This window comes from Nesoenas mayeri (assembly GCF_963082525.1).
Source record: "Nesoenas mayeri genome assembly, chromosome: 30".
Lineage (NCBI taxonomy): Eukaryota > Metazoa > Chordata > Aves > Columbiformes > Columbidae > Nesoenas > Nesoenas mayeri.
Window position 1 is genome coordinate 1 of NC_137564.1, and position 63,089 is coordinate 63,089.

The 63,089-nt window shown below is 58.6% G+C and overlaps 1 protein-coding gene across 1 annotated transcript; it reads right to left on the reverse strand.

The window, feature by feature from the left end:
- Positions 1-5,499: 5,499 nt before the first annotated feature.
- MEF2D (myocyte enhancer factor 2D) lies at positions 5,500-39,585 on the reverse strand (the record flags this gene model as incomplete). The annotated part of the gene is given in 11 exon segments (XM_080361045.1): positions 5,500-5,670; positions 5,673-5,832; positions 7,585-7,834; positions 10,310-10,436; positions 13,830-13,850; positions 14,126-14,316; positions 19,614-19,670; positions 23,328-23,538; positions 26,720-26,857; positions 33,277-33,480; positions 39,532-39,585. Coding segments are annotated over 11 exon segments (1,584 nt in total).
- Positions 39,586-63,089: the final 23,504 nt, after the last annotated feature.

A 63,089-nucleotide genomic window follows, 5' to 3' on the forward strand; every position in this document is an offset into this window, starting at 1 on the left:
AGGGAAGGGAAGGGAAGGGAAGGGAAGGGAAGGGAAGGGAAGGGAAGGGAAGGGAGAAGAGAAGAGAAGAAGAGAAGAGAAGAGAAGAGAAGAGAAGAGAAGAGAAGAGAGAAGAGAAGAGAAGAGAAGAGAGGAGAGAGAGGAGAGGAGAGGAGAGGAGAGGAGAGGAGAGGAGAGGAGAGGAGAGGAGAGAGAGGAGAGGAGAGGAGAGAAGAGAAGAGAAGAGAAGAGAAGAGAAGAGAAGAGAAGAGAAGAGAAGAGAAGAGAGAGAAGAGAAGAAGAGAAGAGAAGAGAAGAAGAGAAGAGGAGAAGAGATAGAGAAGAGAAGAAGAGAAGAGAAGAGAAGAAGAGAAGAGAGAGAGAGAAGAGAAGAGAAGAGAAGAGAAGAACCAGAGTAAAATGATGCGAAAATGGGAAACGAGCAAACCTTCAGCTGCCGCCTGCGGTTACAGACTCGCCTGTGGCCCCAGGAGAGGCAGACGGGATGAATTTTTGCCACTTGTGGTGTTCCACATCTCCCCAAATCTCCCAATTGATGGAGGGGAGGGCAGGACGCGGCGCTGGGGACGGACACGGCACGGCCGGGCCCCCACGAGCCCCCGCCCCCAGCAGCGTTTTCTCCAGAGCGGGTGACCAACTTTCCAACAAACCACTGGGGGGATTTCAATGGAATGGGGGGAAGTGCAGGAAGTGGGATTCTTAAGGATTATTTTTCCCTGCTTCGCTGAGATTTTTGAGAAGAAGAAAGTGAAAAAGCGGGGAAGAAAAAGGAAATCTTATTCTTCCTCCTCACCCCGCTGTCCCTCCCGGGACCACACGCGGCCCTTTGCAACCAGCTCGCTTTCACCAGCCCTGACGCTGTCACACAACGCGACGGTGACAATCCAAGGGTCTCCCCGCCAGCTCGGGGGTGCCCCTTGCACAACCACAACCCACCACTTCCCACACCCCTCAGCGCCAAAGCACAAGCAGCCCCATCTGAGTCCCTCAGATGGGGCTGCCTTGTGCTCCTTGGCCGCTGAGGGGTCACCCCGTCCCCTCACATCAGACCCAGTTGGTCACCCCACAGCCCCTCGGCGCAGGTGACATTGTCCCCATCCATCCATCCATCCATCACCATCCTCAACATATCCCGGCAGCTCAGATATCGCATTTGAAGTTTGAGGCGCCATTTAGGGTCCAGCTCCGCTCCCAAATCTCCCCCCGGGGTGCGCAGGCGACTTGTCCACCCCGTCCTGCTCCTACAGTTGTCACAGCAGCATCGCCTGAGCCCGACCCCGCGTCCCCTTCTTCCTCCTCCTCCTCACACCAGCCATGGCCACAAGCCCGGTTACCCCGGCACATGCCGGCAGCACAGACCCCGCTCGCTCCCCGCGGTCCCCGGCACACGGATGTCCCCTTTATTCTGCATTTGCCCCCCTGCAACGCATCGTCCCATCGAGGGACACCACGGATTCGGCCAGTCCCCGCCGCCGGCACGAACCCCCCAAAATCCCGCTGCCCTCGGCTCTGCCAAACCCAGGGAAAGACCAGCTTCCCGGGACGGGGGTCACAGCCGCCCCCCCTAGCGCTGGCACCGCAGCCGCGTCCACCAGCACCAGCACCGTGTCTCCAAAAACAGCCAGCCCGGTAACAGGGAGTCCCATGTCCCCATCGCCTCATGGGGACTGGGGGGTCCCGTGTTCCCATCGCCCTGTGGGGACCAAGGGATCCCCATTGCCCCAAGGGGACCGGGGGGGTCCTGCGTCCCCATCGCCCCATGGGGACAGGGGGGTCCTGCGTCCCCATTGCCCCATGGGGACAGGGGGGTCCTGCATCCCCATCGCCCCATGGCGACTGGGGGATCCCGCGGCCCAATTGCTCCATGGGGTCCCCATTGCCCCAAGGGGAATGGGGGTCCCACGTCCCAATTGCACCATGGGAACCAGGGGGTCCCCATCGCCCCACAAGGACTGGGGGGTCCCCATCGCCCCATGAGGACCAGGGGGGGTCCTGCGTCCCCATCACTCCATGAGGACTGGGGGGTCCTGCATCCCCATTGCCCCTTGGGGACCAGGGAGTCCCCATCGCCCCATGGGGACCGGGGGCTCCCGTGTCCCCATTGCCCCATGGAGATGAGGGGGTCCCATGTCCCCATGGCCCCCTGAGGACTGGGGGGTCCCGCGTCCCCATGGCTCCATGGGGACCAGGGGGGTCTCCATCACCCCATGGGGACCGAGGGGTCCCACGTCCCCATTGCCCATGGAGATCAGGGGGTCTCACATCCTCATCGCTCCATGGGGACCAGGGGGTCCCCCGTCGCCCCGACGGGACCAGGGGCTCCCCTGTCCCCATTGAGTTGTGGGGACCAGGGGGTCCCGGCGTTGCTGGTGCCGGTGGAGGGGTGGGGGGTCACACCGCTCGGCGCCGGCCCCGGGGGTGCAAACCCCCCGCTTACCTCTGGATCCGCCCCGCGGCGTCGAGCCCCGAGCGCGCGTGTTCCAGGCTCCACAGGGATTTCAAGAAGGTAAAGATCAGAAACAGACTTTGGTAAGTAACCACACTTTTAGAAAGTAATATATCATTTTCGAAACATATCAGTGCATACTTCTTATATGAAAATATACACAATTGTATTTCATTCTCCAAAAAAGGAACAATTAAAAACAAAAGCAAACTAGCCCAAACACAATATATTAGCTGTTTTTTGTCTTTTTTTTTTCTTCTTGTTGTCATCGTTTAAAATTAATTTTAACGCTACACTTTGTTCAGGTTACACTTTTTTGTCTTTTTTTTCCTTTTTTGTAAATGTTTTTTTGTTTGTTTTTCTTCATGCATTTTACACCTTATAGCCTTTGAGAATAAATAAGCTCCATTTTGCTTCCACATCTCTAAAAACTGCAGCATTTTAACTATTGTCATTTAAATCGTGCAATCGTTTTTTTTTTGTTTGCAACACCCCTTTTTAAAAAATGGAAAATATATATATATATATATATATTTTAAAACTAAACCCTATACAACGCGAAAAATTCCAAATTAAAAAAGGAAAAAGTATACACAATTGGAACTGTCAACAGTACAGATGAGCACGAGAAATCAAATTAGATCAGAAACGCATTTATCGAAGCACAAAGGAGGGTGTTGGTTTCTTAGATTGTCGTTCTTCTCGTTGTCTTTTGAAAATTAGGAGGAGTTGACTGGATGCTACAGTCTGGGGAGAAATAAAGAGTAATGACCTGGACGAAAGAAATAGGGTAAGAAAACAACCCCGAGCGCCCAACCAAATAAAGACGCCCACCAAACCAACCCCCAAAAGCGCTTTGTGGTGAAGCTGATGCCGGGGCGGCTCCCATGAGCCGGATTCGCCCGTGGCGCCGGCCCTGGGGATCAATGAGTCCCGCGGCCGCGCTGCTGCGGCTCCGCTCCGGCACGGTTTGGTTTGGCGCTGTGCCGAACCGCGCCGGCGCTTTCCCCGCCGGCAAGCTGCATCTCTCCATAACCCGGCGCCGGGTTGCGTCTTGGTTGGGTCTCCTTTATTTCCAGGCTCTCAGCTTCAAGGCAGAAGGGGGAACGTGGCGTGAGGTTAATGAGCATAAATGGGGTTGGGGGTTTTGGCCCCCGCGGGGTCACTCGGCGCCAGCTCCAGCGGCGCCGGCTCCGGGGGGTCTTCACCTCCTGCCGCGCCGCTCACCGAGCGTTTGGTTGGTTTGCAGGACGGCGAAGAAGGGAAACAAACCAATGAGATTGATGAGATGTCGTTAATCCCGCCTAATTTCCAAAGCAAGGCCGTGCAAAGAGCTCAGGTGCGTGTCCGGTACGTCGTGGGCGTGATGCTCTCCCGCATCCCGCGGGGAGCCGGGCGGAGGGAGATCGGCGTCCGCCGCCGGTGCGCGCCGGCGCTTCGGGGCGAGATCCCGGCGCAGCGCAGGACCCGCCGGGTGCGGCTCGGGGAGGAGAGCCGGGGGTGGAAGGTTTAACCGCACAAAACCAGCCGGGAGCCCGCCCTGGCGGCGCGGGGGTCCCGTTGCCCACCCAAGGCCCTCGGAGCATTGGAGCAGGAGAGGGGATTCAAAATTTCGCATTAAAAAACACCCATAAATCATCATTTGGAACAACTTTGTGGCAGCGATTGGATACCTCCAAGATTTTAGCGAGGAATCTTAGCTGGTCTATCTCTCCGTGCCTCGATCCCCAAGGCGGGGATTTTGGGGGAAGATGAGATGCGGTGAGATGCCGGCGAGATGCCGGTACCCAACAGCAGCTCAACCGCGGGCCGAGCGCCGGCCGCCTCCATCACTCTGCCCAGTCCCCGCATCCGAAACCGGTTTCACCGCCGGCGAGAGGTGAGGGAGACGCCAGCTCAGAAGGGATGTGCCAGATTCATTGCAATCATCTCTTTCGCTCGTGCACCGCTCTGCCCAACCGGGCAGGACGCGGCCACGCTTTCCCTCTTTGGCCATTGTTTTTCACGTTTTCACTCCATTTTTGAAGGGCTCCCCGTTCTCCTCTCGTCCTCCAACCACTCGCAAGTTGCCCCCATTCATTTCATCATAACCATCAACTTTTTTTGGTATCGTTAGGTCGAAATCCTAGCGTGATTTTTTTGCTCCCCTCTTTTTGGGCTGGTTTGGCGGGGACATTGGCCACAAAGCAGCTCCCGGAGTGGCTCCGGTCACCAAAAGAGCCGTTTGGCAGCGGAGAAGAGCGTTTGCAGGGCCAAAACCCATCCCTAAAGCATCTACCAGCAGGAACGGGTCCGGCTCCTCCAAACCCTCCAACCTGCAGCCGCTGCATTTTGGGGTCAAGGTGGGAAAGGTTTTAAAATGACTATGGCCAGGAATAGCGGAGCTCCCTTATTTGCCAGAAAGGACGCAAACAGGATTAAGCCTTAAAAATCTGCTTCGAGTTCCCCCGACGCGCTTTTACACGCCGTGTTCCATTTTGAAGCCAGGCTCGCCAATGCCAACCTGCCTGCCCGAGCCGGGTGAGGAAAAACGGGTTAGGAAAACTGTCTTTAAGGAAAACTGGCACCTGCCAAAGCCCTTCGCCCTTCCTGAGAGCTGGATCGCGGCCGAACCGCCTCTCCCTGCGACAGCCCGGGGGCTGCGTTTTGGGGACGCTCCGTGCGTGGCCCCTCGGAGCGCATCGCGACCTCCCCGGGGACGCCCCGATGTCCCCGCCTGCTCCGGCTCGCGGGGATCTCGCCAGGATCTGCTTTTTGCGGCGAGGAGCGGCTATTTGATTCCTGTCCCCCGTTCGCCGCGCCCCCGGCCGTTCCCGAGCCCGCGGCCGCCGGCCGAGGAGCGCCGGACGTACTGCGTGCGGCACCTGCTGCGCTAGAATGAATGCCTACGTAATCCTAAAGCTATTTCTCAGGCAGTTTATGATACTTTCCCCCCCACCCCATCCCATCCCCGTAACCCGTTTTGCCCCCGTGCCCACCCTCTCCCACCCTTCCCACCCCACCCCGTGGCCGCGCTGCGAGCCGGCGACGCTCCCAGGGCCGGTGGGGACCCGTTATGTGACCCAGGTATCCAACCGCATGCGCTTTACGGAGGGGCTCTCCCCCTCGGGCTCGCTGGTGGGTCGCAGGAGGCCCAGGGATGAGCCGAAATCGGGGCGGGTGGGATCGTCCCGCTCGCTGTTGCCTTCGTAGGAGCTGGTGTTGCTGCTGAGGCTGTCGACGGACGCGAGCGGCCGGTGGGCTCATGCCGGGGCTGGTGGGGGAAGGTGCTGAGCGGGGTGGCAGTGTTTCGTTCCCGGTTGGGCGAGACGGGCTCTGACTTGATGCTGATGTTGGGGTTGGTGTTGACAGTCAAAGTGGTGGTGTGGGACAAGTGACTCCCTTGTCTGGGCGGCCGGAGGGTTGGGAGAGGAGGAGGAGGAGGGGAGGAAGACAACGGGGAGGCTCTCATTATTCATCTTATCGGTGGCCTTTTACCCTCCAATCCACAGAACTCATAACCCGCACACCCCGGGGCTGAACGAATCCAGAATGATGAATCTGGGTTAGAATATGAACCTGGACTAGACTATGAATCTGGACTAGACAATGGATCTCGATTCATAATTAGAATTATTATGGCTCCAGAATTCATAACCTGTGGATTGACCGTGATGTGGTGCTGCCGAGCCAGGATTAGACCCCACATAACCCTGCAGGCAGCACCCATCTGACACCAGCACCCGTCTGATACCAGCACCCATCTGACACCCATCCAACACCAGCACCCATCCAACACCAGCACCCATCTGACACCAACACCCATCCGACACCAACACCCGTCTGATACCAACACCCATCCAACACCAGCATCCATCTGATACCAACACCCATCCAACACCAGCACCCATCTGATACCAGCACCCATCTGACACCAGCACCCATCTGACACCAGCACCCATCCAACACCAACACCATCCGATACCAGCACCCATCTGATACCAGCACCCATCCAACACCAGCACCCATCCGATACCAGCACCCATCTGATACCACCATCCATCTGACACCAGTACCCATCTGATACCAGCACTCATCTGATACCAGCACCCATCCAACACCAACACCCATCCAACACCAACACCCATCCAACACTAACACCCATCCGACACCAGCACCCGTCTGATACCAGCACCCGTCTGATACCAGCACCCAATTGACACCAGCACCCATCTGACACCAGCACCCATCCCACACCAGCACCCATCCCACACCAGCACCCATCCCACACCAGCTCCATCCCCTGCTGTCCCCACAGCAGCGCCTCAGCCATAGAGAGGAGAGGGACAGGCTGTGACACCCTCGTGGCTCTGCCCAGAGCCCTCCCGGGCCGCACAGATCCGGCGGAGCGCTCGGGTGGCGCTTTTGCTCCAAGCCGGGAACATCTTTAGTCTCTTTACTATAACCCCACGTATTCCTCGGGCTTTCCGCACATCTGCTGGTGCACGAGGTCCAGGGAGCTGCTGGGGACGCCTGGAAAACGTGCTCCAGGAGGGGAGAAACGCACTGACCTCACTGCACAAAAGCGCGGTGCATCCGCACATTCACCTGGCTGGGCGTTACTCTTAATCCTAAGCTGCTTTGGGGCAAAGTCACTGAATCCTCCTCTTCAGTTTCTGCCTCTTTGTCCCACAGTCTTAGTGCAAGATGCTTAAATCTTCCCTTCGACTAAGACACTCAGTGTGCAGACGCTTTGTTCCAGACTAAAAGTGGATCCACTTCAGATCCACTTTCCCTGGCATTAAGCAATTCATTTTCAATATTCAAAGTTACCCTCTTTCTATATTAGGGGTCCACTAGAAGATGTGGGGATGACATAAGTTAGTGCCGGTGTTGGGTTAATGGTTGGACTTGGTGATCTTGAGGGTCTTTTCCAACCGAAATGGTTCAATGATTCTACGCCCGCACTCCCCAAACTTCAGGAACTGGCTGTTCCTGCAGCTGTGGGCACATCTGCTCCCATAGGATGGTGCGAACAGGGGGGGACCATGCAGTGGGAGGTGACAGTCACCCAGCAGAGGGTCCCAGCTTGCGTTCTGCAGGTTGTTCCCCTCCCTGACAACACCACCTGAGCGTCCCTTGGCACTCATTGCACTTACATTAGATTTCCTAGTGATACAGGAACCAGGTGTTGCTGCTGCGGCTGCTGTTGCTGCTGCGGCTGCTGCGGTTGTTGCTGCTGCTGTTGCTGCTGCTGTTGCTGTTGTTGTTGCTGCTGCTGTTGTTGCTGCTGCTGCTGTTGCTGCTGCTGCTGCTGCTGCTGCCAGGCAGAGATGTTGCCAAGGGACAGCCCCCCCGGCGAGCTGAACGCTGGCAGCGAGGACAACTCAGCGCTCGTCAGCTGATAATCTGGAGAGAAAGAAGCCCTTGGCTCAGCTCAATGTCAAACCCCCGACAGAGCCATGAGCACTGCAGGAGGATGGAGAACCCCCCATAGAGACCCCCCATATAGGGACCCCAACCAGCTATAGCTCACAGCATGACGAGACCTCGAGGTGCTGGAGCGAGTGGAGAGAAGGGAGCGGAGCTGGTGAGGGGCTGGAGCACAATGTGATGGAGACTGAGGGACCTGGGGGTTCAGCTGGAGAACAGGAGCTGAGGGGAGACCTTCTGATCTCTGATCTGCCTGAAAGGAGCTTGGAGCCAGGGGGGTCGGGCTCTGCTCCCCAGGAACAAGCGCCAGGAGCAGAGGAAACGGCCTCAAGTTGCGCCAGGGGAGGTTGAGGTTGGATTTGGGAACAATTTCTTCCCCAAAGGGCTGTGGGGCATTGGAACAGGCTGCCCAGGGCAGTGCTGGAGTCACCATCCCTGGAGGGTTGGACAGATGGACATGAGGCTCTCAGGACATGGGGCAGGGACAGGGTGGGGAGCGGTTGGACTCGATGATCTTGAGGGGCTTTTCCAACCAAAACGATTCTATGACTCCGTGATTCTGTGACCGCTGCGGTGTCACAGGCTGCCGGCTGTAGGACACGGCTCTTCCACCTTTAAGTTACAAGCCTTAACAGGACCCCCCCGCCACCTCCACACCATCCCGCACCCACTGGGTGCCGCTGCCCCCCCAAAATCTCAGCCTCGTGCTGCACCCCCCCCACTCAGGACGGATCGCGGTGCCTGGATCCCCCCAGACCCCCCCGGTGGACACAATGGGGTGTACAGCACACAGACCCCCCCGTGCCTGGGTCACCCCCACGCCAGCAGGGGGCGCTCCCCACCCGCGCAGCCGCCGCTCCCGCCCCCCTCCCCACCAGAGCCGGTCCCCGTGTCCCCACCCCAACATATTTGGAGGGGAGGGGGATGCTCTTCCCATGCACGAACTCCGGTATCATCCCCAAATGCAGCCGAGCACCCCAACCCGGGTCGGGGGGTGATGTGCTAACGGGGGGGTGATGTCCTAATGGGTGGGAAATAGAGGGGAAATGGGGAGTGGGGGGGGAACTGCTCTCCCAGGAGATGCTCAAACCTTTGGGCAGTCTCCCCAGAGCTGCGTCTTCTGATGTGGAAACATCCACACATCCTGAGCCTCAAATCCCCCCCCTCCCTCCCTTTCTTCCTCCCTCTGTGGGTTCAGCCCCCCCACCTCACAGGGCCAAACCCACACCAGCAGAACATGAAGCCAGAGGTGGCGCGAAGGCGCTGAACCGCTGCCAAAGCCGATTCAAGGCACACCCTCGAGTCCCCGAGCTGGGTGCTTCACCCTTTCCTTGCCCCCACCCCCCCAGCACCAGCCATTCTGGTTTAGGAGCTCCTGACACCCCCTGTTACAACAGCCACCCCCGCGGCCGGTGCCAAGAGCTTGAACCGGAGCCATCGCGCATCTCGCGGCCGCTCGGGTTGGATTGAATCAGGGGAAGGGCCCGTGCTCAGGAACCTCCGCACAACCTCATCAGCCTGAGATCGAGAGAATTCCCACCCCATTAATCCTGGAAAGAACACCCCGCGCTTGGGAGTTTGCTCTACACCCTATAGCGACCCATAGGATGACACCCCCGGAGTGCGATCGCTGCTCTGCCCGCGGGCATCTGCGAGAGGAGAAATACATAGAGCAAGCTGAAATGTCAGCCCCCCCTCCGTCCGAGTGCCAGCAGCACAGGGCTCAATTAGAAGCTATTTTGGGGCTGCTGGCTGCGGTGGACCACGCCGCGAGAGGAGCCGGCTCGTCACGCACCACCAGGCATCTTCTGGGCTACACCTACTAATTAGGAGAGGGAGTTCCCAACACACCTATTCTGGCTTCTTCCAGACAAGCAGCTTTCGATATTTTCGCAAACTTCTCTCCGAGCGAATCGCCACAGCGAGTTACGCACGAAAAGTCCTTAAAGCCCTCGCGGAGGTTTGACAGGTTGCGGGTGAACAACCCCGTGCCGTAACCGCCGCCTCGGGCCGGCCCGAACCCCACCAGCCCAATTCCGACGTGCCTACGAGCAGGCTGGTTTGCATTCTTCCCCAACTTTTGGGGGCCTGACACTGAATTTTCATTAAGCCCCTATTACAACATCACCCGGAGCTCTCAAGAGCCTGGAGATGGGTGTAGCTGTAATTAGCATCCACTTAAAAGCACCTTCATGCTGCCAGCGCAACGCAATGAGCTGTAGCATGAGAGAATCATGCCCTCCTGGATATGCCGGGCATTCTCATTATTTATATAATGAGTTTCCCCTTGATTTTAATCCCGCGGATCTCCAGGACTTGAGCGGCTCTTGCGGCAGCGAGTTCCGCGAGCGACGCTGCAGCTGGGCGGTAGAGCCAAGCACGTGCTTGCAGCAGCACTTTCCCCTCTCGTATTGAATTATCCGTTTGAAAAGCTCCGCCGAGCGCTCTCACCTGTGTTGTAGGCTGTGGGCATGGCGGAGAACGGCAGCCCCTGCGTCAGCAGGCTCGGAGTAGCCACGGACACAACCGGCGTGGTTAAAGAGTGAGTTGCTTGCGAGACACCTAACCGCTGCGTGTTCTGCTGGGGAAGCCAAGGGAGAGTGAGTTAGAACCCAGATGTGTTTTACGCCGGTGTCCCCGTGGCTTGCGCCCCCCGAACCCCCATTTCTGCAGCTGCTCTGCTGAGCAGCGTCGTGCACCAGCGATGGGGGACTGAGCAGGATCCACCCTCTGGATGTTCCTCATTGCAGCAAAGCACAAACCACACCAGTTATAAACACATAGGACCCTTGTGACATTCATTTGCAGGTCACTTGGCATCGCCCTTGGGTCACTTTTCAGCGCAGGGTTGTGCCTCACCCACAAGGACGAGCAACGTCCCAGCGTGCCCGGAGGGGAGGAACAGTGGGCTGCCTTGCTCTGAGTTCCTTCTGATGTAAAAACCCACTGTTTTCCAAAGGACGCACGAGGCTTCGCTGCTCAAGGAGCGAGAAACGCAGCGAGCAAACCCAGGAGCGGGTAACGCAGCGCGGAGCTGACGCCTCCCTGCAGCACCCACGGCTGAGAACCAGCGCGCGAGCATCAGTCTCGGCATTTTAAAGGCACCCTGGCACCCTTACACTAAAAACTCAGTGCTCAGCAACCTGCTGGCTCGGTGCCTACGTGAGATTCGGGTGACTGCTCATGAACAGGTCCACTGGGGAAAAATTCTGCCCTTGGACCGGCGCACAGCAGCTTCCCCCCGTGGGTTTCCACGTGGGTGGGTCTACGGGTCAGATTCAGCCCTGTTTACAAGGCAGATAATCTGGACTGTCTCTGCTGATCTGATTTAAATCAGGCTCAAGAGGCTTGACTCTAATCTGCAGCACCCCGGCACACGTCACCCCGTGAAGACTGGGGCAGTGCCCAGCTCCAATCACGCCCGGCACGAGGCTGTGGCGTCCCCGGGGACGCGGTGCGAGCCTGCGCGGCACCGAGGGCTCCCACAGCCTTTTAGGGCCACGCATGGAACTGTGCAACAGTTCACGGCCACGCAGGACCCTCCCGGGATAGGACAGCAGGTTAAAACCCCTGCCCTGGCCACCTCCGGAGGGTGAGCGCACCCCGGCGTGTGGGATTTGCAGCGCCCTGTGCCCACACGCTGCAGGTCCCTCTCTGCCAGCCAGGGAAGGCGATTAGCAGGGCTCTAATTGCTAAAGCCCTGGGGCTGGAGGAGCAGGTTTTCCTGGCGTTCATCCCGCTGGCAACGCTGCTTTCTCGCAGAGCCCACTGGGGGAAGGACACTGCGGTGAACACCACGGTGGGCAGGATTCACACCGTGCCCCTCCTGCGGGCACCGCACCAGGATGCGACCTGCAGCCCCTTGCTCTGTGGTTTTCCTAGGGGGGGTGACAGCATGAGGACATCCCTGCCCGCGACGCAGGGCTCAGGGATGCGGCTGAGCAGCAGCGGATCGGCGCCGGGAACGGGCAGCAGCCGCCCTCCTTACACCCCGAGGCGAGCGCGGGGGGATCAGACCCAGCTGTGCTGTAGGGAGCACCCACATTTTCAGCCCAATTCATGCAGAGGTGTGTGAGCTGCCCCCCCCGCCCCATGCACTCACACCCCCGTGCACTCACATCCCCGTGCACTCACACCCTCGTGCACTCACACCCCCATGCACTCACAACCCCGTGCACTCATACCCCCATGCACTCACACCCCCATGCACTCACACCCCCGTGCACTCACAACCCCATGCACTCACACCCCCGTGCACTCACAACCCCGTGCACTCACATCCCCGTGCACTCACATCCCCATGCACTCACACCCTCGTGCACTCACACCCCCGTGCACTCAAACCCCTGTGCACTCACACCCCCGTGCACCCTGCAAAACGCTCCCGGTTGCAAACCGTTGCGGTTCATGTCAAACCCATGCAGGCATGCTCAGGGGTGAGACCGCGCTCGCCGTGGGCGTGGGAAACGGGTCCTGCTCTCCCCTTCCCATTGGGAGAAACGGGGGGTCTCTGAACCCACTACAGGAGCAGAAGGTGCTCAGAGCCCTGGGGGCGGCAGGGGCTGCGGGGGGGGAGCGGGCAGGTCTGGCGGGGGGGCCACTGACTCATCCGGAGTGTGTAAGGAGGTGGGAGTTGCCATTTGGAGAGCAGCTCTGGTGTGTAGGTTGAGCAACACGGAGGGAGCAGATGTGGGGGGAAGGTTAGCAGAGCAAAGGGGGGCATCTGCGCCAGGCAGGAGGCAAATCCGCAGAGCAGCCGAGATGGGGCTCTGTGTGTCCCCCTCCTGATGTCCCCTTCCCATCCAGCTGCGCTGAGGTCCCTGTCCACCCCCTCAAGGATTTCATCACTCTCCACCTCCCCGCTGCCAGCTCAGCTTGGGCGAGGACCATACTTCACTTCAGGCAAAAAGCAACCGGGTTATCTCAGACTAACAATTAAAACTCTTCATGCCAACCTGGCTGATTTTTGCCTAAAGCAAACTGCTCCTCCAGCTCGGAGACAGGCAATGCCCTCTGGCAGCAGAACGGTGACGAGCAGATGGGGAGGCGGGTGCTGGCTGCGATCGCTCCGCAGATGGAGAAACTGAGGCACTGGAGCTGCTGGGAGCGCGGTGTTGAGCAAGAAGAGGTTTGGGGCATGGAAAGAGGCAGAATTTGCGTCTGCCAAAGCCTTGGCCAACCCTTCCCCTGGCTAAGAGTGTCTCCTTGCAGGCTGCGAGAGGTATTGGCTTACTCCTGGGTTTTTGGAGAGCTTCGCCCTGGCTGCGTTCGCTGCATCCTCTCGCCCTTTCCTCGCTGCGCTGACCTGTCGCCCATCTGCCTTGCACCAGAATAGCAACAGAGCAGGGTGAATCATTGCCACAAACAAGGTGGTGTTCACTTTGCTGGCAGGGGCGGGAAAAAAAGCAAAGCCACAAAAATAACATGGAAAACTACCCCCGTGCACAAAGGTTTAGGGAGCGTACCAGCCAGCCAGCGGATTTACACAGGCTTTAAATAATATCCTTAATATGGGAAGAGCCTGACTGACTCCCTATCTCTCATGTGGTGGCAGCGGGCCAGGGCTCCCCGTGCTGTGACCTGCGGTGGCTCCGGCAAAGCCCACGGGACAGGTCCCGGTCCAGGTTGGCTCCATGCAGCGCCGACCTCAAAAGGGACCTGGCTGAGCTTGCGGGGAAAACAACACAGCTTTGCTGGCCTTGGTGGAGAACCACGCACTTCACAGCTCGTGTCAGCCCCCAGCATGGCCACGGGCTCCTCCTTTTCCACCTGGTTTTCCTAAAAGTGTGTTTTAATCGGGATTGATTTTCTGCGGCACGGCAGGGTTGGATGTGACATCTGTGCAGGCACCCGCGTCCCACTGTGCTCCCAGCGGAGGGCAAACGGTGTCCAGCGGGCAGGGTGTGGGGACCGAGGGGACAAGCAGCCCACGCATCACCCCGCCACGAAGCGCACTCAGCAGGGAACTCACCAGAGCCAGGTGATCCTCCGTCTGCCCGCGGGAGAACAGAGAGAAAACCGAGAGGCACCGTTAACCCAGCGCGCCGCACGCTCGCCCACCGACGCTGCGCACGGGGCTTTGCACCAGCACGGTGCAAACGGGAACCCGAAGCGCCCGGCCAGCTCCCACCGCCACAGCACGGAACGGAGCCCGCGCGGCCATCTGCTCCAGCGCAAAGTCCCCACAGCGACCCGTCTGCGGGCAGGGGACACGTCTAGGGCCTTGGGGACACGCTCCCAGCGCGCTCGCCTCTGCTGGGCACTCACCAAATGGTGCATTAAGCCCTTCCCGCTCTGCGAGGTGATCACACGTAGATCGGGCTTGCGGCTGTTGGTGGCGAGCTGCGTGCTGTGCGAGGGCGGCGGCGGCGACTTGGCCGGGATGATCTTGCCCAAGCTGCTGCCGTTGGACACGGGAAGGAGCCCCGGGGAGGCTCTGGCGCTCACGTAGCCGTTACCTGCAGGAAAACAGGTGACAGAGGGGAAGGTGAATGCACGGCGGTGGTGAACGCATGGCGAGCGGTGCCACAGCCACGTTCCACCGGTGCTTCGTCCTGGGAGAGCATCACCGCACCCCCCGGGTCCCCAAAACCCTCCTGCACTCTGGCAGGTTCACTGCAGCACTGGGTGAACCTGCCACAAGCCAGGCAGGGGTGCAGGCAGCACAGGCAGGGGTGCAGGCAGCACAGACAGGGGTGCAGGCAGCATAGGTGGGGGTGCAGGCAGCACAGGGGTGCAGGCAGCACAGACAGGGATGCAGGCAGCACAGGAGTGCAGGCAGCGCAGGCAGGGGTGCAGGCAGCACAGGAAGGGATGCAGGCAGCACAGACAGGGGTGCAGGCAGCACAGACAGGGGTGCAGGCAGCGCAGGGGTGCAGGCAGCGCAGGGGTGCAGGCAGCACAGGCAGAGGTGCAGGCAGCACAGACAGGGGTGCAGGCAGCGCAGGGGTGCAGGCAGTGCAGACAGGGGTGCAGGCAGTGCAGGCGGGGGTGCAGGCAGCACAGACATGGATGCAGGCAGCACAGGGGTGCAGGCAGCACAGACGGGTGCAGGCAGCACAGGCAGGGGTGCAGGCAGCGCAGACAGGGGTGCAGGCAGCACACGAAGGGATGCAGGCAGCACAGACAGGGGTGCAGGCAGCACAGGCAGGGGTGCAGGCAGCACAGGTAGGGGTGCAGGCAGTGCAGGCAGGGGTGCAGGCAGCACAGATGGGGCCCAAGCAGCGCAGGCAGGGGTGCAGGCAGCACAGGCAGGGGTGCAGGCAGCACAGACAGGGGTGCAAGCAGCACAGACAGGGGTGCAGGCAGCAAGGAGTGGAGGCAGCACAGGCAGGGGTGCAGGCAGCACAGGCAGGGGTGCAGGCAGCGCAGATGGGTGCAGGCAGCACAGACAGGGGTGCAGGCAGCACAGGGGTGCAGGCAGCACAGGCAGAGGTGCAGGCAGCACAGGCGGGGGTGCAGGCAGCACAGGCAGGGGTGCAGGCAGCACAGGGGTGCAGGTAGCGCAGACAGGGGTGCAGGCAGCACAGGCAGGGGTGCAGGCAGCACAGACAGGGGTGCAGGCAGTGCAGGCAGGGGTGCAGGCAGCACAGGGGTGCAGACAGTGCAGGCAGGGGTGCAGGCAGCACAGGGGTGCAGACAGCACAGGCAGGGGTGCAGGCAGCACAGACAGGGGTGCAAGCAGTGCAGGCAGGGGTGCAGGCAGCACAGATGGGGTGCAAGCAGTGCAGGCAGGGGTGCAGGCAGCGCAGGCAGCTCCCGGTGCCCACGGCAGCTCCTCAACCTGCAGGAACCCATGATTGTTACTGCAATAACGAGCAATAAATACGACAAGCCTGATTTGCAGCAAGGCAAATACGCTGCTCTAGCAGGGCACTGGGGCCCTGGCAAGGCGGGGTAATCATTGTTAGGCTCAGTTTTAAGGTGTCTTTATGGTACTGGAGCAGTAAAAAAAGGGGCTGTGGCAGAGCGAGGACTCGGTTCACCGATCCCACCGCCCCTTTGAAGATCTGAGGTTCCCTCCTCCTCCTGCTGCCCCACTTAAGGATTTTATGTGCAAAGAGGGGGGGAAAAGAAGAAAGGAAAGGAAGAAAAAGATTTTAAAAGGAAAAGATTTGATGAACATCAGGAAAGGAATAAATTGGATCAGATTACCGTTCTGATGAGGGTTTTTTTTTTTTTTATGAATAGGCCCCAAAGATAGAAAGGCGTTTAGCAATCACCAGGCTTCAGCCCTCATATTCATTGCACGTTAGACCGGGAAAAATAGGTCGCTGATTGCATTATTAATCACATCTACCATTGCGCTACATCTGCATTTCAGCAGGCGGCTGGTGGCAGCGCCGCCGCAGCCGCGGCGCGTGCTCAGCGGGTCGAGCAGCAGCCGACACCGCTCCCCGAGCCGCCCCAGCGCCGGACGCGGCGGTGATGGGTGAGCTGGGCACGGGGATGGCCCCGGGGATAAGAGCGGACAGCGCCGGGAGCTGCTGCATCCTGCACCCATGTCCCTGCCCAAGGGACGGGACCGGCTTTCTGTCCCCAGTGAGGTGTCCGCCCAGCCCCGAATCACCGGGAACATCAGGGATCACAGTATCACAGTATGTTTGGGATTGGAAGGGACCTCAAAAGCTCATCCAGTCCAATCCCCCCATGGAGCAGGAACGCCCAGGTGAGGTCACACAGGAACATGTCCAGGTGGGTTTTGAATGTCTGCAGAGAAGGAGACTCCACAACCCCCTGGGCAGCCTGTTCCAGGCTCTGCCACCCTCACTGAGAAGAAGTTTCTTCTCAAATTTAAGTGGAACCTCTTGTGTTCCAGCTTGATCCCATTACCCCTTGTCCTATCATTGTTTGCACCGAGAAGAGCGTGGCTCCGTCCTCGTGGCACTCACCCTTTATGTATTTATAAACATTAATAAGGTCACCCCTCAGTCTCCTCTTCTCCAAACTAAAGAGCCCCAGCTCCCTCAGCCTTTCTTCATAAGGGAGGTGCTCCACTCCCTTAATCATCTTTGTTGCCCTACGCTGGACCCTCTCCAGCAGTTCCCTGTTTGGTGCAACCTCCACGCCCCATGAACTCCATGCATTTCGCTTGCAAGGCCACTGGCTTTTCGCTTTGTTAACAATGAAGGTGCAAAAGATTCCCAGGGTGACATGTGCTGGGGACGGGGCTGCGCTGAGGGACACACAAAAGCCAATGGAGGCGAAGTCAAAAAATATGTGAAACTCCTCGATATTTAACATCCTGAGGTGGCACCGACACGGATGCACACGCAGCTCCCAGGGCAACTGCCACTTTGAGCTGGGATGTGGATTGGGGTGCAGGGTCCCGGTGTGACCCAGGTGACCATGGGTGCTACCCCAGCCTGGATCTGGCCACCCCCGCAAAGCTAGATAGAAGAGCTGGGATTTCGGGATAACCCTGACCCCAAAAAAAGGCAGAGCGCTCCGGGAGCGTCTGCACCCCATGGGCTGGGGCAGCAGGGCCGGGGTGCTGCCCTGCCCCGAGGCCCCGGCGCCGGTGGCACCGTGGAGGACATGGGGATGCAGCGGAATGGCTGCAGGATGCGAGCAGAGGCGCCCGCGGGTGGTGACTCAGAGGCAGCAGGTGATCGCTCTGCGCTGCGCAGGCTGCGAGGGAGGAGGAGGAAATGTCCCAGGTACCCGAAAACCACGAGCGCGGTGGCAGAGCCAGAGTCACGCTGCCCTCCCGCAGCCGGCGTGGGGACAGCCGCGGGTGGCAGGGGCCTGGGGACGGCGGGGTCTGGGGACAGCAGGGTCTGGGGACAGAGGGCTCTGGGGACAATAGGGTCTGGGGACAACGGGGTCTGGGGACAACGGGGTCTGGGGACAGAGGGCTCTGGGGACGGTGGGGTCTGGGGACGGCGGGGTCTGGGGATGGCGGGGTCTGGGGACAGCAGGGTCTGGGGATGGCGGGGTCTGGGGATGGCGGGGTCTGGGGATGGCGGGGTCTGGGGACAGTGGGGTCTGGGGACAGAGGGCTCTGGGGACAGTGGAGTCTGGGGACAGTGGGGTCTGGGGACAACAGGGTCTGGGGACAGCAGGCTCTGGGGACCGAGGGGTCTGGGGACAGTGGGGTCTGGGGACGGCGGGGTCTGGGGACAGTAGGGTCTGGGGACAGAGGGCTCTGGGGGCGGCAGGGTCTGGGGACAGCAAGGTCTGGGGACAGAGGGCTCTGGGGACAGTGGAGTCTGGGGACAGTGGGGTCTGGGGACGGCGGGGTCTGGGGACGGCAGGGTCTGGGGACAGTGCAGTCTGGGGATGGCGGGGTCTGGGGACGGTGGGCCCTGGGGACGGCAGGGTCTGGGGACAGAGGGGTCTGGGGACAGCAGGGTCTGGGGACAGAGGGGTCTAGGGACAGCGAAGTCTGGGGACAGCACAATCTGGGCACAGCAGGGTCTGGGGACAGTGAGGTCTGGGGACAGTGGGGTCTGGGGACGGTGGGGTCTGGGGACAGAGGGCTCTGGGGATGGTGGGATCTGGGGACGGTGGGGTCTGGGGATGACAAGGTCTGGGGACGGCAGGGTCTGGGGACAGCGTGCTCTGGGGACAGCGGGCTCTGGGCCTGGCCACAGCAGGGCCGTCCAGCTCCTCGCGCCTGTTTCCTGGAGCAGCGGCAGGAACGCGGGGAATGCTCCGGTGACGTCAATGCTGACATTCACGGGCCCTGCCAAGCTCCGCGCCGCCGCGGCTGCTCCCGACAGCTGACGTGGGGGCGGCCGCGGGGGGAAAGGGGCCATGAAGATGGTTGGGGCCGCACCACCACGGCCCCTTCCCTCGGCCTTGGGCGGAGCAGCGGAGCCCCGTGCCCGGCGCTGCGAGGGGAGACGTGAACCCCACAAAGCACCGTGGCGGGGTTCGCTCCGCAGGCACCGCGGGGAGAAGCGTCACCAGCGCCAGCACAGGGACAAGGTTATTCCCAGGGACGCGGTGCCGCGGAATCACACCCAGACCAGCCCTGTCTGCACAACCCATGGGACCCAGGTGCCAATTTGCTTCTAAGTGGGGCACCGCCAAATCGCAGACGCCTCCTCAGGGCTGCAGCCCCCGCACAAAAAGCCCCCGAGGGGGTGACGAGCCAGGCTCGGGGTGCAGGGGACCCGGACCGCGGGGCCGGTAGCAGCCGCCGCGCTCAGCAGGACCCGGGGGCCGTCGCTGGCGTGCGGGTTGTACCTACGCAAGCGTCGGCCCCAAAGCCCTCGCCCCGCAGCCAGCGGAGGCGAACCGCGGCGAAGGAGGTATTATTAGCACATTTTATAGCCAGGGAGCTAAGCCACAAGGCCTGAGTCTCATTAGCACTGAGGCTCTCGCAGTGGAAAGGGACCTTAATGAGCTTTTTTCCTCCCAGTAAAGTTCCTTTATAAGGCCCAAGCGCAACAAGGAATCAGGTGTTAAGTGACTCACCCAAGGTCAGGGGAGGAACTGGTTGCAGGATGGGGAGCTAAACCCAAACCGTGGTCCTCAGCTCTCCCAAAGCACCAGGGAGGTGCTGGTCCCCAGGCCACGCGCCCCCTCCCACCTCGGTCTCTGGGGTCCCCACTGGAACCAGCAGCTCCCAAGACCTGGAGCTCCAGGTGCCCAACCCAACAGCGGCCAAATCTTCCGCAGCGCTTCTCCATCACCCGAGGGCGCTGAACAACGTGATGTGCAGGGAAACTGAGGCAAGGATGGCAAACAGAGACAAGGACACAGGTCCCGGTGCTCACACCTCTCACCAAAACGGCTCCTCACTTACCCACAGGGCTGGGGCAGGCGCCGTTGGTGTTGTTCAGGTCTCCCCCGAGCATCGCCCCTGTAACGAATGGGAAACACGGGGTCAGCTGGAAACATGGGGAGCACCCCCCTCTAGGGAGGAAAAATGAGCGGTGTTGCCTTCCCGGAGAGCAAAACGAGCAGCATTCCTGGTGATCAGGTTGGGAAACACGATCCGGGCAGATCCGTTTCCTTTGGGCAGGAGCCAGGCGGCACCGGAGCTCGCTCCAAAGGAGGCGGCTTGGAAAACACTGCGGCTATTTTATTCCAAGCCCCGCTTTGGGGGACACGGGGAGGGAGCCCCAGTAGCAAGCCATGAAACACTATCTCCCCTGTAATGTCTGCACCGAATGGAAACCACCCCCGTGCGCTGCCAGGACGCCGCTACGATTCGGCCCCCCGCGGTCCCAATGCTTGGAAGGCATCGGCGCTCCCCGCCGCGCCGGGAAAAAACGTATCGGAGGCATTTATATCCCCCCAAAACATGAACGTTTCGCCTCGCCTGCAAAAAGAGTTGATTTTCTTCTGAAAGTTGATTTTATTTCTGAAAGTCACCTATTCACAGTGCGGGGAGGTGATTTTGGCCACAGCCGCAGTCACGCCGGAGCCCTGGGAAGGGGAATGAGGAGCCTCCGATCCCAGACCCCACCTCAAACCACCGCCCTGCTCAGCCCAGATGGAGAAACCTGAGACACAACCTCTTTTTTCCATGCTGGGCGTGCAGCTGGGAGAGCAGGAGAGCTACGGGCTCGGCCCTGGTTGGGGGAGCGTGATTGGGAATGGTGGTTGTCCCCTAAAATATTATGCAGCTTGAAAAAGGGCAAAGTGACCCCCAAAACATGGCAGCTGCAGCAATGCAGAATCCTCCCTTCAAAAGATGGGAAGCCAGAGGTCCCGATGACTCCGGAGTCCTGGAGGAGAGATCCTGCCAGGATCTGGAGGCTGTGTCTGCCATGGGACCCCACTTGTACCCCAAACCCGGCCCCATGTTGCACTCACAGAATGACACAATGTGAGGGGTTGGAGGGCCCTGGAAAGCTCATCCAGTGCAGCCCCCCGGAGCAGGAACACCCAGCTGAGGTTACACAGGAAGGTGTCCAGGCGGGTTGGAATGTCTGCACAGAAGGAGACTCCACAACCCCCTGGGCAGCCTGGGCCAGGCTCTGCCACCCTCACCCCAACAAGTTGCTTCTCATCTGCCAGCGGAACCTCCTGTGTTGCACTTTGCACCCATTGCCCCTTGTCCTGTCCCTGGTTGTCACCAGCAGAGCCTGGCTCCATCCTCCTGACACTGCCCCTTGCCATCTTGAGCCCCAGCAATGAGTCCCCCCTCAGGCTCCTCTTGTCCAGCTCCAGAGCCCCAGCTCCCTCAGCCTTTCCTCACACGGGAGATGCTCCACTCCCTCCAGCATCTTGGTGGCTGCGCTGGACTCTCTCCAGCAGTTCCCTGTCCTGCTGGAGCTGAGGGGCCACAGCTGGACACAAGATTCCAGGTGTGGTCTCCCCAGGGCAGAGCAGAGGGGCAGGAGAACCTCTCTGGATCCAGCTGGTCTCCCATCCAAGCACTGACCAGGCCCGACCCTGCTTAGCTTCCCAGATCAGGTGTTCTCAGGGTGCTATGGCTGTGTATCTGGACGGTCTCCCATCCAAGTACTGACCGGGCCCGACCCTGCTTAGCTTCCCAGATCAGACGAGATGGGGCGTTCTCAGGGCTATGGCTGCATATATTTTATATATATGTATATATGTTTCTCAAGTGTATCCTTATAGTATCTGAACTAAACCCTTTATTCAAGGGCAGAGCAGAGGGGCAGGAGAACCTCTCTGACCTACTGACCACCCCCTTCTAATCCTGCGATACTGACACCAGCCCCCTGGGCCACCCTCTCCCATGACGTCCCCGAGCAGGCGCCTTCAGCGAGCGCCGAGGTGCCGACCGAATTCCGCACTGAGCATTCACTTTGGAAGCAACGCCGCAGCGCCCTGCTCCCATCTCGAGTGCATTGCTAAAAAAAAAGGGGAGAAAAAAAAGCTTTTCTGACATGCAGGGGCCTGGCTCCTATAAACAGGATTTCTTCTGTGTCCCAGGCAGTGAGTGAATGAGACGCAGATGGCCGGACTTGGAACACCTCTGCGCTCGCAACCGCAAAATGAGCCCCTTCAAACGACGGGCTCACGAGCGCGATGGAGCCGGCGAGCCTCCAGCGTTCGGCATTACAGCAAACCTCTATTTTTGGTGGTTTTCAGCAGAGGGGCCTGTGAGAGGGCAGGGGAGATCCCTACAGCTTTCCATGTGCCGCTCCATGCAGAGGGCTCTGATACCTGGTCTGGAGGGAGATGTTGCTCTTTGGGACCCGTCCTAGAGCAGAATTTTGTTGTCCCTGAGCTCTGGGGGCCTCATCCTGGTGTCCGAGCGCTTCGAGCTGTCCCCAAGATGGTGCAGAGGGAGCAGGAAGCAAACGAGCCCGCTGAAAACAACGGCCCCATCGCAGCCCAAGCATCTTTCTGCTCGCTCTGATCCAGCCACCCAACACTTCCAGCCCTTCCCCACCCTCCTGCCCCTTTGCAAAGCCCCCCCGAGCTCTCCCAGACCAAGGGGCCACCGCCCCGATGGTCACACCGTCACCAGCTCTGCCATTTGCAGCCTGGGTGATTTTTTACAGCCCATGTGTGAGAACCGAAATAGCAGGCAGGGGCTTTCTGCACGCTATTATTATTTATGATGGCCCGGCGGGAGAGCCGGGCTGCGGTCACACGGCGTGTCCCCACCCCGCCCCGGCGCAGCGGGGGACACGGGTGACGATCTCCTCTCCCCCGGTCTGCCCTCCGCCACCCATGGCCGGTCCCCGCTGGAAACGACTGCTCCCCCCGATCTGTCAGCAGATCCGCATGAGTAATCGCTCGGCGACCAACTGCAACCGGCACAGCCCGACTCAGAAAAGCCCTTTTTAGGCAGCGGTCCCGTGTCGCCCGAGTGCCATCGGCGAGCAGGATGCCGGCAGCCACCCCCGAGCCTGGGAACGGTGCCCGGTGACTCATCTCCTTGCGCTGCCCAAACTCGAAATGGATCCCTGCGGGGACCTGGCGCTTGAAAAGACCCGGTAAGGGCGGGGGGTGGGTGTCACCCCCCAGTTTGGATCCAAGGCACAAACTGGGGGCATCAGGCTCTGGCGGGAGGGCAGGAGCAGGCACCCATGGGTAACACCAGGCTGTGGGTGCCAGCCGTGGAGGCAGGGACACGTCCCTGCCCGGCGCCCTGGGTGGGGATGGGTGCAGCAGGGGTGTCCCCTGGGATCATAGAATCACAGAATGTTTGCGATTGGAAGGGCCCTGGAAAGCTCATCCAGTGCAACCCCCCCGGAGCAGGACCACCCAGCTGAGGTTACACAGGAAGGTGTCCAGGCGGGTTGGAATGTCTGCACAGAAGGAGACTCCACACCCTCCCTGGGCAGCCTGGGCCAGGCTCTGCCACCCTCACCCCAACAAGTTGCTTCTCATCTGCCAGCGGAACCTCCTGTGTTGCAGTTTGCACCCATTGCCCCTTGTCCTGTCCCTGGTTGTCACCAGCAGAGCCTGGCTCCATCCTCCTGACACTGCCCCTTTCCATCTCGATCCCCAGCAACGAGGGATGCTCGGTGCTATAGCCCAGCAAGGGAGGATGGTGCCGGGGGGTGCAAAGGGTGACAGCATCGCTCACCTGCGCTGGCCGGCCTCTGCGGCAGCCCCGGGGACACCGTGTTCCTCTGCAGCGCCGGCTGCTGCGGTGACAGGAGCCGCGGGTCCGTCAGCGAGGATGTCACCAGGGACTGGGTCACCAGCGAGCTGCCCGGGTTGCTGAACTGCAGCGTGTTTTGGTTGGTCACCGGCACCGTCACCGGCATGGCGAAGTTGGGCGCGGGCACTGCGGACTGAAGAGAGAGCCGGGGGGTGAAGGGGGCGAACTCCTCGCTTTGAGCAAGTCTGATCCTGCATCACCTCCACTGCTGATGGGGGACAGTCCAGGCCTTCCCGAACCCCGGTGTCCCTGCTGCGCTTGCCCCCCACCCCTCCTGGCAGCCTACAGGGATGCACCAGAGTACGGATCCCAACCAGGAGGAGCAACCAGCTCTCCACTGGGACACATCAAAGCTTTGCTCAGGTCTGTGTTTATTTCAGCGCTGCCCTTCACCCCACCAGGCAGCCCCCCAGGATTTCCGAGCCCGTTCCTCATCCGGCAGGACATTCGGAGCCCTCCCGAGGAGCCAGGAGCGGGTGGCGGGTTCAGGCTGGCGTTGCTGCTGCTCGAGCATTGGCAAAAGGCTCGTTGTGCTCAGCACAGCCCCCAGGGATCCATCCTGGCACCTCCAGGAGCTGCTGGGAAGGAGAAGGAGCTGAGCCCAGGGAAGCAGCAGCATCCCTAAAGCTCTATCCTTGGCCGCGGGTCAAGGACCAGCTTCACCTACCAGCGGCCCTTCTGGAGCCAGGCTCGCCGCGATTATCCTGCTCAGCTGTCTTATGTCACTGATTTGCTCTTTGTTAACAGGAGCAGGCACCTGCTTAGAGGCTTTAGCAGGGGCTTTGCTAAAGTCCCACTTTAATTGGCTCAGGGCTGAAAAGGGCCGGTTGGGACCATCCCTGCAGGGTGCAGGGAGCCGAGCTCCCCCCCATCGCAGCTGCATAGGGGCTGCTGCCCTCCACAAATCCACTCCTAGATGGGTGATTTTCTTTTGGGGTAGAGAGCGGGATGGGAGGAGGGAGCGGGACGGCGCTCACCCGCTGCTGGATCCCCCGAGCAGCCTCTCAAGGGCACCGCGTCCCTCAGGGACATCCCAGGGCTCAGCCTGGGGACGGTGGCTCTGGCGGCACCGCCGCCAGGACCGGGCTCAAGTTCCCCAGCCCTTTACATACCAAAGAGCCACAACCAAGAGCCCTCCCTCTGCTTCTTCTGCACAGCTGCAAAACCCAGGGAGGGGGGACGTTTTTCTTGGGCGTTGCATGAGCACTGAAGCGGAGTTGTGTAATAAATCCCTGCCAACGCCTCCGCGTGTGTGCACGGCAAAGCCAACCCCAGCACTGCACATCCTAAGCAGCACCGGGAGAAACCAGGAGGTTGATACAACACGCGGAGAGCAGAGTTTTGCTTTTAATCCGCATCTAGCCCATTGCACCTTCAAATAAGTGTCAGGTCCTGCTGCCCCGGGCGTGCAGCAAGACGCAGGGCTGGGCCACCAGCTGAGTGGTCCAGGGTCCCAAGGGGACACATGGGGGGACATCAGCTTGCACATCAGTCCAAAATCTGGGAAGCGATGCACACACCAGCCAAACCTCAACCATTTCTGCGTGAAAAGCCGTCACAAACACCAAACGCAGAAGCCGCGCCGAGGCCTCTCGTTAGCGAACAAGGCTCTTGTTAAGCTTCACCGCCCACCGGGTCTGGTTAGTTCTCACCGCACACCAAACCAACCCAGCTGGTTAAAAAGGCAAAGCATCTTCTTCAATCACACACGCTCCACCTGCATCGCTCAGTCCCTCGCTGCGCAGGGAGGTTTAGTGGGGGAAGCAGATGCTGCGCCCCGGCTCCGGAACACCCAGCACCTCAATGGCACCTTCTGAAAGGACCTTAGGGCACGGAATGCTGCTTTACGGCACGTCCGGGTGCTGCCGCCGGCGATGGAGCCGGCTCGGAGCCCTCCCTTTGCAGCACAAAAACAGACGCTAAGCAGTCCCTGCTTTCGGAGTTGTTTCGCACCTTTGATGGGTTTTGGAGCTATTTTGCACCAGCAGGGCTTGCACAGCCAGAGGGGTGCACAGCAACCAGGGTGGAACTGGCCCCCACTAGTGAAACCAGGGAGGAACCTTTGGGAGGATGAGATAGAACCAAGCCTAGCTAATCCTGGCCTAAACCCACCCCGCAGGGCCGGGCTTGCTGGCACTTCGCTGGCACGCCTGCACTTTGCGTTCCTTCACCCTCCCAGCTCACCCCACGGCGCAGGGGACGGAGATGCAGATTTTGGGGTCCTGGGGAGCGCCGCAGCCTTCACCTGCTGAGTCAGCGAAACCCAGAGATGTCATTTCACAAGACCCAATATCTCAGGAAAAACCAGAATTTTAACGTGTGTAGGCTCGTAAAGCACAAAAGGGCCGATTTTCTTTTTGGCAAGGCGGGGAATGAGTGAGTGTAATCGTTGCAGTGCTGCATCCAGCCCTTGCAAATGAGGCTCCTCTTTGCTCCCCGTTCATTACGGCTGCGGCGACTCGGGGCTAATCCTGCATCAATAGTCTCTGCTCCCTTGAACTAACAACTAATTTGCAACGTGTCCCCCTCCTCCTCCTCCTCCTCCTCCTCCGTCTCCTGACACAAATCCCTTTCGGCGCTGTCCTGATGCCACCCCGGTGACGGCTCCGGGATCACAGGCTAAAACCTCCCTGGATTTGTGCCACAGGCACCAGCTGCCCCAAGGGCTGGGTGGATTTGGGGGGAATTAATGCGGAATAACCCAAACCCTATAGGGATGTGAGGGGCTGGCGTCACCTCACACGGAGCAAAACGGGGGCAAAACCCCGTTTTTAGGGTAAAAAGGGCAAAAAAAGAGGCTCCAACCCAAGCAAAGGAGGGGAGAGGACGTTGCAATGGTTTTCCCAAGAAGGGTCGTTCCTGCTTCTCCGGGTTGGAAATGGGGGGGCCCTCAGGACCCTTTGTGTTTGACGCACGGGACGCGGGTGCATTCGGGGCTGGGGGGGCTGTGCGCATGGGCTCCCAAGCAAAGCCATGCAAAATCCACCCCCCCGGCACCGGGAGGCAGCCGGGGGGGCTGCAGACCACCAGCTACTCACTGCGAGCCGGTAACTCTGCATCATTTTATCAAACTCCTCATCAATCTTTTTATATTTCTCCTCCGTCTGCGGGGTCAACGCAAACACTTCATCCCCTTCCGGGCTCTCGCACTCCCTGTGCTTCTTGTTCAGCGCCTGTTATGTTTTCGGGGGTGGGACACGGGGGTGTTGGGGAGGGATTTGGGGTGAGGTTTGGGGGGAAATCGAACAGAAGAGAAACAAAACAGAACAGAGAATATATAATGAAGGTTTTCTGGCCACGAGGTGGGTACTTACACCGTATCGCTTGAACAGGATATCCAGATCCTCGCTGCCTTTACGGTATTTATCCTCCATCAAGGGGCTCTGGTCTATGGAGTCATCGCCGTCGGGCTCCGGGCTGTCACAGCCATTAAACCCTTTCTTTCTTAATGTCTGCAAACACAACCGGGACAGTGTGAGATCCGCCAGTGGGGACGGGGAACACGGGCAGGTCCCCCCAAAACATCCTCCGGCTCACACAGACGTGTTCTTGCACAAATGAATGAGGTGTCATTGACTTCAGTGGGGGTGCAGGTTTCAACACTGGGGGTGTCTTTGATTTAGGAATTACAGCGCAGGGATGGGTGGATGGATGGATGGGTGGATGGATGGACAGGTGGATGGATGGATGGATGGATGGATAGGTGGATGGGTGGACGGATGGAAGGATGGATGGATGGGTGAATGGATGCATGGATGGATGGATGGATGGGTAGATGGATGGATGGGTGAATGGATGGATGGATGGATGGATGGGTGGACGGATGGATGGGTGAATGGATGGATGGATGGATGGATGGGTGAATGGATGGATGGATGGGTGGATGGATGCGTGGATGGATGGGTGGATGGATGGATGGATGAATGGATGGATGAATGGATGGATGAATGGATGGGGAGAAACATTGCTTCCCAAGGCTCTGTTTACACCAGAGCTGAATTTGGCCCCGTTCCAGCTCAGACTCATTCATCACCTCCAATTACTACAATGACAAGGAGGGGAAATAAACCTGAATGACATCTGCTCTCCCGCTAAAAATAGGGAAAATGTTCACACAAATATGAATCACAGAATCCCAGAATGTCAGGGGTTGATGCTCCACTCCCTCCAGCATCTTGGTGGCTGTGCTGGACTCTCTCCAGCAGTTCCCTGTCCTGCTGGAGCTGAGGGGCCACAGCTGGACACAAGATTCCAGGTGTGGTCTCCCCAGGGCAGAGCAGAGGGGCAGGAGAACCTCTCTGGACCCAGCTGGTCTCCCATCCAAGCACTGACCAGGCCCGACCCTGCTTAGCTTCCCAGATCAGGTGTTCTCAGGGTGCTATGGCCGTGTATCTGGACGGTCTCCCATCCAAGCACTGACCAGGCCCGACCCTGCTTAGCTTCCCAGATCAGACGAGATGGGGTGTTCTCAGGGTGCTATGGCTGCATATATACATATATATATACACATATATATAAAATACATGTTTCTCAAGTGTATCCTTATAGTGTCTGAACTAAATCCTTTATTCAAGGGCAGAGCAGAGGGGCAGGAGAACCTCTCTGACCTAGTGACCACCCCCTTCTAACCCCCCCCAGGTCCCATTGGCTTCCTGGCCACAAGGGCCCAGTGCTGGCTCATGGTCCCCCTGCTGTCCCCAGGACCCCCAGCTCCCTTTTCACTGCTCCAACAGCTCATTCCCAACTTACACTGGAACCTGGGGTTGTACAAATATGAAAATAGAAACAACAAAACCAGGGGAACAAATGGGGCTGCACCCGGTCCTGAGCGCTGGTGCAGGTGCTAACGAGGCCATTTCTCCTCCTTCATTAACCACAGGTTGGAGGGCAAAAACAGCAAGAAAACCCCAAAAGCTCCTCTTGGCTCAGCAGCCAATTTGCAGACTGCGTTGCGCGTGCATATTTAATCATTCTATTTTCAAAACAGCCAAAGCAATTAGGTGTTATTATGGAACCCTCGCTTGCCAATATTTTATGTTTTGTTGGTAAGTCAAAGCTACAGAATTTCCTGGAAGTCTTGATCTCTTTTCCTGCCAAATTCAGCAGAGGGGGGAAAAAAAAGAGCCTTGACGATTTGCCTGTCTTCCGAAACACTAATAAACATCTCTATTTTGAGGCCAAAACGCATCCCGAAGCGGCTCTTCATCCACCTGCGGGAAACACGGCGCTCGCGACAGCCAAGCAACGATCCCCGGCTCTGCCTTTCCTCACGCTTCCCTTCCCATTCCTCCTCCTTCCCATTTCCAGAGGGAAACCAGGAGGTGCAAAGAAGCACCAAAGCTTTCTGTTTCCCCACCGGGCTGCGTCTTTTGGGAAACCACTGAGTTTTCATGGGAAGTAGATGAAGAAATCAGTTTTCAAAGGAGAAAAGCAGGGTGAGGAGCAGCAGGAAAGGAAGAACGTGTGGGAGGAAGCGATGCTCGACCAGGATGTGGCCGACTTCCCTTAGAGGAGGGACCACCAACCGGCACAGGACCTGGGGAAGGCTGGATGAGGGTGAGGATGGAGGAAGAGGATGGAGATGAGGATGAGGATAGAGGAAGAGGATGAGGATGGGGATGAGGATGGGGATGGGGATGGAGGAAGAGGATGGAGATGAGGATGGGGATGGGGATGAGGACAGAGATGGGGATAGGGATGGGGATGGGGATGGGAATAGGAATGGGAATGGGGATGAGGATGAGGCTGGGGATTAGGATGGAGATAGGGATGGAGGAAGAGGATGGAGATGAGGATGAGGACGAGGACGGGGATGGGGATGGGAATGGGGATGAGGATGGGGATAGGGATGGGGATGGAGGAAGAGGATGGAGATGGGGATAGAGATGGAGGAAGAGGATGGAGATGGAGATGAGGATGAGGATGAGGATGAGGATGGGGATGGGGATGGGGATAGGGATGGAGGAAGAGGATGGAGATGAGGATGAGGATGGGGTTGGGGATGAGGATGGAGGAAGAGGATGGAGATGAGGATGAGGATGGGGATGGGGATGAGGATGGGGATAAGGAAGGGGATGAGGATGGGGATGGGGATGGGGATGAGGCTGGGGATGAGGATGGGGATGGGGATGAGGCTGGGGATGAGGATGAGGATGGGGATGAGGATGGGGATGGGGATTCGGATGGAGATGAGGATGGGGATGGGGATTCGGTGCTGGCAGCTGCCTCTGCACTTCACCGTCTCCTCAGCATCCTGCAAAATGCCTGATTTTACAGCACCGCGGGGAATGACAACCCCAGGAAGGCAAAGCAGGCAAAAATCAGCCCCCAGCCAGTCAGCCAGCCAGGGAGAGGACAGAAACGGCTGCGTGACTTTAACAGGCGGCAGCGTCCCCGTGCCTGGTGAGCTCTGCTCCCATCCAAGCCCCTTATCAGAACCTGGCACATCAGCCGGGCTGCGAGGAAACGAGAAGCGACAGCGAGGAGCAAAGCCGGCGCGATCCCGGCCCGGCGCGCACGTGGCGCCCAGCGTGCCTGTCTGGGGCTCAGCTGTCCCCCCCGCCCAGCGAAACCCTCCTCTCTGCATTAAGAGAGATTTTCTCAGACTTAAAAGCTTGCAACGGCCGGGACTTTGCTGGGCACAGAGAGCCGGAGGGGCCGCGCGGCTCAATCCGGCTCCGACAGCCGCTGCCGAGCGCCGGTGTGGCTGAAGGGTGGAGGTGGCTGCGCTGGGGACGGTCCCACGAGGCTGCCAGGGTGTTGAGTCCCTTGTGAATGGGGCTGGGGATGCTCACCCTGCTCTGCCTCTTGCTAAACACAAGGGGGTGTCCCTAGTGCCCCCTGCATCTCCCCAGGACTAAAAAGCAACGGGGGGATCTCATGGTTAATGTTGTTTTAAATCATAATGCGAATGGACCAACTCGTAGCACCTGGAGCTGGCGGCTCCAGCACCTTTGCACCCAGGAGCCCCTCTGGGAGGCTGTGCCAAGGCCTCGGAGCCACAGCTTGTCCCCCTTTCTCCAGCAACATGAAATCAAGAGGTTTCCACAGAACCACAGAACCAACTGGGTTGGAAAAGAGCTCAGAGATCATCCAGTCCAACCCTTGGTCCAACTCCAGTCCATTGACTAGATCACGGCACTAAGTGCCATGTCCAATCTCAGTTTAAAAACCTCCAGGGCTGGTGAGTCCAGCACCTCCCTGGGCAGCCATTCCAATGCCTGACCACTCTCTCTGCAAGGAATTGCTTTCTAATCTCCAGCCTAAATTTAAGTTGAAGCCCATGCCCCCTTGTCCTATTGCTGATGCCTGGGAGAAGAGCCCAATCCCCACCTGGCTAGAACTGCCCTTCAGGTGGTTCTAGAGAGTGCTGAGCTCAGCTCTGAGCCTCCTCTTCTCCAGACTGAACAAGCCCAGCTCCCTCAGCCTCTCCCCATAGTGTTCAAGTCCCTTCCCCAGTCTTGTTGCTCTTCTCTGGACCCGCTCCAGCACTTCAATCTCTTTCCTGACCTGAGGGACCCAGAACTGAACACAACACTCCAGATGTGGCCTCCCCAATGCAGAGCACAGGGGAAGGGTCACTGCCCTTGTCCTGCCGACTACGCCATTTTTGATACAGGACAGGATCCCATTGGCCTTCTTGGCCACCTGGGCACACTGTTGGCTCATGTTGAGCTTCCTGTCCATTAGTCCCCCAGGTCCCTTTCTGCCTGGCTGCTCTGCAGCCACTCTGTGCCCAGCCTGGAGCTGCAGGGGGTTGTTGTGGCCAAAGTGCAGCACCCGGCGCTTGGCCTTGTTGAGCTTCATCCCATTGCAATCAGCCCATTGTTCCAGTCTATCCAGATCCCCCTGCAGAGCCTCCTGCCTTCCAGCAGCTCCACACTCCCTCCCAACTTGGTGTCATCAGCAAATTTGCCTGTGCCGGTTGCTCCTCATCCTGCCGAGATGCTGGCAGCACCGTTCCGGGCTGCGCTGCTCCCGGAGCCACCGGCCTTGCGGGGAATGCAGGCGCCATCCCCCTAAAATCCACTGAAAACCATAGTCACAGCTCGTGCCTTCACGGCTCTGTAAACTCAATGGCGGGGAAGCTTCCAGCATGCAAAGATACTCTTGGAGGAGTCAAGTTCAACCCGGAGCCACCAAGAAGCAGCAGATAAACTGAGTCTGTGTGCAATGGGGACTAAGCCCGGCCTGGGGGACCTGAATCTGCAGCAGGAGCGAGAGCGCTGTCCTGGTGGTAATTTGGAAGAGAAAACAGTAAAGATGTTAGAGCGGCCATATCCCCGCTCCAAGGTGAGAGGCGGACGGGGGGGACGCCCGAGCGGCCTCCAAACCCACTGGGCCTCACTGGGTTTCGCTCCGAGGCGGCTGTTGCTGGTGAAACACGCCGGGCTCGGCACATTTGGGCTCTTTTTCTTGCCATCACCAATATCCTTCTGCTCCCGCTGTTCCTCTCCTCGGCTTTGGATGCGGATCCAGCTTTTCATGTGGTGCAAACACAGGATTTCTTTGGGTGCCAAGGACTGTGTGTAACTTGTCGGCTTTGGAGTGTTTGCATCTTGGACCATAAGGTAACGGAAAACGCTGCCCAAAATGTTTACGGTATTTTTAGGCCAAGACAAATCTGTTCGGCGCTGCAAGAGCCGCAGGCTGAGCGATTCAAAGGCCGATTCCTCCAGTAGCGCTTTGGAGCAGCGAAGCCTCGAGGGGCGTGAGGTCCAATCTGCCCAGGGCTGGGCCACCCCGCTCAGCCACCAACGGCTCCACGGGTGCTAATTTATGGCTAATTTATGTCACTAATGAGCCAGCCACAGCCTTGGTTTGCTGGAATTTGCCCGGTGTACAAGGCGGCTGAAAAGGAACAACCGAGCGGCTCCATTTTCGTAGGTGCTGCACCCTCCTGTGAGCCAAACACCCCGCGCTGAGCACGGTGATGCTCGACCAGAGCCAGGGATGAGGGGAAAGCGGTGGGGAGGGCCGGGGGGTCACGGACAGCGAAGGGCGGCCGAGCATCTCTGTGATGCTGCCAAGTTGGAGGAGGAGAGCGACCTTGATGTGGGCGAGGTTTGGAGCCGGTGTTCTCCTAGCAAAACCATTCCTGGTGCTGGTGGGGTTGGTCGGACAGGACTCGGCATCCTCGGAAACCCAGACGAGCCTTCGGCAACTCCAGCGAGGCGTGAGATTTGCCATGATTTGAGCAGGGGTTGGACCAGAGGCACCCAAAGGTCCTTCCCAACCCAAATTGGGTCGTGCCCACCTGACAAGCCCATGATGTGTGTCTGAAACCACAGACAGGGCAAGGCCACCAGCTGCACCCCAGGGCAGCAGATGCCTCCAGATGCCCCTGGTTTGCCTGGACCACATAGAATCATAGAATCACAGATGGTTTGGGTTGAAGGGACATTTAAATGTCCCCCAGTGTCCCCCCTGCCATGAGTGGGGACATCGTCACCGGCTCAGGGTGCTCAGAGCCCCGTCCAGCCTGGCCTGGGATGTCTCAGGGATGGTTCATCCACCACCTCTCTGGGTACCTGGGCCAGGCTCTCACCACCCTCAGGCCAACAATTTCATTCCATCCAGCCTGAATCTCCTTCCTTTAGTTTCAAACCATCACCCTTATCCTGTTACAACAGGCCCTGCTAAAATTAAAATCCCACAAGCAAACCTGCACCTCAATTTCACAGCAGTAAATCAACACATCACCTGAGACAGCTTCAAACTCCACCACTAAGAACTGAGGATTTTTGTTGGCTGGACCAAAACCATGCAAAATAGACCTAGAAGTGGGTGTCTGAGATCCGCTTGCTCCCATCCCCACCCGGCGCCGGCTCCACCACGACGGCAAAGCCGGCGAAAGGACGAGCAGGCTCACCTCGATGATGTCCGCGTTGGTCCGGCTCTCGTGGGGCTCGTTGTACTCGGTGTACTTGAGCAGCACCTTGTCCATGTCGGTGCTGGCGTACTGGAACAGCTTGTTGGAGTGGTTGAAGATGATGAGGGCGATCTCGCAGTCGCACAGGACGCTCAGCTCGTACGCTTTCTTCATCAAGCCGAACTTGCGCTTGGTGAAGGTGACCTGGAAGCAAGGAGAGCCATGGTCAGGGCTGCGCCCGCGTCACCGCAGCGCCCAGCGCTCCCGAGGCAACCGCGACGAGCCCGGGACAAAGAGCAAAAGGAAGGGGAAGGCAGAGGGATCTCCCATCCTCATTTCCCCAAATGGACAACCCCCCCAAGCCCTCCTCTCACACCTCCCTCTTCCAGCCGCTTCATCCCACTGCTTAATTTGGGATCCTCCAAAGGCAACCACTTCCCAAGCGCAAAGATGATTTATCGGCGTTGGAAATGGCATATTGAAAATACATTTCAGCAAAATCCCCAGCAGAGCTGCCATCTGTCCGGGGGCCGCGCGTTGTTGGGTTTGGTTGTTGGGTTTGGTTTTAAGCTGAATATTCAAGCGGTGGAGATCTCGCCACCTCTTGCTGCCGTAGCCCTGAGAGAACCTGACCCCAGGAGCTGCAGAGCTGGGGGTTCAGCCACCCCAAAGTGGGTCAGGATGCTGCCCTGCACCCTCACCCACCCCAACCCGCTCTCCTGCCTCCCAGCACCCACTTTTGTGGGAGACACCAGGCTCTTGCCATCCCCATAACCTATGGGGCCATTTATTAACATCACCACCCCACCGCGGTCACCGTGACCGCGTCCCCTGTCCTCCCAACCCGCCCTGCCTTGAAATGAGCCCTCATTAGAGCTGTCGGCTAACGAAGCGTCGCTTGCAGGACTGATCCTGCTGAGCTGGTTGGGGGACGGGGGTGGCGACAGAGCGGGGTGTGGGTTCCAAACCCCCTCCAGACACCAAGCAGACATTGGGTGACACTTCCCAGCCCACGCTGAGCTCTTGTCACGATGTCCTAACGGGACCCAGCGGGTCAGGACGGAGCTGACCCCCCAAGGTTCAACGCTTGGCCAGTGTCCTCTTAGCAAAGCACAAAAGGAAACTAAAAGGCAAATAAAAGCAGGGAGGTCAGTGCTTTGCTTTCAGCATCGCTCTAGGGGCGAAGCAGCATCGCGGGGAAGCGCTGGAGCTGCGATGTCCTTGGGTGCCCAGAGCTGCTCCCTCGCTGTGCACACACACGGGGGGGCCTGACCCCGCTCGATTTTAAAGCTGAACAGCTTGAATTCGCAGCGTTGAGCGAGGGGAGCAAACGCGGCTGTTGCCTCCGCTCAACTCGAGTTAGCGGCTTAACCTGCAGCTTCCCCATCTGCTGATGAGCGTTGCCACGCTGATGCCACCGCAATGCCACCCGCAGCACCCAGCAGGTCCTGCGCCCAGCGCCCCGGTGATGGAGCCGCATCCCTGGGGCAGTGGGGGCAGCGCAGGGCAGCCCTGGGCACAGGGGAGCTGTTCCCCCCTCCAGCCACCTCTCAGAGATGATTAAGCAGTAACGAGATTCAGCTCTAATCGCCTCATCCGCCGGGAGGTGCTGGGCCGGCACCCCGCGCCGCCGCTCCGCGCCACGTGCGCCCGCTCGCACCGCGGTCAGGATGCGAGCGGCGGCGCTCACGTTGGCAGCGCAAATTAAATTACTTAAGGGTGCCATCAGCATTTCCCCCTTGCTGGGGCCATTCCGGACCTCTCAGCCACCCAAAATCGCCGCTCCCGGCACCGACACTGAGCCAGCAGCACCGCGCTGCAGGTGGGACCCCGGCCAGCACGGGCACCAAAGCCAACCCGGGGCTCCCCAACAGCGTTTCTGGTCCCACTAGAGAATGGCGTCACCACCGCGGGTGGCACAGCGTGACTTGGCCGGCCCCACCGCGACGGTCCCGCTGCTCCGAATGACGCCCTGAGATCTGGAGCCTTCAATGGGGCAGTTCATGGCTCTTTTGTGCCCCACCGTACCAGGGTGGTACCAAAGTCAAGGTGACTTCACCTCCACCAGCTGGGGGGGCAGGAGGGGTGGGACCCGCGGTCAGTTGATCGGGTCCTTAGCAGGACCATGAGTCAATGGACAGGGTCGTTAGCAGAGGAGGTGCCCAGAGCAGCCACAAAGCATCTGGACCATGTTATGCCCACAGCCACATCCGACCAGACTATAAAACGGGGTCCCCGCCGATGTCCCCCTTTTGTGTGGTCATCTCGGAGCAGCACGTCTGCGAACTGGAGCCCCCCCTTTAGACTGGGACGCCGTCTAAGATTGAGAGCGTCTCACCTCGTTCGAGAGTGCTAATTTACTGGATATATCCTTAAATAAGTCCTCGCCTAACCAGGCAGTGTTAGTCCTCGCCTAACCCAGGCAAGTGATTATTTCTTGTGGATACCCTGGGCTCTGGTTTGTTTCTTGTGTGTGCATGCACACTGGGGATCCTCGTTATTTGCTGTACCCCAATAATCTCCTCAACTGATATCCAAACCTCTATTTTATGTTGTCGGAGCGCTAATTAATTGTATAAACCCTGTTTCTGGTCGGTTTATCGGCCGCACTTTTCCAGCCAGAATAAAGTCTGGTTTGGAACTTGTTGCCCGGCTAAAACTGACTTTGGGTGCCCCGGTGCCATAGTCCCAGGAGCCCTCGAGAGGAACACACGCAGCATTGCCACCGACATGGTGGGAACAGCCATGGGCGGCTGATCCTGCAGCTGCTGGTGCCAGGGACACCTCCCCAAAACCACGTCGCCGTGTGCCATGAGCCCAGAGGCTGAACCTGCAAGCGAGGGCGGCTCTTGGCACGGCCACAGTTGGGGTTTTGCCCTTGAGAAATGGAGCTCTGGCCAAAGTACGAGGTTACTCGTCCAAGAAATCAACCACCAACCTGAGCGGGGTCAAGCAGAACCCAAAGCACCAAATAGAACGATGTGTCTGCGAACGAGGGGATGTCTCCTGTGCAGACAGGGATGGGGTGGAGGAGCAGCCCTCTGCCTCGCCGCCCGCGCTTCTTGCAGGGAAAAGCAAAGATCTGCCATTTAACCAGCCTCAACGCACAAAAGAACCACCTAATGTCACCCTACACATCTGCCCGCGTGTCCACGACCCGGCGCGGAACCCCAACCCTGCCCCTACCGCAGAGGGGCCGGGACGCCCATGGGCACGAGCCTCATTGAGAAGAATTAACCTTGTAAGTCTAAGAGGGTAATCAAATCTCATGCTTCAGGGCCTAAGCCGATCACCAAAGGGGTCAGGAAGGAATTACAGCCCCACACTAGCAGGGGATTTTTGCCTTTCCCCTGATGCAAACCATATTGGCCATTGCCAGAGTCAGCAGGCCGGCCCTGAAGGACTGATGGTCTGATCTGTTATGGCAAATCCCCTCCAGTAATTCCTCTAATGACATTAGCGACTCTTACTTGCTCTCCTCTCCCGGTTTTGGCTTCTGCTGTCATTCTGGTCTCCTCTGCGCGGCTCAGGGTCTGTGCACCCACAGCAGGCGAGACCTGGGTTGGGAGCAGGGCTGGACTCGCTGATGCGGTTGGGTGCAAGACGCATGGGAAGAGCTTCACCACCCAGCAAAGGCTCGACTCGAACTCCCCCTGGGGTCCACAGCACCACGGTGGCCCCAAATCACCCTTATTGATGAACTCTGCTTGCAACACCAGCAGAAACCCCAGCGTGGAGAGCGGCTGTGATTCCACAACACCCACGGACACGTTTTGTCCGTGACAACAGCAGGAGAGGAAGGGAAGAGGCACGAGTTGAAGCAAGACGGGCTATTTCTGAGCCCAGATTGTGGCTCCTGGCATTGCACACACAGCGTGCAAGGCAGGAGGGGTTTCAATCACCCCCTTTAGCGGGGTTCCAGCCGCCCCGGAGCTGGGGATGGAGGAGCCGCTCCTCATGGAACGTCCTCTTGTTTCCCAAAGAAAGGAAGCAGTGAAAATAACTGACTGCAAAGCCTGTGCTGACGACCAATTTAACAGCTGCTGCTTTGCTGACACCCAACCTAAACAGGGCTGGAAAAGCAAAGCGATCCGTGCCGCGCTTGTGCGGAAAGGCTGGGATGGGGAGCGATGCTCCTGCGTTGGGTTTTGGAAGAACCAGCCCTGCTGGGGATAAAGCTGCTGTCAAGGGAAAATCAACATCCTCCAGATGCACAGATTGGGTTTTGGGGATAAAACCTGACACCTAAACCCAGCGCTAAACCCACTTGGGCTTGGTTTAGGCCACGGAGAGCTCAGCGTGTCCGCCCCCCGCACCACGAGCGGCTCGACGCCCGCAGAAATGCCTCCCGGCGCTTGGCTTCTGCCTTTGGCACAGCGACGCCGCTTTCCCTTCCCAAAGGCTTATACAACAGGCTCGGCTGTGCCATCCGCCTCCAGCATTACCAAAGATTTTCCGTCCGTCCGTCCGTCCGTCCCAACGCCTAACGGGGCCGCGAGGCTGCGAATGGCTCCTCCTCACACAACACCCGGCAGCGCTGCCCCATAAAACACACCCCAGCGGCTTTAACGACCCCCAACACCCTAATTATGGAAATAAACAGCGCCATGAGCAACCAAAAGCATTTTACACCCGCCCCATCCCCCAAACAACGTCGTAATGAAGAAAACCTGCAGTTTTCCATTGTTTCGCTGCGGAGCAATAAATCAGTTCCTGCTTTTTAAGCATTAGGAATATACGCTATACATATATTTAGTGGTAGGTCAGGCTGGGGTATTGTAGGGATGGGAAGACCAAAGGCACAGGGTTGAATAAACTCAGGGACCACGGGAGCCTGAAATTCTTGTGGTTATGGGGAAATACATGGACGGATTCATCACAGAGCAAACCTGGGCCAGCCCAAAAAACACATTAATTAGGGGAAAATGTGGTGTTCTTTTTCGTCTGGGATATACACGTGTATTGCTACACACGCTTCAACACAGAACAAGAAGGGTTAGAAGGGGGTGGTCAGTAGGTCAGAGAGGTTCTCCTGCCCCTCTGCTCTGCCCTTGAAAAAAGGGTTTAGTTCAGATACTATCAGGATATACTTGGGGAACATATATATATACATACATGTAATATATACAGCCATAGCACCCTGAGAACGCCCTATCTCATCTGATCTGGGAAGCTAAGCAGGGTCAGGCCCGGTTGCTGCTTTGCTGGGAGACCAGCTGGGAATAGCGGGTGCTGTGGGCTGAGCCAGCACTGGGCCCTTGTGGCCAGGAAGCCAATGGGACCTGGGGTGGGTTAGAAGGGGGTGGTCAGCAGGTCAGAGAGGTTCTCCTGCCCCTCTGCTCTGCCCTTGAATAAAGGGTTTAGTTCAGATACTATCACGATATAGTTGGGGAACATATATATATACACACACATACATGTAATATATACAGCCATAGCACCCTGAGAACGCCCCATCTCGTCTGATCTGGGAAGCTAAGCAGGGTCGGGCCCGGTCAGTACTTGGATGGGAGACCAGCTGGGAATAGAGGGTGCTGTGGGCTGAGCCAGCACTGGGCCCTTGTGGCCAGGAAGCCAATGGGACCTGGGGTGGGTTAGAAGCGGGGGGTCAGTAGGTCAGAGAGGTTCTCCTGCCCCTCTGCTCTGCCCTTGAATAAAGGGTTTAGTTCAGATACTATCAGGATATACATGGGGAACATATATATATATACACCCACATACATGTAATATAAGCAGTCATAGCATCCTGAGAACACCCCATCTCATCTGATCTGGGAAGCTAAGCAGGGTCGGGCCCGGTCAGTACTTGGATGGGAGACCAGCTGGGAATAGTGGGTGCTGTGGGCTGAGCCAGCACTGGGCCCTGGATTCATATAGGTTTTCCAATGAAATAAAAGAATACTTGGGGTTGTTTGCGTTGAGAAAAGCGGATACTTGCGGCTGTTTTCGATTGGAAAAACCTCACGGAAAATGTCAACTGAAATATATTTCGTGCAAGGCAAGAAAAAAAAGGCAACTAAGTGGGGAAGATGCTTCTGGAAAAGCGCTTAGATGGAAAGTCCAAGGCACGGCAGAACGGGGCTGTTTCCCTGCATTGGGGATCCGCCTGGATCCAGCGCCGCTGCTGAGTTTGGCCCATCTGCTTCGTTTAGGGGTTGGGAGAGAAAAGAACCACTTAGGCCAAAATGGGATGGAAATGGGAGGGTTTGGAAGTGGAACCGTTCAAATGAGGGGGGAGGAGGGGGAGGCACCGACCTGCCGGTTGCGCTCGTCCGTGATCCGCTGGATCTGGATCTTTTTTCTCCCCATCTCGGCGGGAAATCGGCGCGGCGGCCGGGACGACTCGGCTTCAGGGCAGGGGAAAAGGAGCCCCCGTTTTAAACGGCTTTCATGAAAGGGCGTGGGGGGCTTGATTTTGGTGGATGAGAAAAGAACCCAACAAAAAAATCAAAATGAAAAATAAAAATGAGTTCGGTGTCGCTCCTTGCTCAGTTCATCGTCTCCTCCTGTGTGGCTGGATCCAGCGGCTGCTCAGAAACCTGTGAAAAGAGAGAGACAAGGGGTGAGAATGGCTGTCACCAAACCCATCCTAGATCTGGTGCCCTCCCAGCATCCTCCCAGTATCACAGAGTGACAGAATGACAGGGACTGGAAGCCCATCCAGTGCAACCCCCCCGGAGCAGGAACACCCAGCTGAGGTTACACAGGAAGGTGTCCAGGCGGGTTGGAATGTCTGCACAGAAGGAGACTCCACACCCTCCCTGGGCAGCCTGGGCCAGGCTCTGCCACCCTCACCCCAACAAGTTGCTTCTCATCTGCCAGCGGAACCTCCTGTGTTGCACTTTGCACCCATTGCCCCTTGTCCTGTCCCTGGTTGTCACCAGCAGAGCCTGGCTCCATCCTCCTGACACTGCCCCTTGCCATCTTGAGCCCCAGCCATGAGTCCCCCCTCAGGCTCCTCTTGTCCAGCTCCAGAGCCCCAGCTCCCTCAGCCTTTCCTCACACGGGAGATGCTCCACTCCCTCCAGCATCTTGGTGGCTGCGCTGGACTCTCTCCAGCAGTTCCCTGTCCTGCTGGAGCTGAGGGGCCACAACTGGACACAAGATTCCAGGTGTGGTCTCCCCAGGGCAGAGCAGAGGGGCAGGAGAACCTCTCTGACCTACTGACCACCCCCTTCCAACCCACCCCAGGTCCCATTGGCTTCCTGGCCACAAGAGCCCAGTGCTGGCTCAGCCCACAGCACCCTCTATTCCCAGCTGGTCTCCCATCCAAGTACTGACCGGGCCCGACCCTGCTTAGCTTCCCAGATCAGATGAGATGGGGCGTTCTCAGGGTGCTATGGCTGCATATATTACATGTATGTATATATATGCTTCCCAGGTATATCCTGATAGTATCTGAACTAAACCCTTTATTCCAGGGCAGAGCAGAGGGGCAGGAGAACCTCTCTGACCTACTGACCACCCCCTTCTAACCCCCCCCAGGTCCCATTGGCTTCCTGGCCACAAGGGCCCAGTGCTGGCTCATGGTCCCCCTGCTGTCCCCAGGACCCCCAGCTCCCTTTTCACTGCTCCAACAGCTCATTCCCAACTTACACTGAACCTGGGCTTGTTCTGCCCACATTCAAGACGCTACACTTGCCCTTGTTATATTTCATTACGTTTCTCCTCACCCAACTCTCCAGCCTGTCCAGGTCTCGCTGGACCTTATGCTGTATCCGGGCATCAACTGACCCCCGCCAGCCCCATTTCACCCCATTTTCAGCATCGCAGTGAGGGGGACAGAGGGGGACAACTCATTTTTCTGCTGGTCTGTTTGTCTCCCGGTTGTGTCTCCGCGTGGCCGGGTAAGAACAGGGATAACACTGCACTTCAGATGGGGGTTCCCGTGCCAAGACCCGAGCAGTGGGAAAAGCTGATCCCAAAATAGCTTCTATCCGCCTCAATTTGGCGGCTCCAAGGTCTTGGTTGTGTCACAAAAAGAGCTTTTCCTCCCCATCATCACCCCAAATTCACCCGCAGCATCCGCAGCCGCCTCCTGCTCCGCTCCCACCCCAACACGGAGCCCCAGACCCCGCTGAGCCCCCCAGGACCTCAACTCCAACCTCCTCATCTACCAACCTCAACACAAACAAGCCCTGACGGCCCCACTCCCACACATGGTTTTTGGGGTTCATTGAGTTGTGTGAGTCACTTTTCTTCTCTGCTTTTTGGGGGAGTAAAACCATTCATCATGCTCTGTGGTTTCAGTGTTGGTTCGAGCACCTGAGAAGGGAGACGGGAGGTTTTATTCCTCCTCTGACACCCACAATTTGCACTGTGGGGAAGACAAGCACTGGGGAGCCCGGGAAGGGCCATTTGCAGGAGAGCGGAGCCACAAAGGCAGCAAAAACGCTGCTTTTTCATCTAAGTCCCACCAGGAATGGTCTTTGCAAGGACAAACTGTATGGGGATGGTGTTTGCTGCTTGAATCGTTGCTTCTGGAAATCGGTGTGTGTTTCCCCTCCCAGCAGTGGACGAGAGGGACTGTCTGGCTACAAGCAGCACCGGTGCTGCAGGGGGTGCCGAGCCGGTGCCAGGGGGATGCGCTGCGGCTGCTGCTCGCCATGGCTCTGTGGCCAGCGCTGAGAAGGCCAGTCGCAGAGCGCCACTGGTACCAGGGCCTCGCTGGTCCCAGGGCATCACTGACCTCAGGGCACCGCTGACCTCAGGGCATCACCAGTCTCAGGGCATCACCGGTCCCAGGGCATCACTGGTCCCAGGGCATCACTGGTCCCAGGGCATTGTCTGTCCCAGAGTATCACTGGTCACAGGGCATCGCTGGTCCCAGGGCATCTCCAGTCCCAGGACACCACTGGTCCCAGGACATCTCCGGTCCCAGGACATCAGTGGTCCCAGGGCATCTCCAGTCCCAGAGCATCTCCAGTCCCAGAGCATCTCCAGTCCCAGGACACCTCCAGTCTCAGGACATCTCCAGTCCCAGGACATCGCTGGTTCCAGGACATCACTGGTCCCAAGCCATCAGTGGTCCCAGAGCATCACCAACTTCAGGCCATCACTGGTCCCAGAGCATCACCGGTCCCAGAGCATCACCAGTCCCTGGGCATCACTGGTCCCAGAGTATCAATGGTCCCAGGCCATCGCTGGTCCCAGGGCATTGCTGGTCCCAGGGCATCACCAGCCTCAGGCCATCGCTGGTCCCAGGGCATTGCTGGTCCCAGAGCATCACCAACCTCAGGCCATCGCTGGTCCCAGGGCATTGCTGGTCCCAGAGCATCACCAGCCTCAGGCCATCGCTGGTCCCAGGGCATTGCTGGTCCCAGAGCATCACCAACCTCAGGCCATCGCTGGTCCCAGGGCATCGCCGGTCCCACGCGTTGCTGCTTGGGCTGGCACAGCGAGCAGAGCACGCAGGTGCCGCGCTGCCGCAAGAGCATCCCTTGAAAGCAGGTGATACAGGACGAGCCAAAAGGAAGAAGATGACTTTCATTTCAACCACCCAGAGCAGCTGCTTGGCATCTCCACCACCACCGGTCCACGCAGGACAGAGCCCACAGCCACGAGGCCGGGGAACGACGTGAGGATTTTGCATATGCAGAGAAAATACGGTGGAGGAGGAACTTTCCACCGAGTTTACTTTGCATCTTTTCCCCTTGGAGTTGCCATTTCTTTAAGCTGCCTGTAAAATATTCACCTTCACCACCTTCAAAACCAGCAGCACAAGCACGAAGTAGCAACATCTCTGCATCTGGACCCAGCGCAAGACGCTAATTCTTTCCTTGTGCTACAGCTCTTGGATAGAGGAATCTTCTGAAAAGACAGTGGATTTACTGTCCAAACCAGAGAGGAACTCTCCAGAAGCAACAATAAACACTGGAGAACAACGGGCAGTAAATTGAATCCGAGTGAAAGGAAACATATTTGAACGCAATCCATTTGTGGGGCTTCTTCACAGGATGCTACGGTGGCCAAAAGCTTCGCGGCATTCGCGAAGGAGATGGGATGTTTGTAAGGCTGAGGAGAAAAAGCCGGTGCTGCTCATCCCAACCCAACGTGGTGCGAGATGATGCTTCTCATCTGCGCTCAAACCGCGCTCCCCGCCCCGCGCCAAAATCAAACCATGAGATGAACCATCAGACCACGTTCCTCCCGCTGCTCTCGAAGCGCGATGCTCATGGTCCCAGCCCCGGTAAAGTCCCCCATAGGAAAATGGCAACGTGACAACACTTTGGTTGTCGTGGTGGGGAGAAAGGAGCCAGCGACACCCCTGATTGAACGGGAAGGAAAACTCCCATCGGCAAACCTGGTCCTTGGATGGAGAAACGAGAGATGACATCCCAGAGCTGTTTCTGCCCTCCAAACTCATCCAAACAACCCCCTTCTCCTCAACGTCATGCTACACTTGGGGTTTTGGGCTGGGTTTACTTGGTTTTAGGTTGGGTTTTTTCCCGACCTATATTTGAACGCAGGTATTCTTTCACGTTTCCTGCCCAGGTGGTTGTTTCAGAAAGAGCGGCCACAGGTTCAAGTTTCTGAGCAGCATCTGCAAGCTCAAGAAACCTGGAGAGATTCTCTGTCTCCTGCCCATGCACCGGCAGCACTGGAGAGCAGCGCTGGAGCCACCCAGCAGCACCCGCTGTGCACCGAGCACCCCAGAGCAACCATCACACAATGTGAGGGGTTGGAGGGGCCTGGAAAGCTCATCCAGTGCAACCCCCCCGGAGCAGGAACACCCAGCTGAGGTTACACAGGAAGGTGTCCAGGCGGGTTGGAATGTCTGCACAGAAGGAGACTCCACACCCTCCCTGGGCAGCCTGGGCCAGGCTCTGCCACCCTCACCCCAACAAGTTGCTTCTCATCTGCCAGCGGAACCTCCTGTGTTGCAGTTTGCACCCATTGCCCCTTGTCCTGTGCCTGGTTGTCACCAGCAGAGCCTGGCTCCATCCTCCTGACACTGCCCCTTGCCATCTTGAGCCCCAGCAATGAGTCCTCCCTCAGGCTCCTCTTGTCCAGCTCCAGAGCCCCAGCTCCCTCAGCCTTTCCTCACACGGGAGATGCTCCACTCCCTCCAGCATCTTGGTGGCTGCGCTGGACTCTCTCCAGCAGTTCCCTGTCCTGCTGGAACTGAGGGGCCACAACTGGACACAAGATTCCAGGTGTGGTCTCCCCAGGGCAGAGCAGAGGGGCAGGAGAACCTCTCTGACCTACTGACCACCCCCTTCTAACCCACTCCAGGTCCTATTGGCTTCCTGGCCACAAGGGCCCAGTGCTGGCTCAGCCCACAGCACCCGCTGTTGCCAGCTGGTCTCCCATCCAAGTACTGACCGGGCCTGACCCTGCTTAGCTTCCCAGATCCGATGAGATGGGGCGTTCTCAGGGTGCTATGGCTGTATAGATTACATTATGTATATATATATGTTCCCCAGATATATCCTGATAGTATCTGAACTAAACCCTTTATTCAAGGGCAGAGCAGAGGGGCAGGAGAACCTCTCTGACCTACTGACCACCCCCTTCTAACCCACCCCAGGTCCCATTGGCTTCCTGGCCACAAGGGCCCAGTGCTGGCTCATGGTCACCCTGCTGTCCCCAGGACCCCCAGCTCCCTTTTCACTGCTCCAACAGCTCATCCCCAACTTACACTGGAACCTGGGCTTGTTTTGCCCACGTTCAAGACTCTACACTTGCCCTTGTTCTATTTCATCACATTTCTCCCTGCTCAGCTCTCCAGCCTGTCCAGGTCTCTGTCCTTCATCGGCAAATCGCTCCGGCTCCCTCATTACCCACCTGCAGCGCCGGGGTCTCTCCCGTCACCCTCCTCCATGCTCAGGTGGAGCTGAAGGACTGTACTACCGAGCATCCAGAGTGCAGGACTTTTCATGGGAGTTAAACTCTCAAATAACTTCTAACATTTGGTCATGAAATCACCTTTATCCTTGGTCACTAAATCACCTTTTCTTCCTTCCGAGACAGCAGTTTCTGTCTCCTTACCCTGGTTTTCCAAGGAAACAAGGCTCATGCTCCATGGTGCACGTGCCCCACACAGCGTCCAAGCCCATGGGACCTTTCCAGCCCGTTTGGGATGAGGCATCAATGTCCCCAACCCATGACACCCCAGCAAGTCAACGTGGCCACCAGCACATTAAGCCCAACCCTCACGAGACACCAGAGAATCTCCACAGCCCCAAGCAGCTCGCCTTGCCCTAAGCCTGACCCAGCGCTGTCCTAAACCAGACTTAGGCTGGCTCAAACACGAGGTGCAGAGCAGCACCGTGCTGGTGGCCATTCCGGGTGCCCACAACCTCGCCGCCATCCCCAGTGGTACCCGTTTCCATGGCAACCATCTCCGCGCAACCACCGAGCATCTCAGCTGCAGCGTCCCGCGCCGAGGAAGCGCCGGGTCCGAGGGCATCGCGAGGGACCTACAAATGTCACGGGCACCGTGCCATGCGAACGGCACCGACTCGTCCCGGCCCTCATCGGCACCCGGAAAATTCAGCAAAGGGGAAATTCGGCATCACCCCAGGGAAGCACCCGAGAGCACCCGCATCCTCCCTCCTGCCCTACGCCCCCTGGCACAAGGATGACTATCACAGCAATTAACACACATGCCAATTAACGACAAGCAGGTGCTGGTTAACTCTGTGCTGAGTAATTCATACCCAGCTCCGAGTAAATTGCTTTAAATTGGAGAGACGGGTGGGGGAGCGGAGTTGGCATTTTGCAAATAGGGGAAGAAAGGAAAAGCAAAGAGGAATCTCAGCTGGGAGATGTTTTTACAAAACAAGGGATTTGGGGGTGCGGAATCCACAGCTCCAAGAGCTGATGTCTCTTCCAAAGCCTTAGGAAGATAAATAAAGGCAAATAAATGCAGCCTTTCCAAAAAGGTTCTTCCTTTTGAGCTGTGGCTCTGCATGGCTTTGCTATTCCCATTGCGCCCCCCCCAAGTCACTAATGCATGGGGAGAAATACACGGTGTGATAAGTGAGGGGAAAACTGGGATGGGTTCACAGCGCCATTGCTTCAAGGGGTGTTTTCCCATCTCCATCCCCAAATCGGTTTCCCCAGGCAGGGCCAGAAAAGGGAGAAGGAGAAAAACGCTGCCACCCTCACCCCCAACAAGTTGCTTCTCATCTTCCAGCGGAACCTCCTGTGTTGCAGATTGCAGCCATTGCCCCTTGTCCTGTCCCTGGTTGTCACCAGCAGAGCCTGGCTCCATCCTCCTGACACTGCCCCTTGCCATCTTGAGCCCCAGCAATGAGTACCCCCTCAGGCTCCTCTTGTCCAGCTCCAGAGCCCCAGCTCCCTCAGCCTTTCCTCACACAGGAGATGCTCCACTCCCTGCAGCATCTTGGTGGCTGCGCTGGACTCTCTCCAGCAGTTCCCTGTCCTGCTGGAGCTGAGGGGCCACAGCTGGACACAAGATTCCAGGTGTGGTCTCCCCAGGGCAGAGCAGAGGGGCAGGAGAACCTCTCTGACCTACTGACCACCCCCTTCTAACCCACCCCAGGTCCCATTGGCTTCCTGGCCACAAGGGCCTAGTGCTGGCTCAGCCCACAGCACCCGCTGTTCCCAGCTGGTCTCCCATCCAGCTACTGACCGGGCCCGACCCTGCTTAGCTTCCCAGATCAAACGAGATGGGGCGTTCTCAGGGTGCTGTGGCTGTATATATTACATGTATGTATATATATGTTTCCCAAGTATATCCTGATAGTATCTGAACTAAACCCTTTATTCAAGGGCAGAGCAGAGGGGCAGGAGAACCTCTCTGACCTACCGACCACCCCCTTCTAACCCACCCCAGGTCCCATTGGCTTCCTGGCCACAAGGGCCCAGTGCTGGCTCATGGTCACCCTGCTGTCCCCAGGACCCCCAGCTCCCTTTCCCCTACGCTGATATGAAATAGCTGGGGATTATTATCATTATTCAGAGCTCTGGGGATACCTTAGTGCAGCCTCAAATGAAAGATGGGGACAAATTTTGAGCCAGGTCTGCTGTGATAGGACAAGAGTGATGGGTTTAAACTAAAGGAGGGAGATTCAGGCTGGATAGAACGAAATCGTTGCCCTGAGGGTGGTGAGAGCCTGGCCCAGGTACCCAGAGAGGTGGTGGATGAACCATCCCTGAGACACCCCAGGCCAGGCTGGACGGGGCTCTGAGCACCCTGAGCTGGTGACGATGTCCCTGTCATGGCAGGAAGGACACTGGGGAAGCTTCAAAGGTCCCTCCAACCCAAACCAATCTATGATTCACTGAACCCAGCCCAGCAGAACAAACATTTTGGTGGGCTCAGGCTTAACCCTCGTATGGAAACAACTAACAACTCACCACGTGGACACCTTCCCCTGCTCGGAACATCTCCGGACAAGACCGGCTGCGGCACCACCCCAGCGCACAACGGCTGCAAACGGGGTTTGAGAGGCGCAGGGTTCGTCCCGTCCCTGCGGCACGAGGGAGCTGCAAACCAACCCACCAGCTCAGCCCGCCATGGGAAGTGGTTTACACCACCGCGCCGAGCGCACACCAAACCCTTCGCCACGGGGGCATGGGGTGGACATGCCGCTGAAGCGAGGGAGCGGTGATGTTCCGGTGGCGGCGAGAGCGGCTCCACACCCAAACTCGCCACTTTTACCAAGAAAAGCGGCAGCGCGCCGCGGCTGCGCCGGTGGGGGAGCGACCCGGCTGCACCGACGCCGAGCTCGGACTCCACCGCTGCAAAACACACTTCAAAGCAATCGCGGATAAAGCAACAAAGCGCAACCAAGGTCTCCAAAGCTCAGCCCAAGGCTCTCGGGTCTCACACCGAACCAACGGAGCCGCTTCCCCGCTGCGGCCGGGCTGGACTCCATCCCTGAAGGATGTGGACTGAGCTCAAGTCACCTCTTGAACCCGAATGTTTAAATGCAGCTCTTGCTTTCCTGTTTCCTTTCTCGCTGTCGGCCCAACCTGCCTTTGTGACTTCATTGTTGCTTTTTTTTACCATATCCTCCATGCTGACACCAAGGCCTTTTTGTTTCCTTCTTGGTGGTTTGTGGATCTGCAGGAGCAGCTTCCTGCTCCTCTATAGAGCGGGGAGAAACCCCCCGAAAACCCGGCGCCTGTATTCAGGTTAATGTTGTTCATCCTAACCCGCAAAGCCACCGGTGCCATGTTTGCCGTCATCCCACCATCATCCCACCATCATCATCCCACCATCATCATCCCACCATCATCATCCCACCATCGTCCTCCCACCATCGTCCTCCCACCATCGTCCTCCCACCATCGTCCTCCCACCATCATCATCCCACCATCATCATCCCACCATCGTCCTCCCACCATCATCATCCCACTATCATCATCCCAACATCATCATCCCACCATCATCATCCCACCATTATCATCCCACCACCATCCCACCGTCATCCCACCGTCATCCCACTGTCATCCCACCATCATCATCCCACCATCATCATCCCAACATCATCATCCCACCATTATCATCCCACCATCATCATCCCACCATCATCATCCCACCATTATCATCCCACCATCATCATCCCACCACCATCATCACACCATCATCATCCCACCATTATCATCCCACCACCATCCCACCACCATCATCATCTCACCATCATCATCATCCCACCACCATCATCCCAACATCATCATTCCACCATCATCATCCCACCATCATTCCACCATCATCATCCCAGCGCCATCCCAGCGTCATCCCACCATCATCCTACCATCATCATCCCACCATCATCCCACCATCATCATCCCACCATCATTCCAACATCATCATTCCACCATCATCATCCCACCATCATCATCCCACCACCATCATCCCACCATCATCATCCCACCACCATCATCCCACAATCATCATCCCATCATCATCATCCCATCATCATCCCACAATCATCATCCCACCATCATCATCCCACCATCATCATCCCACCATCATCATCCCACCATCGTCCTCCCACCATCGTCCTCCCACCATCATCATCCCACAATCATCATCCCACCACCATCCCACCATCATCCCACCATCATCATCCCACCATCATCATCATCCCACCACCATCATCCCACCACCGTGATCATCCCACCATCATCATCCCACCACCATCATCCCACCATCATCCCACCGCCATCCCACCATCATCATCCCACCATCATCCTACCATCATCATCCCACCATCATCCCACTGTCATCCCACCGTCATCCCACCATCATCATCCCACCATCATCATCCCACCGTCATCATCCCACCGTCATCCCACCATCATCCCACCTGGCGCGGCTGCGGGACGGGGGTGACCCCGGCACCCCACGGGCTGCTGCAAAGGGGCGACGCATCCACGCAGGGACACGGGGACGTCCCCAGAGCGTGGCAGCAGCGCATCCCCAGCGCCCATGAAGGACTCCAGCTCGCATTGTTTAGCACCTCGTTATCTCCAAACCGAGATCAAAACCACACAAACATGCTAAAGTCTCCTCCAAAGCTTCTATTCTGGTTTCAGGATGATGCTATCTGGGTTCCTGTGTCGAGCCTCCAGATGCAGGCAGGGGGAGGGGAGAGAGAGGAAGGCGGCCGAAATGCGGCTCCGGTGCAAAGCTCCTGCTCGGAAATACAGCTGCAAAGCCTCCCCGGGGCCGAATCCTGCTCAGCCAGCAGGTGTAAATCCAACCGCACGCTGCAATCCCTCCCGCGCACCTGGAGCCTGCGGGAGGGCCCCCATTTCCCCCAAATGGCAGCAAAACCAGCGGCTCAGCCCCTCCTGGCCGTGCAGGATCCATCGCACCGGCTGCAGGTACAAACCTCGGGGGGCTCCGGGCGACGCTGGATTCAACCAGGTCCCCGAGGGATTGCCGAAAGACACATATATTCCTGACCCAGATTCGGGAGCTCTCCGGAGAAAAGCAGATGCCAAGCGCGCAGGCAGCGCTGCTGAGCTGTACGGAACCGCGCGCCGCGCCAACACCGGCGCGGTCGGGGGGAAAAGCAAGCACAGCTCCTAAATGATGCTGGAGCACCAGCGCCCGCCTGGCGAGGCGAAAGGAAGGATTTGGGGGGGGGTTATTAAACTGGGGGTGATTTCCCCTGCAGCTCATGCGTCCATTTGCACCAGCGTGGACTCAGACAACACGCAGCAAACCAGGGTGACGGCACCACCCAAAGCACTCTGGTCCCCCGCAGCCCCAGCCAGCGATGCCGTCACATCCAGCACCGCGGAGTGACAGCGGGGACAGCCGGTGACCTTCCATGCGCTGCCAGCGTGGCCAGAGCCAGCAGCGCCCGGCGGGGACGCGGGCAGCTGGCACAGCCCTGGGCAAGGTCACCGGCCCATGGCCCCGCTCAGCGCTGGCCAGATGCCAACCAGGGGACGGCCAGCACCCCACGCCAAGGCCAGGATGCGGCCTCGGGGAGGAAAAGCCCGTGGGATGGGGGCGAGCGCGGATTCACAGCCCCTTGCGCTATGCGGGTTCCTGGGGGGAAGCGGGTTCGGGAACAGCACCAGACTGAGGATGCAGCCACGGGAAAAGCCCCACGGCATTGAGCAGGGACCATGGCGGTGGCAACACGCCAGGGCCACCTGTCACCAGGCCTGGCTGCGGTGTGGGCACCCCATTGTGTGCACAGCCCCATCTTTGCCAGCCCTGTGCACCTCTGTCCCCATCCAAACTCCATCCCCATTCAATCACAGTTCCCTGTCCTGCTTCAATCCAACCTCCATCCCCAGGGAGCATCAGCCAAAGTTGTTCCCCTTCCCTCCACTCCTCCATCCATCCATCACCAGCTCCAGAGCTGGAGACCGGGGGTAATTTTCCCCTCTGCACTAAGTAGGGTTTTCTAAATGAAGGGAAACGAGAGCCCATTATCCAGCTCCGGCGCCCACCCCCACGGCTCCCTGCAGGGCATGAAATAACCACCTGCCAGCTCGCGGAGCCCCGCGCCGCCGCAATGAGATCGCAGCTTCCCCTGTCACTGTTGTCAGCGCAAAATTTAGATACCTGGTAATGAGGAGGTTTAATATGACAGATGAGAGGTTGACTCATTAAAAAAAGAGAGAAGGGAAGAGAGCTGAACCGGGGGCTGGATGCTGCGCTCCCAGCCCAGATGGAAATGGGGAAGGCTGTCAAATCCCCCCCCACGCCAGCGGGGAGCAGGAGCAGCTCTTGACCCCCATCAGACCCACGGTGGGACTTTGGCTGGTGCTGAGGCCACGAGGAGGAAAACAGGGGGATGGAGGGGAAGGAAGCGGCTGCAGTTTTGGGGACACCCAGTCCAGCTCCCCCCGAGCTGCCTCCCCTCCCTGGGACAGGGGGGTCAACCCAAGGAGAATCCTCAGCATCCAACATCAGGCATGTTTCGCTTTTAGGGTGTTTTTACAGTAAGACGCAAACCTGGGGTGGGGGCACCCAAGGCTACTGTCAGCACCCAGACCCCAATATCATCCCCCATCTGCTCGGACACCCAAGGGTGCACCCCGGGGTGCACCCAGCGCGGTCCCCAGCACCCTCGCCATGCCCAACAATCCCAACAGTCCCAAAACACAACGTGCCGAAGGGGGACAACCTGCTGCAGGATCCCACCCCGCCACGTGGAAATGGGGTCCCCAGGGGCGGCTCAGTACCGGGACGGGGGCGAAACCCTCCCCGCAGGGATTTTTGGGGCTCTCCATGCAAGGGGATGGGATTTCCCGCACTAGCACAGGGGATAAGGGTCTCTCCATGGTGGGTTTTACCCAGGGGAAACTCCATGAGACCCAAGAAGCCGGAGCGTGGCCCTTGAGCACAATCCCAAGGGCTCAGCCCGTCCCCGAGGGCCACCAAGAGCTTTCAAAGTGGCCTCCCAAAACCACTTCTTATTTTTCCCTCCCCCAAGCACTGGTGAGTAATAGCGGCCACGCTCAAAGTCACGGGGCCGCTCATTTATTCGCATCTGCCAACTGCTGACTGCGCCCGCGCCAACGCGGCCACTGCGCCCAGCACATCTGCAGGCGCCAAGGTGATGCAGAAGCAGATGTTGCTCCTGCGTTGGCCCATCCTATTGTCCCATCCCATCAAAACTATCCTATGATGGCACGTCCTGAGCTCCTCGGGGGCCGCAGGGCCCGGTGCGTCACCAGGGTGCAGAGGGGACAGTTGGGAAGGGGATGGCGATCACCATGAGGATATGAAGCGAACGAGCTTCAACTCTTCCAGGGGGAATTTAGGCTGGAGATTAGAAAGCAATTCTGTGCAGAGAGAGTGGTCAGGCATTGGAATGGCTGCCCAGGGAGGTGCTGGACTCACCGTCCCTGGAGGTTTTTAAGCTGAGATTAGACATGGCACTTAGTGCCATGATCTAGTAAATGGACTAGAGTTGGACCAAGGGTTGGACTCGATGATCTTTGAGGTCTTTTCCAATCCAGTCCATTCTGTGATTCTGAGCTTAATTTGCCACTGAACGCTGGGAGGGTGGCGCTGGAGCAGCGCACACCGGAGGGTCCCTTGAGGGACACATTGGGACCAACGTCCCCGTGCTCAGACTCAACCACCGTGGCTCCGACCAGCCCCTGGTACTTCCAGCCTTGCCACCTGCTCTTCTCAGAGGCCGCCTGCCCAACACTCTACACATCCCCACCATTTCCACCCCGAACCCCTATTTTACCATTACAGGCTCAGCTCAGAGCACGCCGACATCTTCCCGCTGGAAGCTCAGCACCGCGCACCGCAATTACCTTTAATAAAGCAGCAGAGGTGCACATGCAGCCTTCTAGTTGGGACAAGCAGAATCCAAGCGCCCGCAGGAGGAACGGAGCAGAAAGAGCCGCCCCTTGGCCCCAAGAGCCACAGCCCAAGCGCCGTGGGAGGAGAAGGAGCCACCAAGAAGCGCAGAGCCGGCTCCGGCCACCAGCGACTCCCACCCTGGCCATGGAGGAACCAGGCCGGGATGAGACGCCACACGCCAAAAATGGGTCCAACTTCTTTTTCTCCTCTGCATGGCATTGAAAAGGCAACGGCTCCAACCCGGCGCCATGTACCACGGGGCCCTCGAACCAGAGCCACAGCACGGCAACACCGGAGCACCCCAGGAACTGTGGGGCACCCCAGAGAGCAATAGGGCATCCCTGGGACCACAGGAGCACCATAGAGACCATGGGGCACCCCAAGGGCCAACAGGGCATCCCAGGGACCAGTGGGGCACCCCAGGGACCATGGGAGCACTCTGGGGACCAATGGGGCATCCCTGGGTCCACAGGGTACCCCAGGGACCACCAGAGCACCATAGGGACCATGGGGTACCCCAGGGACCACAGGAGCACCCCAGGGACCATAGGAGCACCCCAGGGATCAATGGGGTATCCCTGGGTCCATGGGTACCTCAAGGACCACAGAAGCACCCCAGGGACCAATGGGGCACCCCAGGGACCATAGGAGCACCCCAGGGATCAATGGGGTATCCCTGAGTCCACGGGTACCCCAAGGACCACAGAAGCACCCCAGGGACCAATGGGCACCCCAGGGATCAATGGGATATCTCTGGGTCCACGGGGTACCTCAAGGACCACAGGAGCACCCCAGGGACCAATGGGGCACCCCAGGGACCACGAGGCACCCCAGGGGTCAATGGGGTACCCCATGGACCACGGGACACCCCAGGGATCAATGGGGTATCTCGGGGTCCATGGGGTACCTCAAGGACCACAGAAGCACCCCAGGGACCAGTGGGGTACCCCATGGACCACGGGGCACCCCAGGGACCAATGGGGTATCTCTGGGTCCACGGGGTACCCCAAGGACCACAGAAGCACCCCAGGGACCAATGGGGCACCCCAGGGACCACAGGAGCACCCCAGAGATCAGTGGGGTATCCCTGGGTCCATGGGTACCCCAAGGACCACAGAAGCACCCCAGGGACCAATGGGGCACCCCATGGACCATGGGGCACCCCAGGGATCAATGGGGTACCCCATGGACGACGGGGCACCCCAGGGACCAATGGGGTATCCCTGGGTCCACGGGGTACCTCAAGGACCACAGAAGCACCCCAGGGAACAATGGGGCACCCCAGGGACCACAGGAGCACCTCAGGGATCAATGGGGTATCCCTGGGTCCACGGGGTACCTCAAGGACCACAGGAGCACCCCAGGGACCAATGGGGCACCCCAGGGACCACAGGACACCCCAGGGACCAATGGGGTACCCCATGGACCAATGGGGGACCCCAGGGACCAATGGGGCACCCCAGGGACCACAGCACACCCAGAGCAGCCGCACCTAAATCCAGGGCAGGAGGTGGCCAAACCATCTCCAGGTCCCTTGTCCCCAGGGTGACTGGGGGCCGGGGGGACGCCCGCGGTGCCGCGAAGGCTTTGCCGCCGGCTCGGCCGAGACGCGGCCGCGCTCCAGCTCAGCAGCAGCTGCCACCCACGTGTGTCTGCGGGGACAAGGCCGAGGGGGCCGGATCCTCACCCCCCTTCCCGAGGCAGGAGAGCGGCGCTGGGCTGCGGATCCGGCCCCGGCTCGTCAGGCGGCCCGAACACAGCCAGACAGCTGCTTCTCAGCTGTTGCCGCTCACTCACAGACACACATTCGAGACACGAGCGCCCAAATCCTGCCCTCCCCGCTCCTCCGCGCCAGCTGGGCCACTGAAAACAACGCCAAGCTGACCACGCCAAGATGGCACCACCGGCCGCTCCGGACGGGGATGGTTCCGCTTTGCAGGGCGAGGGGGACTCATCTGAATCTGCTCCCGGCCCATCCCGGGCCCCAAAATCAAGGAACAGCGCGGAAAAACATTGTGCCACGTGGGCTGGGATCATGTGGACATCCCTGGGTCCACAGGGTACCCCGGGGCACCCCAGAGATCAATGGGGTACCCCAGGGACCACAGGGCACCCCAGAGATCAGTGGGGTACCCCAGGGACCATGGGAGCACCCCAGGGACCATGGGAGCACCCCAGGGACCAATGCAGCACCCCAGGGACCAGTGGGGGATCCCAGGGACACCGGGAGCATCCCAGGGACCACAGGAGCACCCCAGGGACACCAGGAGCACCCTAGGGACCAATGGAGCACCCCAGGGACTACGGGGTACCCCAGTGACCAATGGGGCACCCCAGGGACACCGGGAGCACCCTAGGGACCAATGGGGCACCCCAGGGACTACGGGGTACCCCAGTGACCAATGGGGTACCCCAGGGACACTGGGAGCATCCCAGGGACTATGGGTACCTCAAGGGCCGCTCCGGATGGGGACGGTTCCAATTTGCAGGGCGAAGGGGACTCATCCGAACCTGTTTCCATCCCAAAATCCAGGAACAGCAAGGAAAACCATCTGGTTTAAAAGTCGGGAGTGGTTTGGGTTGGGTTGGGTTGGTTGGTTGGTGGGTTGGGTTGAGTTGGGTTGGGTTGGGTTGAGTTGGGTTGGGTTGAGTTGGGTTGAGTTGGGTTGGGTTGAGTTGGGTTGGGTTGGGTTGGGTTGGGTTGGGTTGAGTTGGGTTGGGTTGAGTTGGGTTGGGTTGAGTTGGGTTGGTTAGTAGGTTGGGTTGGTTAGTGGGTTGGGTTGAGTTGGGTTGAGTTGGGTTGGTTGTTTGGGTTGGGTTGGTTAGTAGGTTGGGTTGGTAAGTGGGTTGGGTTGAGTTGGGTTGAGTTGGGTTGGTTGGTTGGTGGGTTGGGTTGGGTTGGGTTGGTTGGTTGGTTTTTTAACCCCCCCACAGCCTGTGTTTTAGGAGAGAGGATTTGTGAGACGGGGGGTCCCCCAGAGTGATGGTGATTATGGGTTTTGGGGGTGCGGACACTGCCCGTGTGCCCACGTTGAGCACCCCGGGCAAACCGGGCATCGCCGGCTGCGGCCGGAGCCAAGGACCTGGCTGCGGGTCCAGCTTGGGCACAGCTGCAGGGGCACGAACACCGGACACCATCCCGCTTGGAAATGGGAAAATATTGGGGAAAAACCCCTACAAATACGGCATTTTGCTCTGCAGACTTGCGAAAGGGGCGAGAGGGGAAGGGCGGGTTTAGAAGGCGCAGGTTCCTGGGTAGAGATGCAAATGTTTCGGTTGAAACTTTTGGCTTCCACAAAAAGAAATGAAACGCTGCCCATAGCAATGGCTTGGCCAAAAGGGCTGGAGGAGGAGGAGGAAGAGGAGGAGGAGGAGGAGGAAGAGGAGGAGGAAGAGGAGGAGGAAGAGGAGGAGGAAGAGGAGGAGGAAGAGGAAGAGGAAGAAGAGGAGGAGGAGGAGGAAGAGGAGGAAGAAGAGGAGGAGGAAGAGGAGGAGGAAGAGGAGGAAGAGGAGGAAGAGGAGGAAGAGGAGGAAGAGGAGGAGGAGGAGGAAGAGGAGGAGGAGGAGGAAGAGGAGGAAGAGGAGGAAGAGGAGGAAGAGGAGGAAGAGGAGGAGGAGGAGGAAGAGGAGGAAGAGGAGGAGGAGGAGGAGGAGGAAGAAGAGGAGGAGGAAGAGGAAGAGGAGGAAGAGGAGGAAGAGGAGGAAGAGGAGGAAGAGGAGGAAGAGGAGGAAGAGGAACAGGAGGAGGAAGAGGAGGAAGATGAGGAAGGAGGAAGAGGAGGAAGAGGAGGAAGAGGAGGAGGAAGAGGAGGAAGGAGGAAGAGGAGGAGGAGGAAGAGGAGGAGGAAGAGGAGGAGGAAGAGGAGGAAGAGGAGGAAGGCATCGCTCCACATCCCACCCACACCATTCGCTTCCAACAGCAGCACCCAGCACCAAACCTGTGTCCCCAAAGCTCACCCCCAAACGGGGCCCCTGACAAGCAGGGGGGAGAAGCCGCTTTTCCCCCCGCCCAGAAACTGTTGAAGCGACGGGTTTAACCCCCAGAACAAGGTTTGTCCTCCAGCCCCAGTTGTGTTCAAGATGAAGCAGCAAACGCGCGCGGTGTCTTAGGACGACGGTGCCGTCCTCCTGCGTTTTGCACCTTAATTAGAAGTGGGTATTAATAGGAATAGGAGGAAGAGCCTCGGCGCTGCTCGGTGGGGAGATAACGGTCCCCGGCTCGGGAACCGGCACCGAGCAGGACGGTGTTAAGAACCCCGGTACCGACCTCAAGAGGAACCGCAATAAACAGCAAACGCAGGGGCTGCTCCCGCTCGCTTTCCTGTTTGCTTGCGCAGATCCGGGCTGGGACGGCTCCGTCGCGGCCGGTCACCAACACCGACCCTCCACCCATCGCTGTCCCCACCGCGCGCTCCCCAAAGGGGGTTTGAGCCGCTGGGGACCATCCTGCACCCGCGCCTGCCGCCTTTCCCTTCCTCCTCTATGTTTTAAGAGGAGATAAACCCAGCTCACCCATCGCTGCGCCACATCCTCCGTGCCTCAGTTTCCCCCTCTCTCCATCCTTCCAGCATGGGAACCCCCCTGTGCCGCCCCATCTCCCTCCTTGCCCGCAACGGGTCCCGATTTGGGGCGCTTTTGTGCTTTACCGTGAACACAAAGGAAATGAGGGGGGGGAAATAAGGAGAGGGGCACTCACGTTGAAGATGAGGCGCAAAAAGGGGGTCTGGGCGAACACCCCCCCAGGCGGAGCAGCGGCGGGCGGCGATAGATAAGGGTTCTAAATCGGGCGCTGTAAGGCGATCGGGTGGGGGTGTGCCGGGTTGTTTGGCTCCAAACTCGGCAGCAACACGGTGGCGTCGCCCGCGTTTAAAATAGGAAGGAACGAGAAGGGGGAAAACATTCTAACAAATAAAAAGAGAGAGAAGTGCACGCGTAGATTTAACAAGGAAAATATCCAGAGAAAAGGAGCTTGGAAAAGGGCGGGGGGGGAATAAAAGGAAACCCGGTTGGGCTGGTGAGGTTTAAAGCGACGCTTGTGTTAAAAAAAGAAGTGGCTAATTTTAACTCTGCAGTGGAAAGAGTGAGAGGTACTTACAGGAGCCGGGTGGCCGGGGTGGTTGTGTCCTTCTCCGTGGGTGCACGGAGCCGCTGTCACCGCGAGGCCACCGGCCCCGCTGCCCTGAGCCCCGTTGGGCGGTAAAGGGCAGAGGCAGATGCGACGGCAGGAGGAGGAGGAGGCTGAACGGTGCTCGGGGGGAAGGGAGCGGGCAGAGCCGACAGCTGCCGAAAGCGGCGCCCGGGCTCGTGTCCTCCCCGTCCGCAGCGCGGGGACGCGGACGGCGCAGTTGGGCGCCATCTCCGCGCAGACATTTCTAACCACGTTGGCTTTTCCTCCAGGGAAAAAGGGCTTTGAAGATGGTTTTGTCCCACTTGGTGGCCAAATGAGCTCAGCAGAGCTGCGGCCACCAGCGGCCACCCGGCTCTGCCCGCGGTGACCTGCGGCAGCTCCCCGAGGGGACCATCCCCTCCCCAAAGCCGGGACCCACCTCTCCCATAGCCGGAAAGGGGCACAAAGAGGGGGTTTGGTGAGCCCATGGGGTGGCTTCATAGTATCACAATATCACAGTATGTTTGGGATTGGAAGGGACCTCAATAGATCATCTAGTGGGATGCAAACAGCGCGGTGCCGAGTGAGGTGCCACGGGCACACCGAGAGCCCAGGAGCCGCAAACCCAGGTCTGCACCAGCGTTACGCTTCCAAGATTCTAAAAGAAGCTGATGCAAGGGCTTAGGGGCAGAGGAGCAGACCCGCTGACCCTCCCCGGGCAGCTGGAAATCAACCTTGGGCTGCGCAATCGCACGGCGAGAGAAGCGCGTTGGCACAGGACCCGCAGCTCGGGCGTGTGGTAACAGACACGTGAGTTACCGAGCGAGACGATACGACCGTCTTCAGGCCGTGAAAGAGTCGATTCAATTAAGGTCACAGTCCCTAGAAGGGTTTTCTGCAGCAGATGCGGTCGGGCAAAGAGAGTTTTTCCTGCTCTACCTCAAATGGGACCAGCTCGGGAACACAAAATGCACGTTGATCGCGGGCAGCGGTGCCGCACGTCGCAGGACGCGGCTTCGTGGGGATTAAACCAGCCGGTCCTGGGTGTCACACGCTTCCGAGGTTGCATCGGTATCGCTCTTCTAACTGTTCAGCTCCTGTCGCTCGCAGAGTTTGGAAGCGGAGACACTTCTTGAGGTCTTCGTCCCCATGCTGCACGACTTGATGCGCCGTCCTTGGCGCGAGCGATGCCGCAGCCGCGGCGCCGGGGAACCGCTCGTCCCATGGTCAGAGCGCCGCGTTGGCACCGGCAGCGGCTTCGCAGGGTATCGCCAGCCCAAAGGACTAGAATTTGGGCGAGCCTAAAGATGAGCTGGTGCATCTGGGCAGTAGGAGGTTGATGGAGCTGAGCAGCCTGTCCCCAGCAGCCTTTTGGGGATAATGTGTTTAATGAGGGATCCCGGCACATGGTTAATGAGGGATCCCGGCACATGGTTAATAAGAGATCCCGGCACATGGTTAATGACGGATCCCGGCACATGGTTAATAAGAGATCCCGGCACATGGTTAATGACGGATCCCGGCACATGGTTAATGAGGGATCCCGGCACATGGTTAATAAGAGATCCTGGCACATGTTTAATGAGGGATCCTGGCACATGTTTAATGAGAGATCCCGCCACATGTTTAATGAGGGATCCCGGCACATGGTTAATAAGAGATCCCGGCACATGGTTAATGAGGGATCCTGGCACATGTTTAATGAGTGATCCTGGCACATGTTTAATGAGAGATCCCGGCACATGTTTAATGAGGGATCCCAGCACATGGTTAATAAGAGATCCCGCCACATGTTTAATGAGGGATCCCGGCACATGTTTAATGAGAGATCCCGCCACATGTTTAATGAGGGATCCTGCCACATGTTTAACGAGGGATCCCGGCACATGTTTAACGAGAGATCCTGCCACATGTTTAATGAGAGATCCCGGCACATGTTTAATGAGAGATCCCAGCACATGTTTAATGAGAGATCCCAGCACATGTTTAATGAGGGATCCCAGCACATGTTTAATGAGAGATCCTGCCACATGTTTAATGAGGGATCCCGGCACATGTTTAATGAGGGATCCTGCCACATGTTTAATGAGTGATCCTACCACATGTTTAATGAGGGATCCTGGCACTGCCGGGCCGGGGCCAGGACACACAGCGCATGGGGACGGGGACACTCGGATGCGCGACGGGTCCTGCGCCCCATTCCGGCCCCGAGCTCCAGCCCAGCCAGCAGCAAACAGCCCCGTCCTTCTCACGCTCCATTTCATTACGGACCGCACTAAAAACCCCTTGGCTGGTATGAACTGGCGCTCCAAGTGCGCAGACTGGAGCCGGTCCCAGCCCAGCGCCGCGCTCAGCCCAACTGGGACGGACCCGGCTCCGCTGGCCCCGCTCTCCTCCCAAAACCAGCATCACCGAGGCCCTTTCACCATGACACGCGCCCACGGAGCTGCTCTTGGTTTCCACCAGCATAACCAACGGCAAAATGAACCTCTTTGCGGAGGAAAAGGCGAACGCTCTCTGCATCTTGCAGTGTCGAGCCTCTAAATCAATGACCTTCCCCCTCCCCGGCATTAAAATGCCATCGAGCCCAGCAAAACTGCCCGATCAGCAGCAAGGAGAGCGCGCTCTCCTTTTGGGAGCTGGGGGCGGATTATCTTTTAAACCTTTCCTTTTATTGATTTCAATAAATACATCGCGCAGAACCATAGAGCCCCCGTCAAACGGGCCCACGGCATCGCCTCAACCTCACTGCACACAAGTGAGACGCAAACGTTTCCCGTAACAGCAATAAACCTGGACAAGGCGCCTTCTCCCAACAGGGAGGGACAAAACAACCTTGGGTTGGCCATGGGTCTCATCTATCCATGGTCCTTTGCACCAACACCAAAAGAGCCCCAGAGCCCCAAATCGGTGCTGATGAGTCTGGGGGTCCAAAGCGCTGAGCTGCGCCCAGCCGGGGTGACCCGCACCCATGGGTGCGATGGAGACGCACGGCGAGCGCAAGGAGGACAGCGAGAAGGTTGGGATTCCGCCCTACCTGCTACGCGGAGTCCTGCATGTTCTGCTCCGGCCCGAGGACGCGCTGCGGCCACCGCTGCTCTGTCAACTGCAAAGGACAACGAGCAGGCGTCAGAATGAGGGGACACGGGCAGCGTGGGGCTGGGGGGACCATGAGCCATGACCATGGGAAACATGGGGAGCGTCCTGGAGGTGGGGACGGGATACGGGAACCGGGGCGACCGCAATAGGGGGGAAGAGCAGCGAGAGAGTTGCGCCCACGCTTCCATCTCAAGCTGAGGTCCCAAGAACAGAGCGGCCCGGCAGCGACGCGTACAAGGTTTTGTGTGTATTTTGTGAGGCCTGAATGGGAACGACACCCACCCGAGCACCCGGGTGCTTTATCGGCCCAAAGGGGCCCTTGCCAAGAGCAAACGGCCGCGCAAACGCAGCTGCTAAATTCATCTCATGCGCCACTCAGCGCCGGGAGGTGATCGGCGGGTCCGGTGCTGGTCGCTCATGTACCGGCGGCGATCACCGTCCCTGTGCCCGCGAGAGAGGTGAACGGCTCCTCCTCCCGCTGAACAAAAGGGAAACTGAGGCATGGAGGCCGGCACCCGGCTCTCCCAACGCGCCGTGAGCTCCCAGAGCCGAGCTGCGGCCTCAGCCCCGGCGCCTGCGACACAGCGAGGAATTGTGCTCGGCTTTCCGGCCTCCTCATCCTCCGCTTCAACCACAAAACCAGCCTTCCTCCCCCGGCCCCCCCGCCCCCGGCCAGCTCATTTCCTGACATTACAAAATTCAGGCTGAACAAAGCCGGAGCGAGGAGCGCGTGGCTCCGGCGGCGGCTGCGCCCGCCCCTGCGACCCGGGGAGCATCGCGACACCCCAAAATAGCCACGGGCCGAGCGGCTTTCCAGCCTCACGTGAGCGCCGAACCGCGTGCCACGCGGGATGGGGTGTGCGGACAGACCGGCCACAGCGCATCGGGACATTGGGATGAGGTTCTGTCACCTCCAAATGGGAGAGAAGTGGGGACAAGGATGGCGGCTCCAGTTGCTACCCCAGTTAACGCCCGGAGCAAACTGTTCCCCCCGCTCTAGGACCAGCGCTTATCCCCCTTAATCCCAGAATGTGGGGGGTTGAAGGGCCCTGGAAAGCTCATCCAGTGCAACCTCCCGGAGCAGGAACACCCAGCTGAGGTTACACAGGAAGGTGTCCAGGCGGGTTGGAATGTCTGCACAGAAGGAGACTCCACACCCTCCCTGGGCAGCCTGGGCCAGGCTCTGCCACCCTCACCCCAACAAGTTGCTTCTCATCTGCCAGCGGAACCTCCTGTGTTGCAGTTTGCACCCATTGCCCCTTGTCCTGTCCCTGGTTGTCACCAGCAGAGCCTGGCTCCATCCTCCTGACACTGCCCCTTGCCATCTTGATCCCCAGCAATGAGTCCCCCCTCAGGCTCCTCTTGCCCAGCTCCAGAGCCCCAGCTCCCTCAGCCTTGAGCCTCTATCATAAATGAGCATCCTACAAAATGCTCAACCACGCGGGGACAAGGACACCCACCACAGCATCATCACTCTGCGAGTGCTGCGCTCCCACCGGGACACGGATGGTGCTGCCTGCGCTTGCACTTCTACCTGGTTTGCGGCTCGGGGGGGGGCTGCTCTGCAAACGAGCCCCCCCTACACACCGGGCTGTAATTAGTGCAAAGCCACGTGTCACACGCAGCCAGTGGGACGGAGCGGCCGGTGGGTGCAGGGCCACCCTCGCACCAAGGGGCCGCACAAGATGGGCGCCCGCACCACGGATCCATCCCCAGGGCTCCATGCAACGTGGCTCCTGAAACCCGCGTCCTGGGGTACGAGCAGCTCACACTGGTCCGGGTGTCGCGGCCCCGCGCAGGGCTGGTGGCACAGCAGCCACGCTCCCGTCACCGCCCCAG